At 42.5% G+C, this 72,089-nt stretch overlaps 8 non-coding genes across 8 annotated transcripts; all 8 read left to right on the top strand.

The window, feature by feature from the left end:
* Positions 1–19,081: 19,081 nt before the first annotated feature.
* trnap-ugg (transfer RNA proline (anticodon UGG)) lies at positions 19,082–19,169 on the top strand. Its single transcript is given in 2 exon segments — positions 19,082–19,117; positions 19,134–19,169. It is a non-coding gene; the product is annotated as a tRNA-Pro (tRNA).
* A 3,036-nt stretch (positions 19,170–22,205) lies between these two features.
* trnap-ugg (transfer RNA proline (anticodon UGG)) lies at positions 22,206–22,293 on the top strand. The gene is given in 2 exon segments: positions 22,206–22,241; positions 22,258–22,293. It is a non-coding gene; the product is annotated as a tRNA-Pro (tRNA).
* A 6,159-nt stretch (positions 22,294–28,452) lies between these two features.
* On the top strand, positions 28,453–28,540 carry trnap-ugg (transfer RNA proline (anticodon UGG)). Its single transcript is given in 2 exon segments — positions 28,453–28,488; positions 28,505–28,540. It is a non-coding gene; the product is annotated as a tRNA-Pro (tRNA).
* Positions 28,541–40,950: 12,410 nt separating this feature from the next.
* Positions 40,951–41,038, top strand: trnap-ugg (transfer RNA proline (anticodon UGG)). Its single transcript is given in 2 exon segments — positions 40,951–40,986; positions 41,003–41,038. It is a non-coding gene; the product is annotated as a tRNA-Pro (tRNA).
* Positions 41,039–44,074: 3,036 nt separating this feature from the next.
* On the top strand, positions 44,075–44,162 carry trnap-ugg (transfer RNA proline (anticodon UGG)). Its single transcript is given in 2 exon segments — positions 44,075–44,110; positions 44,127–44,162. It is a non-coding gene; the product is annotated as a tRNA-Pro (tRNA).
* A 3,037-nt stretch (positions 44,163–47,199) lies between these two features.
* trnap-ugg (transfer RNA proline (anticodon UGG)) lies at positions 47,200–47,287 on the top strand. Its single transcript is given in 2 exon segments — positions 47,200–47,235; positions 47,252–47,287. It is a non-coding gene; the product is annotated as a tRNA-Pro (tRNA).
* Positions 47,288–50,323: 3,036 nt separating this feature from the next.
* Positions 50,324–50,411, top strand: trnap-ugg (transfer RNA proline (anticodon UGG)). Its single transcript is given in 2 exon segments — positions 50,324–50,359; positions 50,376–50,411. It is a non-coding gene; the product is annotated as a tRNA-Pro (tRNA).
* Positions 50,412–53,447: 3,036 nt separating this feature from the next.
* On the top strand, positions 53,448–53,535 carry trnap-ugg (transfer RNA proline (anticodon UGG)). Its single transcript is given in 2 exon segments — positions 53,448–53,483; positions 53,500–53,535. It is a non-coding gene; the product is annotated as a tRNA-Pro (tRNA).
* Positions 53,536–72,089: the final 18,554 nt, after the last annotated feature.

Genomic DNA, 72,089 nt, shown 5'->3' with positions numbered 1-72,089 from the left:
AGACCAACCGACCTGTTATACAGGAACAGGTTGAGACTAAACAACCCCTCGAACCTGTTACATAGGACTCGGAGGATGACATTACATCCCTCAACCTGTTGCACAGGAACAGGAGGAGTCATTCAGCCCCTCTAGCACATTACACAGGCAGAGGCCAATCATAATAGAATAATGGTTATGGCAATGGGCAATAATCCAGTGCGAGAAAATCATAGCCCACCGCGAGAATAGAGCAATTTAAATTAAATTAAATACATCAGGAATTTTAAAAGTATTAGTAATGTTGACCATTGATGCAACACACCCATCTCGTTCGATGGTCTCCTTTAGTGAAGGAAATCTGCAGTCCTTACTGGTCTGGGCCTAAATGGGGCTCCAGATCCCGAGCAACATGGTTGACTCTTAACAGCCCTCTGAAATGGCCTAGCAAGAAACTCTGTTGCATAAGATGGCTAACCATTACCTTCACAAGGGCAATTAGGGAAAGGCAAAAACGATTGCCCTTGCTAGCATTATCCACATGCTAGAATGAATAAAAGAAATACTAGGATTGCTAGATTGTTAAACAGGAAAAAGAAGAACCGCAAGTCAGATCAGAGAATGTGGAATCAGGAGACAACTAGATAAATGCATAGCTAGCTGGCTTCAAGACAGAAAGCAGAGTGTAGGGGTAAAAGTTAGCTTTCATAGTGGCAGATGGTGGCTAGTGCTGGTCCAGAAGGATCTATGCTGGGAGCACTGTTGTTTACAATTTATATTTATGATTTAGACCTAGGAATCAAAATCATAATTTCTCAATTTGCGGATGACGCCAAATTAGTTGGCTATTCAATACTGAGGATGACTGCAACAAATTCGGTCGCGCGAACCTGTTGCATAGATGATGAGAAGGCAATGCCAAACCAACGAACCTGTTGCTCAGAAATATTAGAAGGCAATTGAGCCTGTCCAGTCTGTTACACAAGAACAGGAGAAGGCCATTAACTCCTTGCTACCGATGTCCACATGCTTGAATGAATAAAATGAAACCATAGATTGTTACATGGGAACAAGAAGAGCTGGAAAGTGGGTTTAGGTGGGATAGCTATTTGTCGGACATTGCGGACACAGTGGGGCGAAGTGGCCTCCTGCCAAGCTGAAAAGTTCCATCAGTCAATGACAGAACATCACTTTCAAACAGTAACATGATGATTCGGGTCTGAAAGAGCAGCCGTTTTGGACGGCAGAGATTGATCCAGTTGCGATGAAAGTCCATCGACCCAACACGTTCACTCTGTTTCTCTCTCCGCAGGTTTTTGCCTCGTCTGCTGAGTATATGCAGATTTATCTGTTTTTAGCTCAGATTATGCATCTATTTTAATTTGGGCTTGATGCAACATTTGGCGGCTCGGTGGTGCACTGGATAGCACGTTGGCACTTCTAATCCATGGCATATTAAACATTTGTGGGTTCCACTCACACCAAAGTCAGTATTTGGGCTTGGGCTGCACAGTGAATTGTGCAGCAAAACAATACTTCAAAGAAGGCTAGCTGTGGTACCTGCGCTTTCTGTTGCACAAGTGGCTGCAGTCCTTCCCAATTATCATCTGAGTATTTTGCACACTAGCAGATGCAAGCAATCGAGCCTGTTACACACGGACAGGTTGAGGCCATTGTGTCCATTAACTCCTCAAATCAATTGCAAAGGGCAGGAGGAAGCCATTCAGCTTCTTGTGCCTGTTTTACAAGAAATGTCGAACTCCATTCGGTCGCTCGAACCTTTTGCATAGATGACGAGAAGGCAATGCCGAACCAACGAAGCTGTTGGGCAGAAATAGGAGGATGCCATTGAGCCTCTCCAGTCTGTTGCTCCAGGATAGGGGAAGGCCATTAACCCCTCGAGCCTGAGGCATAGGATTCGCGGAAGCCATTCAGCTCCTTGTGACTTATCTATAAGAAGACTAGAAGCCCATTTAACCATTCGAAACTGCAGCATAGGCTGAGGATAAGACATTTGAGACACACGGACGTGTTATACAGGAACAGGAGGAAGCTAATCAACCTCTCGATCCTGTTATATAGGAACAAGAGCATGCCATTCCTTCCCTCAACCTGTTGCACAGGATTAGGAGGAGTCATTAAGCCCCTTGAGCATATTACACAGACAGAGGTCAATCATAGTGGCATGATGGTTATATAACTGGACTAATAATCCAGAGAGAGGAAATCACATCCCAACACTAGAGTGGGGAAATATAAATTCAATTAATTAAACCTGGAATTTTAAAAGTATCAGTAATGGTGACCATTATAACAAACTCCTCATCTGGTTCACTTGTCGCTTTTAGGGAGGGAAATCTGCCGTCCTTACCGGTCTGGGCCTACATGTGACTCCAAACCCACAGCAATGTCGTTGGCTCTTAACTGACCTCTGAAATTGCCTGGCTAGTTGCGAAATGGTGACTCACCGCCAACTTCACAAGGGCAGATCGGGATGGGCAACAAATGCTGCCCTTGCTAGCGATGTCGATATGCTGAATGAATACAATTGCAAAAAGTAGTTTGTTGCATATGAACTAGAAAAGCCTCAAGCCAGGTCAGAGAATGCAGAGTCAGAAAAAACTAGCAGAATGGAGAGATAGCTGACTTCGAGACAGAAATCAGAGAGTAGCTTTTCTTCGTCGCAGAAGGCGGGTATTGGTGTTCCACAAGGATCGGTGCTGGGACCGCTGCTGTTCACAATTTATATTAAAGATTTAGATCTATGAAGCAAAAACAAAATTTCTAAATATGCGGGTGACACCAAATTAGGAGGGATAGTTAATACTGAGGAACGCTGAAACAACTTACCGGAGGACATTAATAAACTTGCAGAATGGGCATATAATTGAGAAATGAATTTCAAACCATATAAATGTGAGGTGTTAAACATTTAGATCGTAAACTTAGGGAGGTCACTTATTGCTGCAAGTTGCCAGTCTGGATGGTGTTCAGGAACAAAGAGATCTCGGAGTACAAATACAAAAGTCGAAAAAATAACGACATGCAAGGCCATAAAAAAGCAAAGCAAACACGCTGATTTATTTCAAGACATACAGAATTGAAAAGTAGTCACATTATGCTAAACCTGTATTTAACCTTCATTAGATCACGCTTAGAGTACAATGCACAGTTCTGGTCGCCATATTATAAAAAGGACATAGAGGCATTTCAGAGCATGCAGAGAAGATTTACAAGGATGATACCAGAACATCCAGCGTATACAAATCAGGAAAGGATGAGCAGGCAGTGTCCCTTTTCCCTTGAAAAAAGAAAGCTGAGCCGTGACCTGATAGAGGCATTTCAAATTATGAAAGATTTTGATGGTGTGGATGCAGTGAGAACGTTTCCACTGGTGGGGAAGAGAATAACCAGACGCTATCAATATAAGATAGTCACCATGAAATCAACATCGGGAATTCAGAAGAAACTTATCGGTACCACAGGGAGTGGTTGAAGAGAATAGTATGGAAGTATTTAAGGTGGGTCAAGACAGGCATATGAGAGAGAAGGAAATAGAGCGTTAGGCTGTTGAGGAAAGTTGAGCGGAGGCTCCCGTGGAGCATAAAAAACCGGCTGGGGCGAATGGACTGTTTCTGTGCAGTATACACTATGTAATCCAAAATTTGACACGAGTGTAGTTAACTCCATTCCGCAGAATGCTATCCGACACTTCCCCAATGAGATCCCAAAATTCACCAGATAGAAAACACCTCAAGAAATCTAAAGATATAACAAGGCTACGGGGGACGGACGGAATCCCTGCTGAGGCACTGAAGTATGGTGGAGAGGAACTTCTGGCGCGAATACATTACCTCCTCTCTCTCATCTGGCGGGTGGAGAACATGCGGGGAGATCTTAGAGATGCAGTGATCGTGAACATCTTTTACAAAGGGGACAAGTCCGACTGCGGTATCTATAGGGGAATCTCCCGGCTATCAACCACTGGGAAAGTCGTCGCTCGCCTCCTCCTCAACCGACTTCACCCTGTGGTCGAGGAGCTCCTCACGGAGTTGCAGAGCAGATTTCGTCCCCTCCGGGGCACAACGGACATAATTTTTTGCAGCGCTACAGCTGCAGGAAAAATGCAGGGAACATGGCTTTCTTCAACCTTTCAAATGTCATTCCCAATCTCAACCACGAGAGCCTAAGGAGTGTCCTCCTCCGTTTCGGACGCCACCAAAAGTACGTCACCATCCTCCACCTGCGACACGACATCCTGCAGGCCGTGATCCTTACCAACGGATCCATCACAGACAGAATTCAGGTCCGAACCGGAGTCAAGCAGAGCTGCTTCAATGCTCCAACCCTCTTCTCAATTCCTCGCTGCCATGGTCCAGCTCACAGTTGACTAACTCCCCGCTGGAGTGGAATTAAACTACAGAACCAGTGGGAACCTGTTCAACGTTCGCCATCACCAGGCCAGGTCCAAGACCATCCCAACCTCTGTCGTCGAGCTATCGTACGTGGATGACGCCTGCGTCTGTGCACACACAGAATCTGAACTCCAGGACACAGTCGAGGTATTTACTGATGTGCACGAAAGCATGGGCCTTGCGCTAAACATCAGTAAGACAAATTTCCTCCAGCAACCTGTCCTCGCTGCACAGCACTGCCCCCCAGTCATCAAGATACACAGTACGGCCCTGGACAACCTGGAGCACTTCCCTTATCTCGGAAGCCTACTTTCAACAAGAGCTGGCATTGAAGACAAGATCCAAGAACGCCTCCAGTGCGCCAGTGCAGCCTTTGGCCACCTGTGGAATAGAGTGTTTGAAGACAAGTTCCTCAATACTTTCACCAAGATCATGGTCTACAGGGCCGTATTAAAAACGGTGCTCCTGTTTTGCTCAAACATGTGGAACATGTAAAGTAGTCATCTCAAGTCGCTGGGGAACTATCCCCACCGATTTCTCGACACGATCCTGCAAATTCCCTGGGAGGACAGAAACAACAAAGTTAGCGTCCTCGTCCAGGCCAACATCCCGAGCATTGAGCACTGACCACACTTGATCAGCTCCGCTGGGCAGGCCACATGGATTGCATACCAGACACGAGACTCCCAAAGCAAGCGCTCAACTTGGAACTCGTCCACGGCAAACGAGCCAAAGGTGGAGAGTGGAAACGTTACAAGGACAGCCTCAAAGGCTCCCTGATAAAGTGTGACATTCCCACTGACACCTGGGAGTCCCGGGCCATAGACCGCCCTAAGTAGAGGAAGTGCATCCAGGAGGGCACTGAGCTGCTCGAGGCTCATCCCCGGGAGCAAGCAGAAATCAAGCGCAGGCAGCGGAAGGAGCGTGCAGCATACCAGACTCCCAACCTACCCTTTACTTCAACCACTGTCTGTCCCACTTGTGACAGAGACTGTGGTTCTCGTACAGCCACCGAATAACTCATGCTAAAAGTGGAAGCAAGTCTTCCTCGATTCAGAGGGATTGCCGATGATGATGATGATGGTAACGTGAGCCAATTGCACAGGAATAATCCTTTCAGTCCGTTGAACCTTTTACTCAAGAGCAGGCTATTCATCCCCTCAATCATGTTCAATAGTAACAGGTGGCGGTCAGTCAGCTTTTCAAGCGTCTTACATAAGAACAGGAGGCGGGATATTCATCACTTTCCAGACAGTTTCATAGGAATTGGAAAAGGCAATTCTGCCCCTCGAATCTGTTGTATTGGAACAGGAGGATGCCACTAAGCCCATAGATACTCTTACTGTGTTCTGTTTTGGTCTCCTAATCTGAGGAAGGACGTTCATGCTACTGAGGGAGTGCAGCGAAGGTTCACCAGACTGATTCCCGGGATGGCAGGACTGACATATGATGAGAGATTGGAACAACTGGGCCTGTATTCACTGGAGTTTAGAAGGATGAGAGGGGATCTCATCGAGACTTACAAGATTCCGACGGGACTGGACAGGTTAAATGCGGGAACAATGTTCCCAATGATGGGGAAGTCCAGAACCAGTAGATAAAGTCTTAGGATAAGGGGTAGGCCATGTAGGACGGAGCTGAGGAGAAAGTTCTTCATTCAGAGCGTTGTTAACCTTGTGAATTCTCTACCGCAGTGAATTGTTGATGCCAGTTCTCTGAATAGGGAGTTAGATATGGCCCAAAGGTATCAAAGAGTATGGGGAGAAAGCTGGAACGGGGTACTGAGGGAATGTTCAGCCATCATCTTATTGAATGGTGGTGCTAGCTCGAAGAGCCGAATGGCCGACTGCTGCACCAATGTTCTATGTTTTTATGTTTCTATGTTACACTGGAACAGGAGGAGGACATTCAATCTCCCGAGCCTATTACATAGGAACAGGAGAAGAATATTCAACCTATAGAGGCTGGTTATACAGGAACAGAATGAGTTTAATCTTCCCTCAACCTTGTTACACAAGAACAGGAGGAGGACATTCAGCCACTCAAGCTTGTTACATAGGAATGGGAGGAGGCCATTCAACCACTTGAGCCTGTTACACTGGAACGGGTAGAGGCGACTCAGATATTCGAGCCTGCAGCAGTGGAACAAGAGGACGTCATTCAGCCCCGATAAATTGTTACACAGAAGTACACTATTCAGCCCTTCAAAACACCTACATAGGAATAGAACGGGCTGATTAAATGCCGTGCAGCCTATTAGACAGCAACAGGAAACATAGAAACATAGAAACATAGAATATAGGCGCAGGAGTAGGCCATTTGGCCCTTCGAGCCTGCACCACCAATCATATGCTGATGGCTGATCATGCAAAATCAGTACCCCATTCCTGCTTTCTCTCCATACCACTTGATCCCTTTAGGGGCACATCTAACTCCCTTTTGAATATATCCAACGAACTGGCCACAACAATTTTCTGTGGTAGAGAATTTCACAGGTTCACAATTCACTGAGTGAAGAGGTTTCTATTCATCACGGTCCTAAATGGCTTATCCTTTATCCTTAGGCTGTGACCCCTTGTTATGGACTTCCCCAACATCGGGGACTTCCTGCATCTAACCTGTCCAATCCCGTTAGAATTTTATATGTTTCTGTGACATTCCCTCTCATTCTTCTAAATTCCAGTTAATATAAGCCGAGTTGATTCAGGAGGAAGTGATTCAAGCCCTTGACCCTTGTATTTAGGGAACGGAGCAGGCCATTCAGCCACTCAAGCCTGTTACATCAGAGCTGAAGGAGGCTATTCACCTCCTTGACTCAGTTGCACAGGTAAAGGATGAAGGTTAGAGTACGGTAGTACAGTGGTTATGCTACTTGTTCAGTAACTCAGAGGCATGTATACACATCCAACCATGGCAGGTGGGGAATTTAAATTGAGTTCATTAAATACATCTGGAATTAAAATGCTGTCTTTCCTCGTCAACTCTATCCGCATAATGCTCTATTCCTTTCTCCCTCATATGCTTAACTAACCACCCCTTAAAAGCATCTACACTATTTTACTCAACTATTCCTTGTTGCAGTGACTTCCACATTCTCACCACTATCTGGGTAAATGAGTTTATATTTAAATTGTTGTTGTTTATCTTATATTGATGGCCTTTTAGTTTTGCTCTTTCACACAAGTGGACATTACTCTACCAAAGTCTTTCATAATTTTAAAGAATTCTATTAGGTCAACCTCAAGCCTTTTCTTTTCAGGAGAAAAGAAACCCAACATGTTCATCATTTCCTTGCATTTCTGGTATCATCATCTTTTTTCCGCCCTCTCCAGTGCCTCTCTACCTATTTAATAACAACGTGACCAGAATTATACGCAGATTTCCAACTGCGCTATAAAACGTTATTATAACTTTTCAATTATATCCCGTCAGAAGTAAACCCTAGTGCTTTGTTGGCTTTTTATTGCCTTGTTACCCTACGTCGCTACATTCAGTGATTTGTATATTTGTACTCAGAGATCCATTTTCTCTTCTATCCCACTGAGCCTCGTATTTACCGAGTAACATGTGACCGCCCTATTTTTGTCAACAAAATATAATACCTCATATTTATTTGTGTTGACGTCCATTTCCCAATTACATGTGCATTCATCAAATGTATTTATATTACATTAATTATTTGAAACATCACCACGAAATTTGCTTTCTTATTAATGTTTCACATAATGCCTTCACTCATTTGTAAATTGTTGTTTGAAATGGATAAGTAAAAATGAAAAGCTGCATCGGCCGAGAATCGCACATGGGTCGGTTGTGTAGCAGGTGAGAATTCTTTTCTGAAAGCATCAATGTTGCCATTCATAGGCTGCCATTTGCCAGCAGGTCACATTTAAATTACTTTGACATTTTATCAATATAATGAGGCCACTGCTATAAAATAACAAGCAAAGTGCAACAGATGCTGGATATGGAATTGTTCATTTAATGCTAGAAACACTTGGCAGCTCAGGATCGGCACTCGCGACATTAAAGCATCGCCTTTGTTGACCACATCTTCCTTCGTGGCTTATCTTCCACCATGGGCTTACTGTATTTGGGTATTTACTGACTGCACGCCCTGATTTCCAGTGGGTTTCGCGCAGTCAAACAGCCTTCGTTCAATCAAAAATATATAAATTGTGAAACAATTAACTATTTATTGAAATCAAATCAAATTCAATTTTTTGCAATAAAATTATAAATTTATTTATTTTCTTATTATGATAAATATATATATAATATTTTAAATTGTCTTTTTGTCTGGATTGGTTTTACATCCCCCCCCGCCTCCTTCCTGCCTGTCGATCATCTGTGGTTCAAAAACCATCCCAGCCCCGCGTGGTCCTGAGACCCGCGCTCACTCACGCACAGCACAATTGCATTCAGGTATGACAGAAATCCCACTTTATTCTTTTAAAAGGGAACTGCTGTCCGTCAAGGGCCATTCTACATCTGTGTAAGAAGGATGTGCTTCCGGTCCAGGATCATTCGGTGTCTGTTTAAACTGGCTGGTTGTCAGTTCCGGTTCATCATTTTCCCCTTTAAGACATATTTTCTCATAATATGGAGCATCCTGTACATTTTAAAATGAGTGTGATTTCACTGCGATGACCGAATTGTAAAACTGTTCTGTTTCAAGCTACATTGACGTTGACTGTGTCCGTGCGCATCCAGACCGCAGCGCATCTGTTCATTACTCGAAATATGCTCATGTTTTCCAAAATCCACTCCTTCATGAAACACTTGTCCCAAATTTGCTCTGAATATAAAAAACAATAAATTTTGTGCCGACGGCAACAGCCGCGTGGCAAAATGGATTAGGCGTCTGACTTCGATTGGAACTGTGATGTTATCAGAAGATTGCAGGTTCGAGTCCTGCAGCGGTCAGCTAACACGCCATGTGAAATATTATATTCTTTGTTTTGATTCTGCCTCAAAACCAACCATCTCGGACAGTCACTCACCTGAAGTAAAGGAAGGCTGTTTGCTTTAAGAAGGTAAAGGTACATTTTCATCACTGTCGATCTGGTTGAACGAGCAGAACAAGCGGTGAAGTAGACTTTCGTGCACGTTATTTCTGTTTGAATGCAAAAAGTAGGGGATGGATGTCTGACTTTTCAGTTAATAGGACACAAGGTGACTGAGAGTTTCAGGCAATGGACTGCTGATCCAGTATGCCATTAGCTTCGTCGTTATTGTGTTATACATTTTCCCCTCGTTTTTTTCGTCAATCACATTTAACCCCATTGCCAAATTCACCTTTTACTGACAAAGATGCAGCTCATTGGTGAAGTAATGTCTCAAAAAATAATCTTTCATCCAAGGGAAAACATTCGCTGTACTCTGGATTTGGGGACTCATGAGATGGTTTCTGAGAGTCAGCACAGGCACGATGGGCCGAATAGCAAACTAACGTCAGAATCTGAGAGCTCCGGCCCTTATTGTCGGCGGCTCATTGGTCTCGGGGTATGATTCTCGCTTAAGGATTTTAATAATTGAAATGCGAGAGGGCACGGGTTCAAATCCTGGACGAGCCCTCCCAACTAATAGCAAAAAAAAAACACTTCTCAGCCGGTCGACATGTGAGAAATCTGACATGTTTCAAATTAAAACATGTGATTGCGCTCCGTTGTTCCACAGTGTCCAAAATCCTGGAGATTCCCAGGAGCAAAGTGAAACTCATCGAACTGACGAAAGTTCATGTATCTCAGATGTACGCGGCTTTGTGTCTCATTGGATCAACCTAAACCCGGGTTTGATTCCCGCAAATACTTGATCAGTATATCTTCCTTTCTGCACGCATGAGCTCACCTCCATTGGGATAAGCATACATTCAGCGTTAATCTCCACTTCAACGTGAAACAGACTCTGCCCTGAATATGATTGCGTCCTGTTTCTCTCGCGCTGAAAAGATGTGAGAAGCTGGTTTTGGATTTAGTCCCTTGGCTGCGGAATTTAAACCGTGCAGGAAATCAATCCGGGGTGGCCAAGCTGCCTGGTCTGAATAAAAGGCGTTCAAACCCTACATTCCAGGCATGTTATAGTGTTCTGGCCTCAACATTAGGTTCAACGTATCGGATCAAAAGCTAATGGTTCTGCTTTTCCCACCAACAACTCCTCTGATCCAATCTTTGTTACTTTATTGCCCGCTTACCACCCACTTTACCTTTTCGCATTGTGCCATTTATTATTCAATCACTCCTACGCTCCACTGTATCACAGGCATTCCCTTTTGTCTTTCCTCGCTGCCTATTTTTTTCCGGGCGCTATTTTCGTGGAAAAAATCTGTAAACTTTACATTTTTCTTAAAATATCGGAATGATCATCTGAGTGAACGTGAGCACGGGAAATTCATCCACAGAATGTGCACGGCCTGCTGAGTTTTACAGAATTCTTTGTTTTTGTCCATTGTATTTCTGTATCCCTTTTAAGGTGATGTGCTGGTCTGCCCGGGGTAATTCCCCGTCTCTCCAAAATGGTGTGCTATCAGTATTGGATCATTATCTATCTGTTTAAAAGGAATGTGCTGTCTGTCCAGTATTTCAAATTTCAAATTTCAAAAACTGCCTTTGGAGGTTGCAGGAATTTTAGTTTGTTGGAGTGTTTGTGTAAGTGAGAGAGTGCGTGCAAACGTTCTGCGCGATCTTACTGTGCATTTCATTTCATGGGAGGAAAAATGCATTACATGCAACTTGAAGCCACACTGATTTGATTCCACACGCACTCGAGGACTGCCTGTAGGAGAAGAATCTGCTGTGGGATTTTGCTATTCCACATCTGAAAGAAGGCAAATTATATAAGTTAGAAGCATAGCGATTTTAGCGAGAGCTTGCGGATGGGCTGTGTGACATGATGATCTCCTTCCCCCTTATTTTCAAATACAAATCAAATCAAGACAAGACAAGACATGTCTGACTGACTGACTTTGTTGATATAAATATATGTATAAATATTTATATATGCGTACATTTACATACATTCCCTACTTTTTAACTTTCACAATCAATGTGCTTTTTCTGTTCTATTACATTTGACATCTTTCACAGCACACGCAGCTTCTGTCTGATCCTGCAGAAAGGCACTCGCGACTTTAAAGATCGTCTTTGTTGCCCACATCTTCCCTCGTGGCTTGTCTTACACCATGGGCTTACTCTGTTTGTGTATTTACTGACTGCACGCCCTGATTTCCAGTGGATTTCATGCAGTCGCTAAGCCTTCGTTCTATCAAAAATATATAGATTATGGAACAATTATTTATTTATTTAAATCAAATCAAATTCAATTTGTTGCAATAAAATTGTAAATGTATTTATTTTCTTATTATGAGAAATATATATATGTTTTAAATTGTCTGTTTGCCTGGGTTGGTTTTATTTCCCTCCCTCTTTCCTGCCTGTCGATCACCTGTGGCTTCAACAACCGTCCCAGTCCCGCGAGCTCATGAGAACCGCGCTCAATCACACACAGCACAATTGCCTTCAGGAATGACAGAAATCCCACCTTATTTTTCTGAAAGGGAACTGCTGTCCGTGAAGGGCCAATCTACAGCTCTGTAAGACGGATGTGCTTCCTGTCCAGGATCATTCGGTGTCTGTTCAAACGGGATGGTTGTCAGTTCCATTTCATCAATTGCCACTTTAAGAAGTATTTTCTCATAATCCGGATCATCCTGTATATTTAAAACGGATTGTGATTTCAGCTGTGATAACCGAATTGTTAAACTGTTGTGTTTCAAGCTACATTGACGTTGCCTGTGTCCGTGCACATCCATATCGCAGCGCATCTGTTCATTACTCAAAATATGCTCATGTTTTCCGATATCCACTTCTTGATATAGCCCTTGTCCCAAATTTGCTCTCAATATAAAAAACAACAAATATCGTGCCGATGGTAGCGGCCGCGTGGGCTAATGGATAAGGTGTCTGACTTCGATTGGAGCTGTCATCTTATCAGAATGTTGCAGGTTCGAGGCCTGCCGCGGTCAATAAACGCGCCGCGTGAAATTTTATATTCTTTGTTTTGATTCTGCCTCAAAACCAACCATCTCGTACAGTCACTCGCCTGATGTAAAGGAAGGCTGTTAAACATTTTCCGCTCGTTTTTTTTCGACAATAACATTGGAACCGGTTCTGTGGGAGGTGGGACCAGTACAATCCGGACGGTCTGCACCTGGGCAGAATCGGAACCAATGTCCTCGGGGGAGTGTTTGCTAGTGCTGTTGGGGAGGAGTTAAACTAATATGGCAGGGGATGGGAACCAATGCAGGGAGATAGAGGGAAACAAAAAGGAGGCAAAAACAAAAGACAGAAAGGAGATGAGGAAAAGTGGAGGGCAGAGAAACCCAAGGCAAAGAACAAAAAGGGCCATTGTACAGCAAAATTCTAAAAGGACAGAGGGTGTTAAAAAAACAAGCCTAAAGGCTTTGTGTCTTAATGCAAGGAGTATCCGCAATAAGGTGGATGAATTAACTGTGCAAATAGATGTTAACAAATATGATGTGATTGGGATTACGGAGACGTGGCTCCAGGATGAGCAGGACTGGGAACTCAACATCCAGGGGTATTCAACATTCAGGAAGGATAGAATAAAAGGAAAAGGAGGTGGGGTAGCATTGCTGGTTAAGGAGGAGATTAAGGCAATAGTTAGGAAGGACATTAGCTTGGATGATGTGGAATCTATATGGGTAGAGCTGCAGAACACCAAAGGGCAAAAAACGTTAGTGGGAGTTGTGTACAGACCTCCAAACAGTAGTAGTGATGTTGGGGAGGGCATCAAACAGGAAATTAGGGGTGCGTGCAATAAAGGTGCAGCAGTTATAATGGGTGACTTTAATATGCACATAGATTGGGCTAACCAAACTGGAAGCAATACGGTGGAGGAGGATTTTCTGGAGTGCATAAGGGATGGTTTTTTCGACCAATATGTTGAGGAACCAACTAGGGGGGAGGCCATCTTAGACTGGGTGTTATGTAATGAGAAAGGATTAATTAGCAATCTCGTTGTGCGAGGCCCCTTGGGGAAGAGTGACCATAATATGGTGGAATTCTGCATTAGGATGGAGAATGAAACAGTTAATTCAGAGACCATGGTCCAGAACTTAAAGAAGGCTAACTTTGAAGGTATGAGGCGTGAATTGGCTGAGATGGATTGGCGAATGATACTTAAGGGGTTGACTGTGGATGGGCAATGGCAGACATTTAGAGACCGCATGGATGAACTACAACAATTGTACATTCCTGTCTGGCATAGAAATAAAAAAGGGAAGGTGGCTCAACCGTGGCTATCAAGGGAAATCAGGGATAGTATTAAAGCCAAGGAAGTGGCATACAAATTGGCCAGAAATAGCAGCGAACCTGGGGACTGGGAGAAATTTAGAACTCAGCAGAGGAGGACAAAGGGTTTGATTAGGGCAGGGAAAATGGAGTATGAGAAGAAGCTTGCAGGGAACATTAAGACGGATTGCAAAAGTTTCTATAGATATGTAAAGAGAAAAAGGTTAGTAAAGACAAATGTAGGTCCCCTGCAGTCAGAATCAGGGGAAGTCATAACGGGGAACAAAGAAATGGCGGACCAATTGAACAAGTACTTTGGTTCGGTATTCACGAAGGAGGACACGAACAACCTTCCGGTTATAAAAGGGGTCGGGGGGTCTCGTAAGGAGGAGGAACTGAGGGAAATCCTTATTAGCCGGGAAATTGTGTTGGGGAAATTGATGGGATTGAAGGCCGATAAATCCCCAGGGCCTGATGGACTGCATCCCAGAGTACTTAAGGAGGTGGCCTTGGAAATAGTGGATGCGTTGACAGTCATTTTCCAACATTCCATTGACTCTGGATCAGTTCCTATGGAGTGGAGGGTAGCCAATGTAACCCCACTTTTTAAAAAAGGAGGGAGAGAGAAAACAGGGAATTATAGACCGGTCAGCCTGACATCGGTAGTGGGTAAAATGATGGAATCAATTATTAAGGATGTCATAGCAGTGCATTTGGAAAGAGGTGACATGATAGGTCCAAGTCAGCATGGATTTGTGAAAGGGAAATCATGCTTGACAAATCTTCTGGAATTTTTTGAGGATGTTTCCAGTAGAGTGGATAAGGGAGAACCAGTTGATGTGGTATATTTGGACTTTCAGAAGGCGTTCGACAAGGTCCCACACAAGAGATTGATGTGCAAAGTTAGAGCACATGGGATTGGGGGTAGTGTACTGACATGGATTGAGAACTGGTTGTCAGACAGGAAGCAAAGAGTAGGAGTAAATGGGTACTTTTCAGAATGGCAGGCAGTGACTAGTGGGGTACCGCAAGGTTCTGTGCTGGGGCCCCAGCTGTTTACACTGTACATTAATGATTTAGATGAGGGGATTAAATGTAGTATCTCCAAATTTGCGGATGACACTAAGTTGGGTGGCAGTGTGAGCTGCGAGGAGGATGCTGTGAGGCTGCAGAGCGACTTGGATAGGTTGGGTGAGTGGGCAAATGCATGGCAGATGAAGTATAATGTGGATAAATGTGAGGTTATCCACTTTGGTGGTAAAAACAGAGAGACAGACTATTATCTGAATGGTGACAGATTAGGAAAAGGGGAGGTGCAAAGAGACCTGGGTGTCATGGTACATCAGTCATTGAAGGTTGGCATGCAGGTGCAGCAGGCGGTTAAGAAAGCAAATGGCATGTTGGCCTTCATAGCAAGGGGATTTGAGTACAGGGGCAGGGAGGTGTTGCTACAGTTGTACAGGGCATTGGTGAGGCCACACCTGGAGTATTGTGTACAGTTTTGTTCTCCTAACCTGAGGAAGGACATTCTTGCTATTGAGGGAGTGCAGCGAAGGTTCACCAGACTGATTCCCGGGATGGCGGGACTGACCAATCAAGAAAGACTGGATCAACTGGGCTTGTATTCACTGGAGTTCAGAAGAATGAGAGGGGACCTCATAGAAACATATAAAATTCTGACAGGGTTAGACAGGTTAGATGCAGGAAGAATGTTCCCAATGTTGGGGAAGTCCAGAACCAGGGGTCACAGTCTAAGGATAAGGGGTAAGCCATTTAGGACCGAGATGCGGAGGAACTTCTTCACCCAGAGAGTGGTGAACCTGTGGAATTCTCTACCACAGAAAGTTGTTGAGGCCAATTCACTAAATATATTCAAAAAGGAGTTAGATGAGGTCCTTACTGCTAGGGGGATCAAGGGGTATGGCGAGAAAGCAGGAATGGGGTACTGAAGTTGAATGTTCAGCCATGAACTCATTGAATGGCGGTGCAGGCTAGAAGGGCCGAATGGCCTACTCCTGCACCTATTTTCTATGTTTCTATAACCGCATTGCCAAATTCAACTTTTACTGACAAGGATGCAGCTCGTTGGTGAAGTAATGTCTCAAATAATAATCACTTCATCAAACGGAAAACATTAGCAGGACTGTGGAGAGGGGGACTCATGAGATCGGTCTCTGAGAGTCAGCACAGGCACGATGGGCCGAATAGCAAACTAACGTCAGAATCTGAGAGCTACGTCCTTCACTGTCGGCGGCTCGTTGGTCTAGGGGTATGATTCTCGCTTTGGGATTATAATAATTGAAATGCGAGAGGTCCCGGGTTCAAATCGCGGACGAGCCCTGCCAACTTTTAGTCAAAAAACCACTTCTCAGCCGGTCGACATGTGAGAAAACTGACATGTTTCAAATTAAAACGTGTGATTGCACTCCGTTGTTCACACAGCGTCCAAAAATCCTGGAGATTCCCAGGAGCAAAGTGAAACTCACCGAACTGAGTAAAGTTCATGTATTTCAGATGTACTCGGCTCTGTGTCTCATTGGACAACCTAAACCCGGGTTTGATTCCCGCAAATACTTGATCAGCATATCGTCCTTCCTGCACGCATGAGCTCACCTCCATTGGGATAAGCACATATTCAGCATCAATCTCAAATTCAACGTGAAACAGACTCTGCCCTGAATATGATTGCGTCCTGTTTCTCTCGCGCTGAAAAGATGTGAGAAGCTGGCTTTGGATTTAGTCCCTTGTCTGCCGAATTTAAACCGTGCAGGAAATCAATCCGGGGTGGCCAAGCTGCCTGGTCTGAATAAAAGGCGTTCAAACCCTACATTCCAGGCATGTTATAGTGTTCTGGCCTCAACATTCGGTTCAACGTATCGGATCATAAGCACCGCTCCCATTGTCTGCTAATGGGTCTGCTGTTCACACTAACACCTCCTCTGGTCCATCCTTCGTTACTTTATTGCCCGCTTACCACCCACTTTGCCTTTTCGCATTGTGCCATTTATTATTCAATCAATCCTACGCTCCACTGTATCACAGGCATTCCCTTTTGTCCTTCCTCGCTGCCTATTTTTTTCCAGGCGCTATTTTCGTGGAAAAATCTGTAAACTTTACATTTTTCTTAAAATATCGGAATGATCATCTGACTGAACGTGAGCCCGGGAAATTCATCCACAGAATGTTCACGGCCTGCTGAGTTTTACAGAATGATTTGTTTTTGTTCAGTGTCTTTCTGTATCCCTTTTAAGGTGATGTGCTGGTCTGCCCGGGGTCATTCTCTGTCTCTCCAAAATGGTGTGCTATCAGTATCGGATCATTATCTATCTGTTTAAAAGGAATGTGCTGTCTGTCCCGGATGTCAAATTTCAAATTTCAAAAACTGCCTTTGGAGGGTGCAGAATTCTTAGTTTGTTGGTGTGTTTGTGTAAGTGAGAGAGTGCGTGGAAACATTCTGCGCGATCTTACTGTGCATTTCATATCATGGGAGGAAAAATGCATTACATGCAACTTGAAGCCACACTGATTTGATTCAACACGCATTCGGGGACTGCCTGACAGGAGAAGAATCTGCTGTGGGATTTTGCTATTCCACATGTGAAAGAAGGAAAATTATATAAGTTAGAAACATAGCGATTTTAGCGAGAGCTTGCGGATGGGCTGTGTGACATGATGAGCTCTTCCCCCTTATTTTCAAATACAAATCAAATCAAGACAAGACAAGACATGACTGACTGACTGACTTTGTTTATATAAATATATGTATCAATATTTATATATGCATATATTTACATACATTCCCTACTTTTTAACTTTCACAATAAATGTGCTTTTCTGTTCTGCCTGCATTGGCTCTATTACATTTGACCTCTTTTACAGCACACGCAGCTTCTGTCTGATCCTGCAAAAAAGCACTCGCGACTTTAAAAGATGGCCTTTGTTGCCCACATCTTCCCTTGTGGCTTGTCTTACACCATGGGCTTACTCTGTTTGGGTATTTACTGACTGCACACCCTGAGTTCCAGTGGATTTCATGCAGTCGCACAGACTTCGTTCAATCAAAAATATATAGATTAAACAACAATTATTTATTTATTTCAATCAAATCAAATTCAATTTTTTGCAATAAAATTGTAAATTTATTTATTTTCTTGTGATGATAAATATATATATGTTTTAAATTGTCTTTTTGTCTGGGTTGGTTTTACTTCCCTCCCTCTTTCCTGCTTGTCTATCACCTGTGGCTTCAACAACCGTCCCAGTCCCGCGTGCTCATGAGAACCGCGCTCATTCACGCACAACACAATTGCATTCAGGAATGAAAGAAATTCCACTTTATTCTTCTGAAAGGGAACTGCTGTCCGTGAAGGGCAATTCTACAGCTGTGCAAGAGGGATGTGCTTCCTGTCCAGGATCATTCGATGTCTGTTTCAACGGGATGGTTGTCAGTTCCGGTTCATCAATTGCCCCTTTAAAACGTATTTTCTCATTATCCAGATCATCCTGTAAATGTAAAAAGGAGTGTGATTATCAGCTGTGATAACCGAATTGTTAAACTGTTGTGTTTCAAGCTACATTGACGTTGCCTGTGTCCGTGCACATCCATATCGCAGCGCCTCTGTTCATTACTCAAAATAAGCTCATGTTTTCCGACATCCACTCCTTGATGTAACCCTTGTCCCAAATTTGCTCTCAATATAAAAAACAACAAATTATATACCGACGGTAGAGGCCGCGTGGCCTAAAGGATAACGTGTCTGACTTCGATTGTAACTGTGATCTTATCAGAAGATTGCAGGTTCGAGTCCGTCAGCTATCGCGCTTCGTGAAATTTTATATTCTTTGTTTTGATGCTGCCTCAAAACCAACCATCTCGGACAGTCACTCACCTGAAGTCAAGGAAGCCTGTGTGCTTTAAGAAGCTCATGGCACATTTCCATCACTGTCGATCTGGTTGCTCGGGCAAAACAAACGGTGAAGTGGACTTTCGTGCACTTTATTTCTGTTCGAATGCAAAAAGTAGGGGATGGATGTCTGACTTTGCAGTAAATAGGAGACAAGGTGACTGATAGGTTGATGCAATGGACTGCTGATCCAGTATGCCCCCAGCTTCGTCGTTATTGTGTTGAACATTTTCCCCTAGTTTTTTTATTCAATCACATTTATCCTCATTGCCAAATTCACCTTTTACTGAAAAGGATGCAGCTCGTTGGTGAAGTAATGTCACAAAAAATAATCACTTCATAAAAGGTAAAACATGAGCAGGACGATGGAGAGGGGGACTCATGAGATCTGTCTCTGAGAGTCAGCACAGGCACGATGGGCCGAATAGCAAACTAACGTCAGAAACTGAGAGCTACGTTCCTCACTGTCGGCGGCTCGTTGGTCTAGGGGTATGATTCTCGCTTTGGGATTATAATAATTGAAATGCGAGAGGTCCCGGGTTCAAATCCCGGACGAGCCCTGCCAACTTTTAGTCAAAAAACGACTTCTCAGCCGGTCGACATGTGAGAAAACTGACATGTTTCAAATTAAAACGTGTGATTGCACTCCGTTGTGCACACAGCGTCCAAAAATCCTGGAGATTCCCAGGAGCAAAGTGAAACTCACCGAACTGAGTAAAGTTCATGTCTCTCAGATGCACTCGGCTCTGCGTCTCATTGGACAACATAAACCGCGGTTTGATTCCGGCAAATACTTGATCAGTGTATTTTCCTTTCTGCACGCATGAGCTCACCTCCACAGGGATAAGCATACATTCAACGTCAATCTCAAATTCAACGTGAAACAGACTCTGCCCTGAATATGATTGCGTCCTGTTTCTCTCGCGCTGAAAAGATGTGAGAAGCTGGCTTTGGATTTAGTCCCTTGTCTGCCGAATTTAAACCGTGCAGGAAATCAATCCGGGGTGGCCAAGCTGCCTGGTCTGAATAAAAGGCGTTCAAACCCTACATTCCAGGCATGTTATAGTGTTCTGGCCTCAACATTCGGTTCAACGTATCGGATCATAAGCACCGCTCCCATTGTCTGCTAATGGGTCTGCTGTTCACACTAACACCTCCTCTGGTCCATCCTTTCTTACTTTATTGCCCGCTTACCACCCACTTTGCCTTTTCGTATTGTGCCATTTATTATTCAATCAATCCTACGCTCCACTCTATCACAGGCATTCCCTTTTGTCCTTCCTCGCTGCCTATTTTTTTCCAGGCGCTATTTTCGTGGAAAAATCTGTAAATTTTACATTTTTCTTAAAATATCGGAATGATCATCTGACTGAACGTGAGCCCGGGAAATTCATCCACAGAATGTTCACGGCCTGCTGAGTTTTACAGAATGATTTGTTTTTGTTCAGTGTCTTTCTGTATCCCTTTTAAGGTGATGTGCTGGTCTGCCCGGGGACATTCTCTGTCTCTCCAAAATGGTGTGCTATCAGTATCGGATCATTATCTATCTGTTTAAAAGGAATGTGCTGTCTGTCCCGGATGTCAAATTTCAAATTTCAAAAATTGCCTTTGGAGGGTGCAGAATTCTTAGTTTGTTGGTGTGTTTGTGTAAGTGAGAGAGTGCGTGGAAACATTCTGCGCCATCTTACTGTGCATTTCATATCATGGGCGGAAAAATGCATTACATGCAACTTGAAGCCACACTGATTTGATTCAACACGCATTCGGGGACTGCCTGACAGGAGAAGAATCTGCTGTGGGATTTTGCTATTCCACATGTGAAAGAAGGCAAATTATATAATTTAGAAACATAGCGATTTTAGCGAGAGCTTGCGGATGGGCTGTGTGACATGATGAGCTCTTCCCCCTTATTTTCAAATACAAATCAAATCAAGACAAGACAAGACATGACTGACTGACTGACTTTGTTTATATAAATATATGTATCAATATTTATATATGCATATATTTACATACATTCCCTACTTTTTAACTTTCACAATAAATGTGCTTTTCTGTTCTGCCTGCATTGGCTCTATTACATTTGACCTCTTTCACAGCACACGCAGCTTCTGTCTGATCCTGCAAAAAAGCACTCGCGACTTTAAAAGATGGCCTTTGTTGCCCACATCTTCCCTTGTGGCTTGTCTTACACCATGGGCTTACTCTGTTTGGGTATTTACTGACTGCACACCCTGAGTTCCAGTGGATTTCATGCAGTCGCACAGACTTCGTTCAATCAAAAATATATAGATTAAACAACAATTATTTATTTATTTCAATCAAATCAAATTCAATTTTTTGCAATAAAATTGTAAATTTATTTATTTTCTTATAATGATAAATATATATATGTTTTAAATTGTCTTTTTGTCTGGGTTGGTTTTACTTCCCTCCCTCTTTCCTGCTTGTCCATCACCTGTGGCTTCAACAACCGTCCCAGTCCCGCGTGCTCATGAGAACCGCGCTCATTCACGCACAACACAATTGCATTCAGGAATGAAAGAAATTCCACTTTATTCTTCTGAAAGGGAACTGCTGTCCGTGAAGGGCAATTCTACAGCTGTGTAAGAGGGATGTGCTTCCTGTCCAGGATCATTCGATGTCTGTTTCAACGGGATGGTTGTCAGTTCCGGTTCATCAATTGCCCCTTTAAAACGTATTTTCTCATTATCCAGATTATCCTGTACATGTAAAAAGGAGTGTGATTAGCAGCTGTGAAAACCGAATTGTTAAACTGTTGTGTTTCAAGCTACGTTGACGTTGCCTGTGTCCGTGCACATCCATATCGCAGCGCCTCTGTTCATTACTCAAAATAAGCTCATGTTTTCCGACATCCACTCCTTGATATAACCCTTGTCCCAAATTTGCTCTAAATATAAAAAACAACAAATTATATACCGACGGTAGAGGCCGCGTGGCCTAAAGGATAAGGTGTCTGACTTCGATTGTAACTGTGATCTTATCAAAAGGTTGCAGGTTCGAGTCCGTCAGCTATCGCGCTTCGTGAAATTTTATATTCTTTGTTTTGATGCTGCCTCAAAACCAACCATCTCGGACAGTCACTCACCTGAAGTCAAGGAAGCCTGTGTGCTTTAAGAAGCTAATGGCACATTTCCATCACTGTCGATCTGGTTGCTCGGGCAAAACAAACGGTGAAGTAGACTTTCGTGCACTTTATTTCTGTTCGAATGCAAAAAGTAGGGGATGGATGTCTGACTTTGCAGTAAATAGGAGTCAAGGTGACTGATAGGTTGATGCAATGGACTGCTGATCCAGTATGCCCCCAGCTTCGTCGTTATTGTGTTAAACATTTTCCCCTAGTTTTTTTATTCAATCACATTTATCCTCATTGCCAAATTCACCTTTTACTGAAAAGGATGCAGCTCGTTGGTGAAGTAATGTCACAAAAAATAATCACTTCATAAAAGGGAAAACATTAGCAGGACGATGGAGAGGGGGACTCATGAGATCTGTCTCTGAGAGTCAGCACAGGCACGATGGGCCGAATAGCAAACTAACGTCAGAAACTGAGAGCTACGTTCCTCACTGTCGGCGGCTCGTTGGTCTAGGGGTATGATTCTCACTTTGGGATTATAATAATTGAAATGCGAGAGGTCCCGGGTTCAAATCCCGGACGAGCCCTGCCAACTTTTAGTCAAAAAACGACTTCTCAGCCGGTCGACATGTGAGAAAACTGACATGTTTCAAATTAAAACGTGTGATTGCACTCCGTTGTTCACACAGCGTCCAAAAATCCTGGAGATTCCCAGGAGCAAAGTGAAACTCACCGAACTGAGTAAAGTTCATGTCTCTCAGATGCACTCGGCTCTGCGTCTCATTGGACAACATAAACCGCGGTTTGATTCCGGCAAATACTTGATCAGGGTATTTTCCTTTCTGCACGCATGAGCTCACCTCCACAGGGATAAGCATACATTCAACGTCAATCTCAAATTCAACGTGAAACAGACTCTGCCCTGAATATGATTGCGTCCTGTTTCTCTCGCGCTGAAAAGATGTGAGAAGCTGGCTTTGGATTTAGTCCCTTGTCTGCCGAATTTAAACCGTGCAGGAAATCAATCCGGGGTGGCCAAGCTGCCTGGTCTGAATAAAAGGCGTTCAAACCCTACATTCCAGGCATGTTATAGTGTTCTGGCCTCAACATTCGGTTCAACGTATCGGATCATAAGCACCGCTCCCATTGTCTGCTAATGGGTCTGCTGTTCACACTAACACCTCCTCTGGTCCATCCTTCGTTACTTTATTGCCCGCTTACCACCCACTTTGCCTTTTCGCATTGTGCCATTTATTATTCAATCAATCCTACGCTCCACTGTATGACAGGCATTCCCTTTTGTCCTTCCTCGCTGCCTATTTTTTTCCAGGCGCTATTTTCGTGGAAAAATCTGTAAACTTTACATTTTTCTTAAAATATCGGAATGATCATCTGACGGAACGTGAGCCCGGGAAATTCATCCACAGAATGTTCACGGCCTGCTGAGTTTTACAGAATGATTTGTTTTTGTTCAGTGTCTTTCTGTATCCCTTTTAATGTGATGTGCTGGTCTGCCCGGGGTAATTCTCTGTCTCTCCAAAATGGTGTGCTATCAGTATCGGATCATTATCTATCTGTTTAAAAGGAATGTGCTGTCTGTCCCGGATGTCAAATTTCAAATTTCAAAAACTGCCTTTGGAGGGTGCAGAATTCTTAGTTTGTTGGTGTGTTTGTGTAAGTGAGAGAGTGCGTGGAAACATTCTGCACGATCTTACTGTGCATTTCATATCATGGGAGGAAAAATGCATTACATGCAACTTGAAGCCACACTGATTTGATTCAACACGCATTCGGGGACTGCCTGACAGGAGAAGAATCTGCTGTGGGATTTTGCTATTCCACATGTGAAAGAAGGCAAATTATATAAGTTAGAAACATAGCGATTTTAGCGAGAGCTTGCGGATGGGCTGTGTGACATGATGAGCTCTTCCCCCTTATTTTCAAATACAAATCAAATCAAGACAAGACAAGACATGACTGACTGACTGACTTTGTTTATATAAATATATGTATCAATATTTATATATGCATATATTTACATACATTCCCTACTTTTTAACTTTCACAATAAATGTGCTTTTCTGTTCTGCCTGCATTGGCTCTATTACATTTGACCTCTTTTACAGCACACGCAGCTTCTGTCTGATCCTGCAAAAAAGCACTCGCGACTTTAAAAGATGGCCTTTGTTGCCCACATCTTCCCTTGTGGCTTGTCTTACACCATGGGCTTACTCTGTTTGGGTATTTACTGACTGCACACCCTGAGTTCCAGTGGATTTCATGCAGTCGCACAGACTTCGTTCAATCAAAAATATATAGATTAAACAACAATTATTTATTTATTTCAATCAAATCAAATTCAATTTTTTGCAATAAAATTGTAAATTTATTTATTTTCTTATGATGATAAATATATATATGTTTTAAATTGTCTTTTTGTCTGGGTTGGTTTTACTTCCCTCCCCCTTTCCTGCTTGTCTATCACCTGTGGCTTCAACAACCGTCCCAGTCCCGCGTGCTCATGAGAACCGCGCTCATTCACGCACAATACAATTACATTCAGGAATGAAAGAAATTCCACTTTATTCTTCTGAAAGGGAACTGCTGTCCGTGAAGGGCAATTCTACAGCTGTGTAAGAGGGATGTGCTTCCTGTCCAGGATCATTCGATGTCTGTTTCAACGGGATGGTTGTCAGTTCCGGTTCATCAATTGCCCCTTTAAAACGTATTTTCTCATTATCCAGATCATCCTGTACATGTAAAAAGGAGTGTGATTATCAGCTATGATAACCGAATTGTTAAACTGTTGTGTTTCAAGTTACATTGACGTTGCCTGTGTCCGTGCACATCCATATCGCAGCGCCTCTGTTCATTACTCAAAATAAGCTCATGTTTTCCGACATCCACTCCTTGATGTAACCCTTGTCCCAAATTTGCTCTCAATATAAAAAACAACAAATTATACACCGACGGTAGAGGCCGCGTGGCCTAAAGGATAAGGTGTCTGACTTCGATTGTAACTGTGATCTTATCAGAAGATTGCAGGTTCGAGTCTGTCAGCTATCGTGCTTCGTGAAATTTTATATTCTTTGTTTTGATGCTGCCTCAAAACCAACCATCTCGGACAGTCACTCACGTGAAGTCAAGGAAGCCTGTGTGCTTTAAGAAGCTAATGGCACATTTCCATCACTGTCGATCTGGTTGCTCGGGCAAAACAAACGGTGAAGTAGACTTTCGTGCACTTTATTTCTGTTCGAATGCAAAAAGTAGGGGGTGGATGTCTGACTTTGCAGTAAATAGGAGACAAGGTGACTGATAGGTTGATGCAATGGACTGCTGATCCAGTATGCCCCCAGCTTCGTCGTTATTGTGTTAAACATTTTCCCCTAGTTTTTTTATTCAATCACATTTATCCTCATTGCCAAATTCACCTTTTACTGAAAAGGATGCAGCTCGTTGGTGAAGTAATGTCACAAAAAATAATCACTTCATAAAAGGTAAAACATCAGCAGGACCATGGAGAGGGGGACTCATGAGATCGGTCTCTGTGAGTCAGCACAGGTACGATGGGCCGAATAGCAAACTAACGTCAGAAACTGAGAGCTACGTTCTTCACTGTCGGCGGCTCGTTGGTCTAGGGGTATGATTCTCGCTTTGGGATTATAATAATTGAAATGCGAGAGGTCCCAGGTTCAAATCCGGACGAGCCCTGCCAACTTTTAGTCAAAAAACGACTTCTCAGCCGGTCGACATGTGAGAAAACTGACATGTTTCAAATTAAAACGTGTGATTGCACTCCGTTGTGCACACAGCGTCCAAAAATCCTGGAGATTCCCAGGAGCAAAGTGAAACTCACCGAACTGAGTAAATTTCATGTCTCTCAGATGCACTCGGCTCTGCGTCTCATTGGACAACATAAACCGCGGTTTGATTCCGGCAAATACTTGATCAGGGTATTTTCCTTTCTGCACGCATGAGCTCACCTCCACAGGGATAAGCATACATTCAACGTCAATCTCAAATTCAACGTGAAACAGACTCTGCCCTGAATATGATTGCGTCCTGTTTCTCTCGCGCTGAAAAGATGTGAGAAGCTGGCTTTGGATTTAGTCCCTTGTCTGCCGAATTTAAACCGTGCAGGAAATCAATCCGGGGTGGCCAAGCTGCCTGGTCTGAATAAAAGGCGTTCAAACCCTACATTCCAGGCATGTTATAGTGTTCTGGCCTCAACATTCGGTTCAACGTATCGGATCATAAGCACCGCTCCCATTGTCTGCTAATGGGTCTGCTGTTCACACTAACACCTCCTCTGGTCCATCCTTCGTTACTTTATTGCCCGCTTACCACCCACTTTGCCTTTTCGCATTGTGCCATTTATTATTCAATCAATCCTACGCTCCACTGTATGACAGGCATTCCCTTTTGTCCTTCCTCGCTGCCTATTTTTTTCCAGGCGCTATTTTCGTGGAAAAATCTGTAAACTTTACATTTTTCTTAAAATATCGGAATGATCATCTGACGGAACGTGAGCCCGGGAAATTCATCCACAGAATGTTCACGGCCTGCTGAGTTTTACAGAATGATTTGTTTTTGTTCAGTGTCTTTCTGTATCCCTTTTAATGTGATGTGCTGGTCTGCCCGGGGTAATTCTCTGTCTCTCCAAAATGGTGTGCTATCAGTATCGGATCATTATCTATCTGTTTAAAAGGAATGTGCTGTCTGTCCCGGATGTCAAATTTCAAATTTCAAAAACTGCCTTTGGAGGGTGCAGAATTCTTAGTTTGTTGGTGTGTTTGTGTAAGTGAGAGAGTGCGTGGAAACATTCTGCACGATCTTACTGTGCATTTCATATCATGGGAGGAAAAATGCATTACATGCAACTTGAAGCCACACTGATTTGATTCAACACGCATTCGGGGACTGCCTGACAGGAGAAGAATCTGCTGTGGGATTTTGCTATTCCACATGTGAAAGAAGGCAAATTATATAAGTTAGAAACATAGCGATTTTAGCGAGAGCTTGCGGATGGGCTGTGTGACATGATGAGCTCTTCCCCCTTATTTTCAAATACAAATCAAATCAAGACAAGACAAGACATGACTGACTGACTGACTTTGTTTATATAAATATATGTATCAATATTTATATATGCATATATTTACATACATTCCCTACTTTTTAACTTTCACAATAAATGTGCTTTTCTGTTCTGCCTGCATTGGCTCTATTACATTTGACCTCTTTTACAGCACACGCAGCTTCTGTCTGATCCTGCAAAAAAGCACTCGCGACTTTAAAAGATGGCCTTTGTTGCCCACATCTTCCCTTGTGGCTTGTCTTACACCATGGGCTTACTCTGTTTGGGTATTTACTGACTGCACACCCTGAGTTCCAGTGGATTTCATGCAGTCGCACAGACTTCGTTCAATCAAAAATATATAGATTAAACAACAATTATTTATTTATTTCAATCAAATCAAATTCAATTTTTTGCAATAAAATTGTAAATTTATTTATTTTCTTATGATGATAAATATATATATGTTTTAAATTGTCTTTTTGTCTGGGTTGGTTTTACTTCCCTCCCCCTTTCCTGCTTGTCTATCACCTGTGGCTTCAACAACCGTCCCAGTCCCGCGTGCTCATGAGAACCGCGCTCATTCACGCACAATACAATTACATTCAGGAATGAAAGAAATTCCACTTTATTCTTCTGAAAGGGAACTGCTGTCCGTGAAGGGCAATTCTACAGCTGTGTAAGAGGGATGTGCTTCCTGTCCAGGATCATTCGATGTCTGTTTCAACGGGATGGTTGTCAGTTCCGGTTCATCAATTGCCCCTTTAAAACGTATTTTCTCATTATCCAGATCATCCTGTACATGTAAAAAGGAGTGTGATTATCAGCTATGATAACCGAATTGTTAAACTGTTGTGTTTCAAGTTACATTGACGTTGCCTGTGTCCGTGCACATCCATATCGCAGCGCCTCTGTTCATTACTCAAAATAAGCTCATGTTTTCCGACATCCACTCCTTGATGTAACCCTTGTCCCAAATTTGCTCTCAATATAAAAAACAACAAATTATACACCGACGGTAGAGGCCGCGTGGCCTAAAGGATAAGGTGTCTGACTTCGATTGTAACTGTGATCTTATCAGAAGATTGCAGGTTCGAGTCTGTCAGCTATCGTGCTTCGTGAAATTTTATATTCTTTGTTTTGATGCTGCCTCAAAACCAACCATCTCGGACAGTCACTCACGTGAAGTCAAGGAAGCCTGTGTGCTTTAAGAAGCTAATGGCACATTTCCATCACTGTCGATCTGGTTGCTCGGGCAAAACAAACGGTGAAGTAGACTTTCGTGCACTTTATTTCTGTTCGAATGCAAAAAGTAGGGGGTGGATGTCTGACTTTGCAGTAAATAGGAGACAAGGTGACTGATAGGTTGATGCAATGGACTGCTGATCCAGTATGCCCCCAGCTTCGTCGTTATTGTGTTAAACATTTTCCCCTAGTTTTTTTATTCAATCACATTTATCCTCATTGCCAAATTCACCTTTTACTGAAAAGGATGCAGCTCGTTGGTGAAGTAATGTCACAAAAAATAATCACTTCATAAAAGGTAAAACATCAGCAGGACCATGGAGAGGGGGACTCATGAGATCGGTCTCTGTGAGTCAGCACAGGTACGATGGGCCGAATAGCAAACTAACGTCAGAAACTGAGAGCTACGTTCTTCACTGTCGGCGGCTCGTTGGTCTAGGGGTATGATTCTCGCTTTGGGATTATAATAATTGAAATGCGAGAGGTCCCGGGTTCAAATCCCGGACGAGCCCTGCCAACTTTTAGTCAAAAAACGACTTCTCAGCCGGTCGACATGTGAGAAAACTGACATGTTTCAAATTAAAACGTGTGATTGCACTCCGTTGTTCACAAAGCGTCCAAAAATCCTGGAGATTCCCAGGAGCAAAGTGAAACTCACCGAACTGAGTAAAGTTCATGTCTCTCAGATGCACTCGGCTCTGCGTCTCATTGGACAACATAAACCGCGGTTTGATTCCGGCAAATACTTGATCAGTGTATTTTCCTTTCTGCACGCATGAGCTCACCTCCACAGGGATAAGCATACATTCAACGTCAATCTCAAATTCAACGTGAAACAGACTCTGCCCTGAATATGATTGCGTCCTGTTTCTCTCGCGCTGAAAAGATGTGAGAAGCTGGCTTTGGATTAGTCCCTTGTCTGCCGAATTTAAACCGTGCAGGAAATCAATCCGGGGTGGCCAAGCTGCCTGGTCTGAATAAAAGGCGTTCAAACCCTACATTCCAGGCATGTTATAGTGTTCTGGCCTCAACATTCGGTTCAACGTATCGGATCATAAGCACCGCTCCCATTGTCTGCTAATGGGTCTGCTGTTCACACTAACACCTCCTCTGGTCCATCCTTCGTTACTTTATTGCCCGCTTACCACCCACTTTGCCTTTTCGCATTGTGCCATTTATTATTCAATCAATCCTACGCTCCACTGTATCACAGGCATTCCCTTTTGTCCTTCCTCGCTGCCTATTTTTTTCCAGGCGCTATTTTCGTGGAAAAATCTGTAAACTTTACATTTTTCTTAAAATATCGGAATGATCATCTGACTGAACGTGAGCCCGGCAAATTCATCCACAGAATGTTCACGGCCTGCTGAGTTTTACAGAATGATTTGTTTTTGTTCAGTGTCTTTCTGTATCCCTTTTAAGGTGATGTGCTGGTCTGCCCGGGGTCATTCTCTGTCTCTCCAAAATGGTGTGCTATCAGTATCGGATCATTATCTATCTGTTTAAAAGGAATGTGCTGTCTGTCCCGGATGTCAAATTTCAAATTTCAAAAACTGCCTTTGGAGGGTGCAGAATTCTTAGTTTGTTGGTGTGTTTGTGTAAGTGAGAGAGTGCGTGGAAGCATTCTGCGCGATCTTACTGTGCATTTCATATCATGGGAGGAAAAATGCATTACATGCAACTTGAAGCCACACTGATTTGATTCAACACGCATTCGGGGACTGCCTGACAGGAGAAGAATCTGCTGTGGGATTTTGCTATTCCACATGTGAAAGAAGGAAAATTATATAAGTTAGAAACATAGCGATTTTAGCGAGAGCTTGCGGATGGGCTGTGTGACATGATGAGCTCTTCCCCCTTATTTTCAAATACAAATCAAATCAAGACAAGACAAGACAAGACATGACTGACTGACTGACTTTGTTTATATAAATATATTTATCAATATTTATATATGCATATATTTACATACATTTCCTACTTTTTAACTTTCACAAGAAATGTGCTTTTCTGTTCTGCCTGCATTGGCTCTATTACATTTGACCTCTTTCACAGCACACGCAGCTTCTGTCTGATCCTGCAAAAAAGCACTCGCGACTTTAAAAGATGGCCTTTGTTGCCCACATCTTCCCTTGTGGCTTGTCTTACACCATGGGCTTACTCTGTTTGGGTATTTACTGACTGCACACCCTGAGTTCCAGTGGATTTCATGCAGTCGCACAGACTTCGTTCAATCAAAAATATATAGATTAAACAACAATTATTTATTTATTTCAATCAAATCAAATTCAATTTTTTGCAATAAAATTGTAAATTTATTTATTTTCTTATGATGATAAATATATATATGTTTTAAATTGTCTTTTTGTCTGGGTTGGTTTTACTTCCCTCCCTCTTTCCTGCTTGTCTGTCACCTGTGGCTTCAACAACCGTCCCAGTCCCGCGTGCTCATGAGAACCGCGCTCATTCACGCACAACACAATTGCATTCAGGAATGAAAGAAATTCCACTTTATTCTTCTGAAAGGGAACTGCTGTCCGTGAAGGGCAATTGTACAACTGTGTAAGAGGGATGTGCTTCCTGTCCAGGATCATTCGATGTCTGTTTCAACGGGATGGTTGTCAGTTCCGGTTCATCAATTGCCCCTTTAAAACGTATTTTCTCATTATCCAGATTATCCTGTACATGTAAAAAGGAGTGTGATTAGCAGCTGTGATAACCGACTTGTTAAACTGTTGTGTTTCAAGCTACATTGACGTTGCCTGTGTCCGTGCACATCCATATCGCAGCGCATCTGTTCATTACTCAAAATAAGCTCATGTTTTCCGACATCCACTCCTTGATATAACCCTTGTCCCAAATTTGCTCTCAATATAAAAAACAACAAATTATATACCGACGGTAGAGGCCGCGTGGCCTAAAGGATAAGGTGTCTGATTTCGATTGTAACTGTGATCTTATCAGAAGATTGCAGGTTCGAGTCCGTCAGCTATTGTGCTTCGTGAAATTTTATATTCTTTGTTTTGATGCTGCCTCAAAACCAACCATCTCGGACAGTCACTCACCTGAAGTCAAGGAAGCCTGTGTGCTTTAAGAAGCTAATGGCACATTTCCATCACTGTCGATCTGGTTGCTCGGGCAAAACAAACGGTGAAGTAAACTTTCGTGCACTTTATTTCTGTTCGAATGCAAAAAGTAGGGGATGGATGTCTGACTTTTCAGTAAATAGGAGACAAGGTGACTGATAGGTTGATGCAATGGACTGCTGATCCAGTATGCCCCCAGCTTCGTCGTTATTGTGTTAAACATTTTCCCCTAGTTTTTTTATTCAATCACATTTATCCTCATTGCCAAATTCACCTTTTACTGAAAAGGATGCAGCTCGTTGGTGAATTAATGTCACAAAAAATAATCACTTCATCAAAGGGAAAACATTAGCAGGACGATGGAGAGGGGGACTCATGAGATCGGTCTCTGAGAGTCAGCACAGGCACGATGGGCCGAATAGCAAACTAACGTCAGAAACTGAGAGCTACGTTCCTTGCTGTCGGCGGCTCGTTGGTCTCGGGGTGTGATTCTCGCTTTGGAATTATAATAATTGAAATGCGAGAGGTCACGGGTTCAAATCCCGGACGAGCCCTGCCAACTTTTAGTCAAAAAACGACTTCTCAGCCGGTCGACATGTGAGAAAACTGACATGTTTCAAATTAAAACGTGTGATTGCACTCCGTTGTTCACACAGCGTCCAAAAATCCTGGAGATTCCCAGGAGCAAAGTGAAACTCACCGAACTGAGTAAAGTTCATGTCTCTCAGATGCACTCGGCTCTGCGTCTCATTGGAGAACATAAACCGCGGTTTGATTCCGGCAAATACTTGATCAGTGTATTTTCCTTTCTGCACGCATGAGCTCACCTCCACAGGGATAAGCATACATTCAACGTCAATCTCAAATTCAACGTGAAACAGACTCTGCCCTGAATATGATTGCGTCCTGTTTCTCTCGCGCTGAAAAGATGTGAGAAGCTGGCTTTGGATTTAGTCCCTTGTCTGCCGAATTTAAACCGTGCAGGAAATCAATCCGGGCTGGCCAAGCTGCCTGGTCTGAATAAAAGGCGTTCAAACCCTACATTCCAGGCATGTTATAGTGTTCTGGCCTCAACATTCGGTTCAACGTATCGGATCATAAGCACCGCTCCCATTGTCTGCTAATGGGTTGCTGTTCACACTAACACCTCCTCTGGTCCATCCTTTCTTACTTTATTGCCCGCTTACCACCCACTTTGCCTTTTCGCATTGTGCCAATTATTATTCAATCAATCCTACGCTCCACTGTATCACAGGCATTCCCTTTTGTGCTTCCTCGCTGCCTATTTTTTTCCAGGCGCTATTTTCGTGGAAAAATCTGTAAACTTTACATTTTTCTTAAAATATCGGAATGATCATCTGACGGAACGTGAGCCCGGGAAATTCATCCACAGAATGTTCACGGCCTGCTGAGTTTTACAGAATGATTTGTTTTTGTTCAGTGTCTTTCTGTATCCCTTTTAAGGTGATGTGCTGGTCTGCCCGGGGTCATTCTCTGTCTCTCCAAAATGGTGTGCTATCAGTATCGGATCATTATCTATCTGTTTAAAAGGAATGTGCTATCTGTCCCGGATGTCAAATTTCAAATTTCAAAAACTGCCTTTGGAGGGTGCAGAATTCTTAGTTTGTTGGTGTGTTTGTGTATGTGAGAGAGTGCGTGGAAACATTCTGCGCGATCTTACTGTGCATTTCATATCATGGGAGGAAAAATGCATTACATGCAACTTGAAGCCACACTGATTTGATTCAACACGCATTCGGGGACTGCCTGACAGGAGAAGAATCTGCTGTGGGATTTTGCTATTCCACATGTGAAAGAAGGCAAATTATATAAGTTAGAAACATAGCGATTTTAGCGAGAGCTTGCGGATGGGCTGTGTGACATGATGAGCTCTTCCCCCTTATTTTCAAATACAAATCAAATCAAGACAAGACAAGACATGACTGACTGACTGACTTTGTTTATATAAATATATGTATCAATATTTATATATGCATATATTTACATACATTCCCTACTTTTTAACTTTCACAATAAATGTGCTTTTCTGTTCTGCCTGCATTGGCTCTATTACATTTGACCTCTTTCACAGCACACGCAGCTTCTGTCTGATCCTGCAAAAAAGCACTCGCGACTTTAAAAGATGACCTTTGTTGCCCACATCTTCCCTTGTGGCTTGTCTTACACCATGGGCTTACTCTGTTTGGGTATTTACTGACTGCACACCCTGAGTTCCAGTGGATTTCATGCAGTCGCACAGACTTCGTTCAATCAAAAATATATAGATTAAACAACAATTATTTATTTATTTCAATCAAATCAAATTCAATTTTTTGCAATAAAATTGTAAATTTATTTATTTTCTTATTATGATAAATATATATATGTTTTAAATTGTCTTTTTGTCTGGGTTGGTTTTACTTCCCTCCCTCTTTCCTGCTTGTCTATCACCTGTGGCTTCAACAACCGTCCCAGTCCCGCGTGCTCATGAGAACCGCGCTCATTCACGCACAACACAATTGCATTCAGGAATGAAAGAAATTCCACTTTATTCTTCTGAAAGGGAACTGCTGTCCGTGAAGGGCAATTCTACAGCTGTGTAAGAGGGATGTGCTTCCTGTCCAGGATCATTCGATGTCTGTTTCAACGGGATGGTTGTCAGTTCCGGTTCATCAATTGCTCCTTTAAAACGTATTTTCTCATTATCCAGATCATCCTGTACATGTAAAAAGGAGTGTGATTATCAGCTGTGATAACCGAATTGTTAAACTGTTGTGTTTCAAGCTACATTGACGTTGCCTGTGTCCGTGCACATCCATATCGCAGCGCATCTGTTCATTACTCAAAATAAGCTCATGTTTTCCGATATCCACTCCTTGATATAACCCTTGTCCCAAATTTGCTCTCAATATAAATAACAACAAATTATATACCGTCGGTAGAGGCCGCGTGGCCTAAAGGATAAGGTGTCTGACTTCGATTGTAACTGTGATCTTATCAGAAGATTGCAGGTTCGAGTCCGTCAGCTATTGCGCTTCGTGAAATTTTATATTCTTTGTTTTGATGCTGCCTCAAAACCAACCATCTCGGACAGTCACTCACCTGAAGTCAAGGAAGGCTGTGTGCTTTAAGAAGCTAATGGCACATTTCCATCAATGTCGATCTGGTTGCACGGGCAAAACAAGCGGTGAAGTAGACTTTCGTGCACTTTATTTCTGTTCGAATGCAAAAAGTAGGGGATGGATGTCTGACTTTGCAGTAAATAGGAGACAAGGTGACTGATAGGTTGATGCAATGGACTGCTGATCAGGTATGCCCCCAGCTTCGTCGTTATTGTGTTAAACATTTTCCCCTAGTTTTTTTATTCAATCACATTTATCCTCATTGCCAAATTCACCTTTTACTGAAAAGGATGCAGCTCGTTGGTGAAGTAATGTCACAAAAAATAATCACTTCATCAAAGGGAAAACATTATCAGGACGATGGAGAGGGGGACTCATGAGATCGGTCTCTGAGAGTCAGCACAGGCACGATGGGCCGAATAGCAAACTAACGTCAGAAACTGAGAGCTACGTTCCTCAGTGTCGGCGGCTCGTTGGTCTAGGGGTATGATTCTCGCTTTGTGATTATAATAATTGAAATGCGAGAGGTCGCGGGTTCAAATCCCAGACGAGCCCTGCCAACTTTTAGTCAAAAAACGACTTCTCAGCCGGTCGACATGTGAGAAAACTGACATGTTTCAAATTAAAACGTGTGATTGCACTCCGTTGTTCACACAGAGTCCAAAAATCCTGGAGATTCCCAGGAGCAAAGTGAAACTCACCGAACTGAGTGAAGTTCATGTCTCTCAGATGCACTCGGCTCTGCGTCTCATTGGACAACATAAACCGCGGTTTGATTCCGGCAAATACTTGATCAGTGTATTTTCCTTTCTGCACGCATGAGCTCACCTCCACAGGGATAAGCATACATTCAACGTCAATCTCAATTCAACGTGAAACAGACTCTGCCCTGAATATGATTGCGTCCTGTTTCTCTCGCGCTGAAAAGATGTGAGAAGCTGGCTTTGGATTTAGTCCCTTGTCTGCCGAATTTAAACCGTGCAGGAAATCAATCCGGGGTGGCCAAGCTGCCTGGTCTGAATAAAAGGCGTTCAAACCCTACATTCCAGGCATGTTATAGTGTTCTGGCCTCAACATTCGGTTCAACGTATCGGATCATAAGCACCGCTCCCATTGTCTGCTAATGGGTCTGCTGTTCACACTAACACCTCCTCTGGTCCATCCTTCGTTACTTTATTGCCCGCTTACCACCCACTTTGCCTTTTCGCATTGTGCCATTTATTATTCAATCAATCCTACGCTCCACTGTATCACAGGCATTCCCTTTTGTCCTTCCTCGCTGCCTATTTTTTTCCAGGCGCTATTTTCGTGGAAAAATCTGTAAACTTTACATTTTTCTTAAAATATCGGAATGATCATCTGACGGAACGTGAGCCCGGGAAATTCATCCACAGAATGTTCACTGCCTGCTGAGTTTTACAGAATGATTTGTTTTTGTTCAGTGTCTTTCTGTATCCCTTTTAAGGTGATGTGCTGGTCTGCCCGGGGTCATTCTCTGTCTCTCCAAAATGGTGTGCTATCAGTATCGGATCATTATCTATCTGTTTAAAAGGAATGTGCTGTCTGTCCCGGATGTCAAATTTCAAATTTCAAAAACTGCCTTTGGAGGGTGCAGAATTCTTAGTTTGTTGGTGTGTTTGTGTAAGTGAGAGAGTGCGTGGAAACATTCTGCGCGATCTTACTGTGCATTTCATATCATGGGAGGAAAAATGCATTACATGCAACTTGAAGCCACACTGATTTGATTCAACACGCATTCGGGGATTGCCTGACAGGAGAAGAATCTGCTGTGGGATTTTGCTATTCCACATGTGAAAGAAGGCAAATTATATAAGTTAGAAACATAGCGATTTTAGCGAGAGCTTGCGGATGGGCTGTGTGACATGATGAGCTCTTCCCCCTTATTTTCAAATACAAATCAAATCAAGACAAGACAAGACATGACTGACTGACTGACTTTGTTTATATAAATATATGTATCAATATTTATATATGCATATATTTACATACATTCCCTACTTTTTAACTTTCACAATAAATGTGCTTTTCTGTTCTGCCTGCATTGGCTCTATTACATTTGACCTCTTTCACAGCACACGCAGCTTCTGTCTGATCCTGCAAAAAAGCACTCGCGACTTTAAAAGATGGCCTTTGTTGCCCACATCTTCCCTTGTGGCTTGTCTTACACCATGGGCTTACTCTGTTTGGGTATTTACTGACTGCACACCCGGAGTTCCAGTGGATTTCATGCAGTCGCACAGACTTCGTTCAATCAAAAATATATAGATTAAACAACAATTATTTATTTATTTCAATCAAATCCAATTCAATTTTTTGCAATAAAATTGTAAATTTATTTATTTTCTTATGATGATAAATATATATATGTTTTAAATTGTCTTTTTGTATGGGTTGGTTTTACTTCCCTCCCTCTTTCCTGCTTGTCTATCACCTGTGGCTTCAACAACCGTCCCAGTCCCGCGTGCTCATGAGAACCGCGCTCATTCACGCACAACACAATTGCATTCAGGAATGAAAGAAATTCCACTTTATTCTTCTGAAAGGGAACTGCTGTCCGTGAAGGGCAATTCTACAGCTGTGTAAGAGGGATGTGCTTCCTGTCCAGGATCATTCGATGTCTGTTTCAACGGGATGGTTGTCAGTTCCGGTTCATCAATTGCCCCTTTAAAACGTATTTTCTCATTATCCAGATCATCCTGTACATGTAAAAAGGAGTGTGATTATCTGCTGTGATAACCGAATTGTTAAACTGTTGTGTTTCAAGCTACATTGACGTTGCCTGTGTCCGTGCACATCCATATCGCAGCGCATCTGTTCATTACTCAAAATAAGCTCATGTTTTCCGATATCCACTCCTTGATGTAACCCTTGTCCCAAATTTGCTCTCAATATAAAAAACAACAAATTATATACCGACGGTAGAGGCCGCGTGGCCTAAAGGATAAGGTGTCTGACTTCGATTGTAACTGTGATCTTATCAGAAGATTGCAGTTTCGAGTCCGTCAGCTATCGCGCTTCGTGAAATTTTATATTCTTTGTTTTGATGCTGCCTCAAAACCAACCATCTCGGACAGTCACTCACCTGAAGTCAAGGAAGCCTGTTTGCTTCAAGAAGCTAATGGCACATTTCCATCAATGTCGATCTGGTTGCACGGGCAAAACAAGCGGTGAAGTAGACTTTCGTGCACTTTATTTCTGTTCGAATGCAAAAAGTAGGGGATGGATGTCTGACTTTGCAGTAAATAGGAGTCAAGGTGACTGATAGGTTGATGCAATGGACTGCTGATCCAGTATGCCCCCAGCTTCGTCGTTATTGTGTTAAACATCTTCCCCTTGTTTTTTTATTCAATCACATTTATCCTCATTGCCAAATTCACCTTTTACTGAAAAGGATGCAGCTCGTTGGTGAAGTAATGTCACAAAAAATAATCACTTCATCAAAGGGAAAACATTAGCAGGACGATGGAGAGGGGGACTCATGAGATCGGTCTCTGAGAGTCAGCACAGGCACGATGGGCCGAATAGCAAACTAACGTCAGAAACTGAGAGCTACGTTCTTCGCTGTCGGCGGCTCGTTGTCTAGGGGTATGATTCTCGCTTTGGGATTATAATAGTTGAAAAGCGAGAGGTCCCGAGTTCAAATCCCGGACGAGCCCTGCCAACTTTTTGTCAAAAAACGACGTCTCAGCCGGTCGACATGTGAGAAAACTGACATGTTTCAAATTAAAACGTGTGATTGCACTCCTTTGTTCAAACAGCGTCCAAAAATCCTGGAGATTCCCAGGAGCAAAGTGCAACTCACCGAACTGAGTAAAGTTCATGTCTCTCAGATGTACTCGGCTCTGCGTCTCATTGGACAACCTGAACCGCGGTTTGATTCCGCCAAATACTTGATCAGGGTATTTTCCTTTCTGCACGCATGAGCTCACCTCCACAGGGATAAGCATACATTCAACGTCAATCTCAAATTCAACGTGAAACAGACTCTGCCCTGAATATGATTGCGTCCTGTTTCTCATGCGCTGAAAAGATGTGAGAAGCTGGCTTTGGATTTAGTCCCTTGTCTGCCGAATTTAAACCGTGCAGGAAATCAATCCGGGGTGGCCAAGCTGCCTGGTCTGAATAAAAGGCGTTCAAACCCTACATTCCAGGCATGTTATAGTGTTCTGGCATCAACATTCGGTTCAACGTATCGGATCATAAGCACTGCTCCCATTGTCTGCTAATGGGTCTGCTGTTCACACTAACACCTCCTCTGGTCCATCCTTTCTTACTTTATTGCCCGCTTACCACCCACTTTGCCTTTTCGCATTGTGCCAATTATTATTCAATCAATCCTACGCTCCACTGTATCACAGGCATTCCCTTTTGTCCTTCCTCGCTGCCTATTTTTTTCCAGGCGCTATTTTCGTGGAAAAATCTGTAAACTTTACATTTTTCTTAAAATATCGGAATGATCATCTGACTGAACGTGAGCCCGGGAAATTCATCCACAGAATGTTCACGGCCTGCTGAGTTTTACAGAATGATTTGTTTTTGTTCAGTGTCTTTCTGTATCCCTTTTAAGGTGATGTGCTGGTCTGCCCGGCGTCATTCTCTGTCTCTCCAAAATGGTGTGCTATCTGTATCGGATCATTATCTATCTGTTTAAAAGGAATGTGCTGTCTGTCCCGGATGTCAAATTTCAAATTTCAAAAACTGCCTTTGGAGTGTGCAGAATTCTTAGTTTGTTGGTGTGTTTGTGTAAGTGAGAGAGTGCGTGGAAACATTCTGCGCGATCTTACTGTGCATTTCATATCATGGGAGGAAAAATGCATTACATGCAACTTGAAGCCACACTGATTTGATTCAACACGCATTCGGGGACTGCCTGACAGGAGAAGAATCTGCTGTGGGATTTTGCTATTCCACATGTGAAAGAAGGCAAATTATATAAGTTAGAAACATAGCGATTTTAGCGAGAGCTTGCGGATGGGCTGTGTGACATGATGAGCTCTTCCTCCTTATTTTCAAATACAAATCAAATCAAGACAAGACAAGACATGACTGACTGACTGACTTTGTTTATATAAATATATGTATCAATATTTATATATGCATATATTTACATACATTCCCTACTTTTTAACTTTCACAATAAATGTGCTTTTCTGTTCTGCCTGCATTGGCTCTATTACATTTGACCTCTTTCACAGCACACGCAGCTTCTGTCTGATCCTGCAAAAAAGCACTCGCGACTTTAAAAGATGGCCTTTGTTGCCCACATCTTCCCTTGTGGCTTGTCTTACACCATGGGCTTACTCTGTTTGGGTATTTACTGACTGCACACCCTGAGTTCCAGTGGATTTCATGCAGTCGCACAGACTTCGTTCAATCAAAAATATATAGATTAAACAACAATTACTTATTTATTTCAATCAAATCAAATTCAATTTTTTGCAATAAAATTGTAAATTTATTTATTTTCTTATTATGATAAATATGTATATGTTTTAAATTGTCTTTTTGTCTGGGTTGGTTTTACTTCCCTCCCTCTTTCCTGCTTGTCTATCACCTGTGGCTTCAACAACCGTCCCAGTCCCGCGTGCTCATGAGAACCGCGCTCATTCACGCACAACACAATTGCATTCAGGAATGAAAGAAATTCCACTTTATTCTTCTGAAAGGGAACTGCTGTCCGTGAAGGGCAATTCTACAGCTGTGTAAGAGGGATGTGCTTCCTGTCCAGGATCATTCGATTTCTGTTTCAACGGGATGGTTGTCAGTTCCGGTTCATCAATTGCCCCTTTAAAACGTATTTTCTCATTATCCAGATCATCCTGTACATGTAAAAAGGAGTGTGATTATCAGCTGTGATAACCGAATTGTTAAACTGTTGTGTTTCAAGCTACATTGACGTTGCCTGTGTCCGTGCACATCCATATCGCAGCGCATCTGTTCATTACTCAAAATAAGCTCATGTTTTCCGACATCCACTCCTTGATATAACCCTTGTCCCAAATTTGCTCTCAATATAAAAAACAACAAATTATAGACCGACGGTAGAGGCCGCGTGGCCTAAAGGATAAGGTGTCTGACTTCGATTGCAACTGTGATCTTATCAGAAGATTGCAGGTTCGAGTCCGTCAGCTATCGCGCTTCGTGAAATTTTATATTCTTTGTTTTGATGCTGCCTCAAAACCAACCATCTCGGACAGTCACTCACCTGAAGTCAAGGAAGCCTGTGTGCTTTAAGAAGCTAATGGCACATTTCCATCACTGTCGATCTGGTTGCTAGGGCAAAACAAACGGTGAAGTAGACTTTCGTGCACTTTATTTCTGTTCGAATGCAAAAAGTAGGGGATGGATGTCTGACTTTGCAGTAAATAGGAGTCAAGGTGACTGATAGGTTGATGCAATGGACTGCTGATCCAGTATGCCCCCAGCTTCGTCGTTATTGTGTTAAACATTTTCCCCTAGTTTTTTTTATTCAATCACATTTATCCTCATTGCCAAATTCACCTTTTACTGAAAAGGATGCAGCTCGTTGGTGAAGTAATGTCACAAAAAATAATCACTTCATAAAAGGTAAAACATTAGCAGGACGATGGAGAGGAGGACTCATGAGATCGGTCTCTGAGAGTTAGCACAGGCACGATGGGCCGAATAGCAAACTAACGTCAGAAACTGAGAGCTACGTTCCTCACTGTCGGCGGCTCGTTGGTCTAGGGGTATGATTCTCGCTTTGGGATTATAATAATTGAAATGCGAGAGGTCCCGGGTTCAAATCCCGGACGAGCCCTGCCAACTTTTAGTCAAAAAACGACTTCTCAGCTGGTCGACATGTGAGAAAACTGACATGTTTCAAATTAAAACGTGTGATTGCACTCCGTTGTTCACACAGCGTCCAAAAATCCTGGAGATTCCCAGGAGCAAAGTGAAACTCACCGAACTGAGTTAAGTTCATGTCTCTCAGATGCACTCGGCTCTGCGTCTCATTGGACAACATAAACCGCGGTTTGATTCCGGCAAATACTTGATCAGGGTATTTTCCTTTCTGCACGCATGAGCTCACCTCCACAGGGATAAGCATACATTCAACGTCAATCTCAAATTCAACGTGAAACAGACTCTGCCCTGAATATGATTGCGTCCTGTTTCTCATGCGCTGAAAAGATGTGAGAAGCTGGCTTTGGATTTAGTCCCTTGTCTGCCGAATTTAAACCGTGCAGGAAATCAATCCGGGGTGGCCAAGCTGCCTGGTCTGAATAAAAGGCGTTCAAACCCTACATTCCAGGCATGTTATAGTGTTCTGGCATCAACATTCGGTTCAACGTATCGGATCATAAGCACTGCTCCCATTGTCTGCTAATGGGTCTGCTGTTCACACTAACACCTCCTCTGGTCCATCCTTTCTTACTTTATTGCCTGCTTACCACCCACTTTGCCTTTTCGCATTGTGCCAATTATTATTCAATCAATCCTACGCTCCACTGTATCACAGGCATTCCCTTTTGTCCTTCCTCGCTGCCTATTTTTTTCCAGGCGCTATTTTCGTGGAAAAATCTGTAAACTTTACATTTTTCTTAAAATATCGGAATGATCATCTGACTGAACGTGAGCCCGGGAAATTCATCCACAGAATGTTCACGGCCTGCTGAGTTTTACAGAATGATTTGTTTTTGTTCAGTGTCTTTCTGTATCCCTTTTAAGGTGATGTGCTGGTCTGCCCGGCGTCATTCTCTGTCTCTCCAAAATGGTGTGCTATCAGTATCGGATCATTATCTATCTGTTTAAAAGGAATGTGCTGTCTGTCCCGGATGTCAAATTTCAAATTTCAAAAACTGCCTTTGGAGTGTGCAGAATTCTTAGTTTGTTGGTGTGTTTGTGTAAGTGAGAGAGTGCGTGGAAACATTCTGCGCGATCTTACTGTGCATTTCATATCATGGGAGGAAAAATGCATTACATGCAACTTGAAGCCACACTGATTTGATTCAACACGCATTCGGGGACTGCCTGACAGGAGAAGAATCTGCTGTGGGATTTTGCTATTCCACATGTGAAAGAAGGCAAATTATATAAGTTAGAAACATAGCGATTTTAGCGAGAGCTTGCGGATGGGCTGTGTGACATGATGAGCTCTTCCTCCTTATTTTCAAATACAAATCAAATCAAGACAAGACAAGACATGACTGACTGACTGACTTTGTTTATATAAATATATGTATCAATATTTATATATGCATATATTTACATACATTCCCTACTTTTTAACTTTCACAATAAATGTGCTTTTCTGTTCTGCCTGCATTGGCTCTATTACATTTGACCTCTTTCACAGCACACGCAGCTTCTGTCTGATCCTGCAAAAAAGCACTCGCGACTTTAAAAGATGGCCTTTGTTGCCCACATCTTCCCTTGTGGCTTGTCTTACACCATGGGCTTACTCTGTTTGGGTATTTACTGACTGCACACCCTGAGTTCCAGTGGATTTCATGCAGTCGCACAGACTTCGTTCAATCAAAAATATATAGATTAAACAACAATTACTTATTTATTTCAATCAAATCAAATTCAATTTTTTGCAATAAAATTGTAAATTTATTTATTTTCTTATTATGATAAATATGTATATGTTTTAAATTGTCTTTTTGTCTGGGTTGGTTTTACTTCCCTCCCTCTTTCCTGCTTGTCTATCACCTGTGGCTTCAACAACCGTCCCAGTCCCGCGTGCTCATGAGAACCGCGCTCATTCACGCACAACACAATTGCATTCAGGAATGAAAGAAATTCCACTTTATTCTTCTGAAAGGGAACTGCTGTCCGTGAAGGGCAATTCTACAGCTGTGTAAGAGGGATGTGCTTCCTGTCCAGGATCATTCGATTTCTGTTTCAACGGGATGGTTGTCAGTTCCGGTTCATCAATTGCCCCTTTAAAACGTATTTTCTCATTATCCAGATCATCCTGTACATGTAAAAAGGAGTGTGATTATCAGCTGTGATAACCGAATTGTTAAACTGTTGTGTTTCAAGCTACATTGACGTTGCCTGTGTCCGTGCACATCCATATCGCAGCGCATCTGTTCATTACTCAAAATAAGCTCATGTTTTCCGACATCCACTCCTTGATATAACCCTTGTCCCAAATTTGCTCTCAATATAAAAAACAACAAATTATATACCGTCGGTAGAGGCCGCGTGGCCTAAAGGATAAGGTGTCTGACTTCGATTGCAACTGTGATCTTATCAGAAGATTGCAGGTTCGAGTCCGTCAGCTATCGCGCTTCGTGAAATTTTATATTCTTTGTTTTGATGCTGCCTCAAAACCAACCATCTCGGACAGTCACTCACCTGAAGTCAAGGAAGCCTGTGTGCTTTAAGAAGCTAATGGCACATTTCCATCACTGTCGATCTGGTTGCTAGGGCAAAACAAACGGTGAAGTAGACTTTCGTGCACTTTATTTCTGTTCGAATGCAAAAAGTAGGGGATGGATGTCTGACTTTGCAGTAAATAGGAGTCAAGGTGACTGATAGGTTGATGCAATGGACTGCTGATCCAGTATGCCCCCAGCTTCGTCGTTATTGTGTTAAACATTTTCCCCTAGTTTTTTTATTCAATCACATTTATCCTCATTGCCAAATTCACCTTTTACTGAAAAGGATGCAGCTCGTTGGTGAAGTAATGTCACAAAAAATAATCACTTCATAAAAGGTAAAACATTAGCAGGACGATGGAGAGGGGGACTCATGAGATCGGTCTCTGAGAGTTAGCACAGGCACGATGGGCCGAATAGCAAACTAACGTCAGAAACTGAGAGCTACGTTCCTCACTGTCGGCGGCTCGTTGGTCTAGGGGTATGATTCTCGCTTTGGGATTATAATAATTGGAATGCGAGAGGTCCCGGGTTCAAATCCCGGACGAGCCCTGCCAACTTTTAGTCAAAAAACGACTTCTCAGCTGGTCGACATGTGAGAAAACTGACATGTTTCAAATTAAAACGTGTGATTGCACTCCGTTGTTCACACAGCGTCCAAAAATCCTGGAGATTCCCAGGAGCAAAGTGAAACTCACCGAACTGAGTAAAGTTCATGTCTCTCAGATGCACTCGGCTCTGCGTCTCATTGGACAACATAAACCGCGGTTTGATTCCGGCAAATACTTGATCAGGGTATTTTCCTTTCTGCACGCATGAGCTCACCTCCACAGGGATAAGCATACATTCAACGTCAATCTCAAATTCAACGTGAAACAGACTCTGCCCTGAATATGATTGCGTCCTGTTTCTCTCGCGCTGAAAAGATGTGAGAAGCTGGCTTTGGATTTAGTCCCTTGTCTGCCGAATTTAAACCGTGCAGGAAATCAATCCGGGGTGGCCAAGCTGCCTGGTCTGAATAAAAGGCGTTCAAACCCTACATTCTAGGCATGTTATAGTGTTCTGGCCTCAACATTCGGTTCAACGTATCGGATCATAAGCACCGCTCCCATTGTCTGCTAATGGGTCTGCTGTTCACACTAACACCTCCTCTGGTCCATCCTTTCTTACTTTATTGCCCGCTTACCACCCACTTTGCCTTTTCGCATTGTGCCAATTATTATTCAATCAATCCTACGCTCCACTGTATCACAGGCATTCCCTTTTGTCCTTCCTCGCTGCCTATTTTTTTCCAGGCGCTATTTTCGTGGAAAAATCTGTAAACTTTACATTTTCCTTAAAATATCGGAATGATCATCTGACTGAACGTGAGCCCTGGAAATTCATCCACAGAATGTTCACGGCCTGCTGAGTTTTACAGAATGATTTGTTTTTGTTCAGTGTCTTTCTGTATCCCTTTTAAGGTGATGTGCTGGTCTGCACGGCGTCATTCTCTGTCTCTCCAAAATGGTGTGCTATCAGTATCGGATCATTATCTATCTGTTTAAAAGGAATGTGCTGTCTGTCCCGGATGTCAAATTTCAAATTTCAAAAACTGCCTTTGGAGGGTGCAGAATTCTTAGTTTGTTGGTGTGTTTGTGTAAGTGAGAGAGTGCGTGGAAACATTCTGCGCGATCTTACTGTGCATTTCATATCATGGGAGGAAAAATGCATTACATGCAACTTGAAGCCACACTGATTTGATTCAACACGCATTCGGGGACTGCCTGACAGGAGAAGAATCTGCTGTGGGATTTTGCTATTCCACATGTGAAAGAAGGCAAATTATATAAGTTAGAAACATAGCGATTTTAGCGAGAGCTTGCGGATGGGCTGTGTGACATGATGAGCTCTTCCCCCTTATTTTCAAATACAAATCAAATCAAGACAAGACAAGACATGACTGACTGACTGACTTTGTTTATATAAATATATGTATCAATATTTATATATGCATATATTTACATACATTCCCTACTTTTTAACTTTCACAATAAATGTGCTTTTCTGTTCTGCCTGCATTGGCTCTATTACATTTGACCTCTTTCACAGCACACGCAGCTTCTGTCTGATCCTGCAAAAAAGCACTCGCGACTTTAAAAGATGGCCTTTGTTGCCCACATCTTCCCTTGTGGCTTGTCTTACACCATGGGCTTACTCTGTTTGGGTATTTACTGACTGCACACCCTGAGTTCCAGTGGATTTCATGCAGTCGCACAGACTTCGTTCAATCAAAAATATATAGATTAAACAACAATTATTTATTTATTTCAATCAAATCAAATTCAATTTTTTGCAATAAAATTGTAAATTTATTTATTTTCTTATTATGATAAATATGTATATGTTTTAAATTGTCTTTTTGTCTGGGTTGGTTTTACTTCCCTCCCTCTTTCCTGCTTGTCTATCACCTGTGGCTTCAACAACCGTCCCAGCCCCGCGTGCTCATGAGAACCGCGCTAATTCACGCACAACACAATTGCATTCAGGAATGAAAGAAATTCCACTTTATTCTTCTGAAAGGGAACTGCTGTCCATGAAGGGCAATTCTACAGCTGTGTAAGAGGGATGTGCTTCCTGTCCAGGATCATTCGATGTCTGTTTCAACGGGATGGTTGTCAGTTCCGGTTCATCAATTGCCCCTTTAAAACGTATTTTCTCATTATCCAGATCATCCTGTACATGTAAAAAGGAGTGTGATTATCAGCTGTGAAAACCGAATTGTTAAACTGTTGTGTTTCAAGCTACATTGACGTTGCCTGTGTCCGTGCACATCCATATCGCAGCGCCTCTGTTCATTACTCAAAATAAGCTCATGTTTTCCGACATCCACTCCTTGATGTAACCCTTGTCCCAAATTTGCTCTCAATATAAAAAACAACAAATTATATACCGACGGTAGAGGCCGCGTGGCCTAAAGGATAACGTGTCTGACTTCGATTGTAACTGTGATCTTATCAGAAGATTGCAGGTTCGAGTCCGTCAGCTATCGCGCTTCGTGAAATTTTATATTCTTTGTTTTGATGCTGCCTCAAAACCAACCATCTCGGACAGTCACTCACCTGAAGTCAAGGAAGCCTGTGTGCTTTAAGAAGCTAATGGCACATTTCCATCACTGTCGATCTGGTTGCTAGGGCAAAACAAACGGTGAAGTAGACTTTCGTGCACTTTATTTCTGTTCGAATGCAAAAAGTAGGGGATGGATGTCTGACTTTGCAGTAAATAGGAGTCAAGGTGACTGATAGGTTGATGCAATGGACTGCTGATCCAGTATGCCCCCAGCTTCGTCGTTATTGTGTTAAACATTTTCCCCTAGTTTTTTTTATTCAATCACATTTATCCTCATTGCCAAATTCACCTTTTACTGAAAAGGATGCAGCTCGTTGGTGAAGTAATGTCACAAAAAATAATCACTTCATAAAAGGTAAAACATTAGCAGGACGATGGAGAGGGGGACTCATGAGATCGGTCTCTGAGAGTCAGCACAGGCACGATGGGCCGAATAGCAAACTAACGTCAGAAACTGAGAGCTACGTTCTTCACTGTCGGCGGCTCGTTGGTCTAGGGGTATGATTCTCGCTTTGGGATTATAATAATTGAAATGCGAGAGGTCCCGGGTTCAAATCCCGGACGAGCCCTGCCAACTTTTAGTCAAAAAACGACTTCTCAGCCGGTCGACATGTGAGAAAACTGACATGTTTCAAATTAAAACGTGTGATTGCACTCCGTTGTTCACAAAGCGTCCAAAAATCCTGGAGATTCCCAGGAGCAAAGTGAAACTCACCGAACTGAGTAAAGTTCATGTCTCTCAGATGCACTCGGCTCTGCGTCTCATTGGACAACATAAACCGCGGTTTGATTCCGGCAAATACTTGATCAGTGTATTTTCCTTTCTGCACGCATGAGCTCACCTCCACAGGGATAAGCATACATTCAACGTCAATCTCAAATTCAACGTGAAACAGACTCTGCCCTGAATAAGATTGCGTCCTGTTTCTCTCGCGCTGAAAAGATGTGAGAAGCTGGCTTTGGATTTAGTCCCTTGTCTGCCAAATTTAAACCGTGCAGGAAATCAATCCGTGGTGGCCAAGCTGCCTGGTCTGAATAAAAGGCGTTCAAACCCTACATTCCAGGCATGTTATAGTGTTCTGGCCTCAACATTCGGTTCAACGTATCGGATCATAAGCACCGCTCCCATTGTCTGCTAATGGGTCTGCTGTTCACACTAACAACTCCTCTGGTCCATCCTTCGTTACTTTATTGCCCGCTTACCACCCACTTTGCCTTTTCGCATTGTGCCATTTATTATTCAATCAATCCTACGCTCCACTGTATCACAGGCATTCCCTTTTGTCCTTCCTCGCTGCCTATTTTTTACCAGGCGCTATTTTCGTGGAAAAATCTGTAAACTTTACATTTTTCTTAAAATATCGGAATGATCATCTGACTGAACGTGAGCCCGGGAAATTCATCCACAGAATGTTCACGGCCTGCTGAGTTTTACAGAATGATTTGTTTTTGTTCAGTGTCTTTCTGTATCCCTTTTAAGGTGATGTGCTGGTCTGCCCGGGGACATTCTCTGTCTCTCCAAAATGGTGTGCTATCAGTATCGGATCATTATCTATCTGTTTAAAAGGAATGTGCTGTCTGTCCCGGATGTCAAATTTCAAATTTCAAAAATTGCCTTTGGAGGGTGCAGAATTCTTAGTTTGTTGGTGTGTTTGTGTAAGTGAGAGAGTGCGTGGAAACATTCTGCGCCATCTTACTGTGCATTTCATATCATGGGAGGAAAAATGCATTACATGCAACTAGAAGCCACACTGATTTGATTCAACACGCATTCGGGGACTGCCTGACAGGAGAAGAATCTGCTGTGGGATTTTGCTATTCCACATGTGAAAGAAGGCAAATTATATAAGTTAGAAACATAGCGATTTTAGCGAGAGCTTGCGGATGGGCTGTGTGACATGATGAGCTCTTCCCCCTTATTTTAAAATACAAATCAAATCAAGACAAGACAAGACATGACTGACTGACTGACTTTGTTTATGTAAATATATGTATCAATATTTATATATGCATATATTTACATACATTCCCTACTTTTTAACTTTCACAATAAATGTGCTTTTCTGTTCTGCCTGCATTGGCTCTATTACATTTGACCTCTTTCACAGCACACGCAGCTTCTGTCTGATCCTGCAAAAAAGCACTCGCGACTTTAAAAGATGGCCTTTGTTGCCCACATCTTCCCTTGTGGCTTGTCTTACACCATGGGCTTACTCTGTTTGGGTATTTACTGACTGCACACCCTGAGTTCCAGTGGATTTCATGCAGTCGCACAGACTTCGTTCAATCAAAAATATATAGATTAAACAACAATTATTTATTTATTTCAATCAAATCAAATTCAATTTTTTGCAATAAAATTGTAAATTTATTTATTTTCTTATTATGATAAATATATATATGTTTTAAATTGTCTTTTTGTCTGGGTTGGTTTTACTTCCCTCCCTCTTTCCTGCTTGTCTATCACCTGTGGCTTCAACAACCGTCCCAGTCCCGCGTGCTCATGAGAACCGCGCTCATTCACGCACAACACAATTACATTCAGGAATGAAAGAAATTCCACTTTATTCTTCTGAAAGGGAACTGCTGTCCGTGAAGGGCAATTCTACAGCTGTGTAAGAGGGATGTGCTTCCTGTCCAGGATCATTCGATGTCTGTTTCAACGGGATGGTTGTCAGTTCCGGTTCATCAATTGCCACTTTAAAACGTATTTTCTCATTATCCAGATCATCCTGTACATGTAAAAAGGAGTGTGATTATCAGCTATGATAACCGAATTGTTAAACTGTTGTGTTTCAAGTTACATTGACGTTGCCTGTGTCCGTGCACATCCATATCGCAGCGCCTCTGTTCATTACTCAAAATAAGCTCATGTTTTCCGACATCCACTCCTTGATATAACCCTTGTCCCAAATTTGCTCTCAATATAAAAAACAACAAATTATATACCGATGGTAGAGGCCGCGTGGCCTAAAGGATAACGTGTCTGACTTCGATTGTAACTGTGATCTTATCAGAAGATTGCAGGTTCGAGTCCGTCAGCTATCGCGCTTCGTGAAATTTTATATTCTTTGTTTTGATGCTGCCTCAAAACCAACCATCTCGGACAGTCACTCACCTGAAGTCAAGGAAGCCTGTGTGCTTTAAGAAGCTAATGGCACATTTCCATCACTGTCGATCTGGTTGCTCGGGCAAAACAAACGGTGAAGTAGACTTTCGTGCACTTTATTTCTGTTTGAATGCAAAAAGTAGGGGGTGGATGTCTGACTTTGCAGTAAATAGGAGACAAGGTGACTGATAGGTTGATGCAATGGACTGCTGATCCAGTATGCCCCCAGCTTCGTCGTTATTGTGTTAAACATTTTCCCCTAGTTTTTTTATTCAATCACATTTATCCTCATTGCCAAATTCACCTTTTACTGAAAAGGATGCAGCTCGTTGGTGAAGTAATGTCACAAAAAATAATCACTTCATAAAAGGTAAAACATGAGCAGGACGATGGAGAGGGGGACTCATGAGATCTGTCTCTGAGAGTCAGCACAGGCACGATGGGCCGAATAGCAAACTAACGTCAGAAACTGAGAGCTACGTTCCTCACTGTCGGCGGCTCGTTGGTCTAGGGGTATGATTCTCGCTTTGGGATTATAATAATTGAAATGCGAAAGGTCCCGGGTTCAAATCCCGGACGAGCCCCGCCAACTTTTAGTCAAAAAACGACTTCTCAGCCGGTCGACATGTGAGAAAACTGACATGTTTCAAATTAAAACGTGTGATTGCACTCCGTTGTGCACACAGCGTCCAAAAATCCTGGAGATTCCCAGGAGCAAAGTGAAACTCACCGAACTGAGTAAAGTTCATGTCTCTCAGATGCACTCGGCTCTGCGTCTCATTGGACAACATAAACCGCGGTTTGATTCCGGCAAATACTTGATCAGTGTATTTTCCTTTCTGCACGCATGAGCTCACCTCCACAGGGATAAGCATACATTCAACGTCAATCTCAAATTCAACGTGAAACAGACTCTGCCCTGAATATGATTGCGTCCTGTTTCTCTCGCGCTGAAAAGATGTGAGAAGCTGGCTTTGGATTTAGTCCCTTGTCTGCCGAATTTAAACCGTGCAGGAAATCAATCCGGGGTGGCCAAGCTGCCTGGTCTGAATAAAAGGCGTTCAAACCCTACATTCCAGGCATGTTATAGTGTTCTGGCCTCAACATTCGGTTCAACGTATCGGATCATAAGCACCGCTCCCATTGTCTGCTAATGGGTCTGCTGTTCACACTAACACCTCCTCTGGTCCATCCTTTCTTACTTTATTGCCCGCTTACCACCCACTTTGCCTTTTCGTATTGTGCCATTTATTATTCAATCAATCCTACGCTCCACTCTATCACAGGCATTCCCTTTTGTCCTTCCTCGCTGCCTATTTTTTTCCAGGCGCTATTTTCGTGGAAAAATCTGTAAACTTTACATTTTTCTTAAAATATCGGAATGATCATCTGACTGAACGTGAGCCCGGGAAATTCATCCACAGAATGTTCACGGCCTGCTGAGTTTTACAGAATGATTTGTTTTTGTTCAGTGTCTTTCTGTATCCCTTTTAAGGTGATGTGCTGGTCTGCCCGGGGACATTCTCTGTCTCTCCAAAATGGTGTGCTATCAGTATCGGATCATTATCTATCTGTTTAAAAGGAATGTGCTGTCTGTCCCGGATGTCAAATTTCAAATTTCAAAAATTGCCTTTGGAGTGTGCAGAATTCTTAGTTTGTTGGTGTGTTTGTGTAAGTGAGAGAGTGCGTGGAAACATTCTGCACGATCTTACTGTGCATTTCATATCATGGGAGGAAAAATGCATTACATGCAACTTGAAGCCACACTGATTTGATTCAACACGCATTCGGGGACTGCCTGACAGGAGAAGAATCTGCTGTGGGATTTTGCTATTCCACATGTGAAAGAAGGCAAATTATATAAGTTAGAAACATAGCGATTTTAGCGAGAGCTTGCGGATGGGCTGTGTGACATGATGAGCTCTTCCCCCTTATTTTCAAATACAAATCAAATCAAGACAAGACAAGACATGACTGACTGACTGACTTTGTTTATGTAAATATATGTATCAATATTTATATATGCATATATTTACATACATTCCCTACTTTTTAACTTTCACAATAAATGTGCTTTTCTGTTCTGCCTGCATTGGCTCTATTACATTTGACCTCTTTTACAGCACACGCAGCTTCTGTCTGATCCTGCAAAAAAGCACTCGCGACTTTAAAAGATGGCCTTTGTTGCCCACATCTTCCCTTGTGGCTTGTCTTACACCATGGGCTTACTCTGTTTGGGTATTTACTGACTGCACACCCTGAGTTCCAGTGGATTTCATGCAGTCGCACAGACATCGTTCAATCAAAAATATATAGATTAAACAACAATTATTTATTTATTTCAATCAAATCAAATTCAATTTTTTGCAATAAAATTGTAAATTTATTTATTTTCTTATTATGATAAATATATATATGTTTTAAATTGTCTTTTTGTCTGGGTTGGTTTTACTTCCCTCCCTCTTTCCTGCTTGTCTATCACCCGTGGCTTCAACAACCGTCCCAGTCCCGCGTGCTCATGAGAACCGCGCTCATTCACGCACAACACAATTACATTCAGGAATGAAAGAAATTCCACTTTATTCTTCTGAAAGGGAACTGCTGTCCGTGAAGGGCAATTCTACAGCTGTGTAAGAGGGATGTGCTTCCTGTCCAGGATCATTCGATGTCTGTTTCAACGGGATGGTTGTCAGTTCCGGTTCATCAATTGCCACTTTAAAACGTATTTTCTCATTATCCAGATCATCCTGTACATGTAAAAAGGAGTGTGATTATCAGCTATGATAACCGAATTGTTAAACTGTTGTTTTTCAAGTTACATTGACGTTGCCTGTGTCCGTGCACATCCATATCGCAGCGCCTCTGTTCATTACTCAAAATAAGCTCATGTTTTCCGACATCCACTCCTTGATATAACCCTTGTCCCAAATTTGCTCTCAATATAAAAAACAACAAATTATATACCGACGGTAGAGGCCGCGTGGCCTAAAGGATAACGTGTCTGACTTCGATTGTAACTGTGATCTTATCAGAAGATTGCAGGTTCGAGTCCGTCAGCTATCGCGCTTCGTGAAATTTTATATTCTTTGTTTTGATGCTGCCTCAAAACCAACCATCTCGGACAGTCACTCACCTGAAGCCAAGGAAGCCTGTGTGCTTTAAGAAGCGAATGGCACATTTCCATCACTGTCGATCTGGTTGCTCGGGCAAAACAAACGGTGAAGTAGACTTTCGTGCACTTTATTTCTGTTCGAATGCAAAAAGTAGGGGGTGGATGTCTGACTTTGCAGTAAATAGGAGACAAGGTGACTGATAGGTTGATGCAATGCACTGCTGATCCAGTATGCCCCCAGCTTCGTCGTTATTGTGTTAAACATTTTCCCCTAGTTTTTTTATTCAATCACATTTATCCTCATTGCCAAATTCACCTTTTACTGAAAAGGATGCAGCTCGTTGTTGAAGTAATTTCACAAAAAATAATCACTTCATAAAAGGTAAAACATGAGCAGGACGATGGAGAGGGGGACTCATGAGATCTGTCTCTGAGAGTTAGCACAGGCACGATGGGCCGAATAGCAAACTAACGTCAGAAACTGAGAGCTACGTTCCTCACTGTCGGCGGCTCGTTGGTCTAGGGGTATGATTCTCGCTTTGGGATTATAATAATTGAAATGCGAGAGGTCCCGGGTTCAAATCCCGGACGAGCCCTGCCAACTTTTAGTCAAAAAACGACTTCTCAGCCGGTCGACATGTGAGAAAACTGACATGTTTCAAATTAAAACGTGTGATTGCACTCCGTTGTGCACACAGCGTCCAAAAATCCTGGAGATTCCCAGGAGCAAAGTGAAACTCACCGAACTGAGTAAAGTTCATGTCTCTCAGATGCACTCGGCTCTGCGTCTCATTGGACAACATAAACCGCGGGTTGATTCCGGCAAATACTTGATCAGTGTATTTTCCTTTCTGCACGCATGAGCTCACCTCCACAGGGATAAGCATACATTCAACGTCAATCTCAAATTCAACGTGAAACAGACTCTGCCCTGAATATGATTGCGTCCTGTTTCTCTCGCGCTGAAAAGATGTGAGAAGCTGGCTTTGGATTTAGTCCCTTGTCTGCCGAATTTAAACCGTGCAGGAAATCAATCCGGGGTGGCCAAGCTGCCTGGTCTGAATAAAAGGCGTTCAAACCCTACATTCCAGGCATGTTGTAGTGTTCTGGCCTCAACATTCGGTTCAACGTATCGGATCATAAGCACCGCTCCCATTGTCTGCTAATGGGTCTGCTGTTCACACTAACACCTCCTCTGGTCCATCCTTTCTTACTTTATTGCCCGCTTACCACCCACTTTGCCTTTTCGTATTGTGCCATTTATTATTCAATCAATCCTACGCTCCACTCTATCACAGGCATTTACTTTTGTCCTTCCTCGCTGCCTATTTTTTTCCAGGCGCTATTTTCGTGGAAAAATCTGTAAATTTTACATTTTTCTTAAAATATCGGAATGATCATCTGACTGAACGTGAGCCCGGGAAATTCATCCACAGAATGTTCACGGCCTGCTGAGTTTTACAGAATGATTTGTTTTTGTTCAGTGTCTTTCTGTATCCCTTTTAAGGTGATGTGCTGGTCTGCCCGGGGACATTCTCTGTCTCTCCAAAATGGTGTGCTATCAGTATCGGATCATTATCTATCTGTTTAAAAGGAATGTGCTGTCTGTCCCGGATGTCAAATTTCAAATTTCAAAAATTGCCTTTGGAGGGTGCAGAATTCTTAGTTTGTTGGTGTGTTTGTGTAAGTGAGAGAGTGCGTGGAAACATTCTGCGCCATCTTACTGTGCATTTCATATCATGGGAGGAAAAATGCATTACATGCAACTTGAAGCCACACTGATTTGATTCAACACGCATTCGGGGACTGCCTGACAGGAGAAGAATCTGCTGTGGGATTTTGCTATTCCACATGTGAAAGAAGGCAAATTATATAATTTAGAAACATAGCGATTTTAGCGAGAGCTTGCGGATGGGCTGTGTGACATGATGAGCTCTTCCCCCTTATTTTCAAATACAAATCAAATCAAGACAAGACAAGACATGACTGACTGACTGACTTTGTTTATATAAATATATGTATCAATATTTATATATGCATATATTTACATACATTCCCTACTTTTTAACTTTCACAATAAATGTGCTTTTCTGTTCTGCCTGCATTGGCTCTATTACATTTGACCTCTTTCACAGCACACGCAGCTTCTGTCTGATCCTGCAAAAAAGCACTCGCGACTTTAAAAGATGGCCTTTGTTGCCCACATCTTCCCTTGTGGCTTGTCTTACACCATGGGCTTACTCTGTTTGGGTATTTACTGACTGCACACCCTGAGTTCCAGTGGATTTCATGCAGTCGCACAGACTTCGTTCAATCAAAAATATATAGATTAAACAACAATTATTTATTTATTTCAATCAAATCAAATTCAATTTTTTGCAATAAAATTGTAAATTTATTTATTTTCTTATAATGATAAATATATATATGTTTTAAATTGTCTTTTTGTCTGGGTTGGTTTTACTTCCCTCCCTCTTTCCTGCTTGTCCATCACCTGTGGCTTCAACAACCGTCCCAGTCCCGCGTGCTCATGAGAACCGCGCTCATTCACGCACAACACAATTGCATTCAGGAATGAAAGAAATTCCACTTTATTCTTCTGAAAGGGAACTGCTGTCCGTGAAGGGCAATTCTACAGCTGTGTAAGAGGGATGTGCTTCCTGTCCAGGATCATTCGATGTCTGTTTCAACGGGATGGTTGTCAGTTCCGGTTCATCAATTGCCCCTTTAAAACGTATTTTCTCATTATCCAGATCATCCTGTACATGTAAAAAGGAGTGTGATTAGCAGCTGTGAAAACCGAATTGTTAAACTGTTGTGTTTCAAGCTACATTGACGTTGCCTGTGTCCGTGCACATCCATATCGCAGCGCCTCTGTTCATTACTCAAAATAAGCTCATGTTTTCCGACATCCACTCCTTGATATAACCCTTGTCCTAAATTTGCTCTCAATATAAAAAACAACAAATTATATACCGATGGTAGAGGCCGCGTGGCCTAAAGGATAACGTGTCTGACTTCGATTGTAACTGTGATCTTATCAGAAGATTGCAGGTTCGAGTCCGTCAGCTATCGCGCTTCGTGAAATTTTATATTCTTTGTTTTGATGCTGCCTCAAAACCAACCATCTCGGACAGTCACTCACCTGAAGTCAAGGAAGCCTGTGTGCTTTAAGAAGCTAATGGCACATTTCCATCACTGTCGATCTGGTTGCTCGGGCAAAACAAACGGTGAAGTAGACTTTCGTGCACTTTATTTCTGTTCGAATGCAAAAAGTAGGGGGTGGATGTCTGACTTTGCAGTAAATAGGAGACAAGGTGACTGATAGGTTGATGCAATGGACTGCTGATCCAGTATGCCCCCAGCTTCGTCGTTATTGTGTTAAACATTTTCCCCTAGTTTTTTTATTCAATCACATTTATCCTCATTGCCAAATTCACCTTTTACTGAAAAGGATGCAGCTCGTTGGTGAAGTAATGTCACAAAAAATAATCACTTCATAAAAGGTAAAACATGAGCAGGACGATGGAGAGGGGGACTCATGAGATCTGTCTCTGAGAGTCAGCACAGGCACGATGGGCCGAATAGCAAACTAACGTCAGAAACTGAGAGCTACGTTCCTCACTGTCGGCGGCTCGTTGGTCTAGGGGTATGATTCTCGCTTTGGGATTATAATAATTGAAATGCGAGAGGTCCCGGGTTCAAATCGCGGACGAGCCCTGCCAACTTTTAGTCAAAAAACGACTTCTCAGCCGGTCGACATGTGAGAAAACTGACATGTTTCAAATTAAAACGTGTGATTGCACTCCGTTGTGCACACAGCGTCCAAAAATCCTGGAGATTCCCAGGAGCAAAGTGAAACTCACCGAACTGAGTAAAGTTCATGTCTCTCAGATGCACTCGGCTCTGCGTCTCATTGGACAACATAAACCGCGGTTTGATTCCGGCAAATACTTGATCAGTGTATTTTCCTTTCTGCACGCATGAGCTCACCTCCACAGGGATAAGCATACATTCAACGTCAATCTCAAATTCAACGTGAAACAGACTCTGCCCTGAATATGATTGCGTCCTGTTTCTCTCGCGCTGAAAAGATGTGAGAAGCTGGCTTTGGATTTAGTCCCTTGTCTGCCGAATTTAAACCGTGCAGGAAATCAATCCGGGGTGGCCAAGCTGCCTGGTCTGAATAAAAGGCGTTCAAACCCTACATTCCAGGCATGTTATAGTGTTCTGGCCTCAACATTCGGTTCAACGTATCGGATCATAAGCACCGCTCCCATTGTCTGCTAATGGGTCTGCTGTTCACACTAACACCTCCTCTGGTCCATCCTTTCTTACTTTATTGCCCGCTTACCACCCACTTTGCCTTTTCGTATTGTGCCATTTATTATTCAATCAATCCTACGATCCACTCTATCACAGGCATTCCCTTTTGTCCTTCCTCGCTGCCTATTTTTTTCCAGGCGCTATTTTCGTGGAAAAATCTGTAAATTTTACATTTTTCTTAAAATATCGGAATGATCATCTGACTGAACGTGAGCCCGGGAAATTCATCCACAGAATGTTCACGGCCTGCTGAGTTTTACAGAATGATTTGTTTTTGTTCAGTGTCTTTCTGTATCACTTTTAAGGTGATGTGCTGGTCTGCCCGGGGACATTCTCTGTCTCTCCAAAATGGTGTGCTATCAGTATCGGATCATTATCTATCTGTTTAAAAGGAATGTGCTGTCTGTCCCGGATGTCAAATTTCAAATTTCAAAAATTGCCTTTGGAGGGTGCAGAATTCTTAGTTTGTTGGTGTGTTTGTGTAAGTGAGAGAGTGCGTGGAAACATTCTGCGCCATCTTACTGTGCATTTCATATCATGGGAGGAAAAATGCATTACATGCAACTTGAAGCCACACTGATTTGATTCAACACGCATTCGGGGACTGCCTGACAGGAGAAGAATCTGCTGTGGGATTTTGCTATTCCACATGTGAAAGAAGGCAAATTATATAAGTTAGAAACATAGCGATTTTAGCGAGAGCTTGCGGATGGGCTGTGTGACATGATGAGCTCTTCCCCCTTATTTTCAAATACAAATCAAATCAAGACAAGACAAGACCTGACTGACTTTGTTTATATAAATATATGTATCAATATTTATAGATGCATATATTTACATACATTCCCTACTTTTTAACTTTCACAATAAATGTGCTTTTCTGTTCTGCCTGCATTGGCTCTATTACATTTGACCTCTTTCACAGCACACGCAGCTTCTGTCTGATCCTGCAAAAAAGCACTCGCGACTTTAAAAGATGGCCTTTGTTGCCCACATCTTCCCTTGTGGCTTGTCTTACACCATGGGCTTACTCTGTTTGGGTATTTACTGACTGCACACCCTGAGTTCCAGTGGATTTCATGCAGTCGCACAGACTTCGTTCAATCAAAAATATATAGATTAAACAACAATTATTTATTTATTTCAATCAAATCAAATTCAATTTTTTGCAATAAAATTGTAAATTTATTTATTTTCTTATAATGATAAATATATATATGTTATAAATTGTCTTTTTGTCTGGGTTGGTTTTACTTCCCTCCCTCTTTTATGCTTGTCTATCAACTGTGGCTTCAACAACCGTCCCAGTCCCGCGTGCTCATGAGAACCGCGCTCATTCACGCACAACACAATTGCATTCAGGAATGAAAGAAATTCCACTTTATTCTTCTGAAAGGGAACTGCTGTCCGTGAAGGGCAATTCTACAGCTGTGTAAGAGGGATGTGCTTCCTGTCCAGGATCATTCGATGTCTGTTTCAACGGGATGGTTGTCAGTTCCGGTTCATCAATTGCCCCTTTAAAACGTATTTTCTCATTATCCAGATTATCCTGTACATGTAAAAAGGAGTGTGATTAGCAGCTGTGAAAACCGAATTGTTAAACTGTTGTGTTTCAAGCTACATTGACGTTGCCTGTGTCCGTGCACATCCATATCGCAGCGCCTCTGTTCATTACTCAAAATAAGCTCATGTTTTCCGACATCCACTCCTTGATATAACCCTTGTCCCAAATTTGCTCTCAATATAAAAAACAACAAATTATATACCGACGGTAGAGGCCGCGTGGCCTAAAGGATAAGGTGTCTGACTTCGATTGTAACTGTGATCTTATCAAAAGGTTGCAGGTTCGAGTCCGTCAGCTATCGCGCTTCGTGAAATTTTATATTCTTTGTTTTGATGCTGCCTCAAAACCAACCATCTCGGACAGTCACTCACCTGAAGTCAAGGAAGCCTGTGTGCTTTAAGAAGCTCATGGCACATTTCCATCACTGTCGATCTGGTTGCTCGGGCAAAACAAACGGTGAAGTAGACTTTCGTGCACTTTATTTCTGTTCGAATGCAAAAAGTAGGGGATGGATGTCTGACTTTGCAGTAAATAGGAGTCAAGATGACTGATAGGTTGATGCAATGGACTGCTGATCCAGTATGCCCCCAGCTTCGTCGTTATTGTGTTAAACATTTTCCCCTAGTTTTTTTATTCAATCACATTTATCCTCATTGCCAAATTCACCTTTTACTGAAAAGGATGCAGCTCGTTGGTGAAGTAATGTCACAAAAAATAATCACTTCATAAAAGGGAAAACATTAGCAGGACGATGGAGAGGGGGACTCATGAGATCTGTCTCTGAGAGTCAGCACAGGCACGATGGGCCGAATAGCAAACTAACGTCAGAAACTGAGAGCTACGTTCCTCACTGTCGGCGGCTCGTTGGTCTAGGGGTATGATTCTCGCTTTGGGATTATAATAATTGAAATGCGAGAGGTCCCGGTTTCAAATCCCGGACGAGCCCTGCCAACTTTTAGTCAAAAAACGACTTCTCAGCCGGTCGACATGTGAGAAAACTGACATGTTTCAAATTAAAACGTGTGATTGCACTCCGTTGTTCACACAGCGTCCAAAAATCCTGGAGATTCCCAGGAGCAAAGTGAAACTCACCGAACTGAGTAAAGTTCATGTCTCTCAGATGCACTCGGCTCTGCGTCTCATTGGACAACATAAACCGCGGTTTGATTCCGGCAAATACTTCATCAGGGTATTTTCCTTTCTGCACGCATGAGCTCACCTCCACAGGGATAAGCATACATTCAACGTCAATCTCAAATTCAACGTGAAACAGACTCTGCCCTGAATATGATTGCGTCCTGTTTCTCTCGCGCTGAAAAGATGTGAGAAGCTGGCTTTGGATTTAGTCCCTTGTCTGCCGAATTTAAACCGTGCAGGAAATCAATCCGGGGTGGCCAAGCTGCCTGGTCTGAATAAAAGGCGTTCAAACCCTACATTCCAGGCATGTTATAGTGTTCTGGCCTCAACATTCGGTTCAACGTATCGGATCATAAGCACCGCTCCCATTGTCTGCTAATGGGTCTGCTGTTCACACTAACACCTCCTCTGGTCCATCCTTTCTTACTTTATTGCCCGCTTACCACCCACTTTGCCTTTTCGTATTGTGCCATTTATTATTCAATCAATCCTACGCTCCACTCTATCACAGGCATTCCCTTTTGTCCTTCCTCGCTGCCTATTTTTTTCCAGGCGCTATTTTCGTGGAAAAATCTGTAAATTTTACATTTTTCTTAAAATATCGGAATGATCATCTGACTGAACGTGAGCCCGGGAAATTCATCCACAGAATGTTCACGGCCTGCTGAGTTTTACAGAATGATTTGTTTTTGTTCAGTGTCTTTCTGTATCCCTTTTAAGGTGATGTGCTGGTCTGCCCGGGGACATTCTCTGTCTCTCCAAAATGGTGTGCTATCAGTATCGGATCATTATCTATCTGTTTAAAAGGAATGTGCTGTCTGTCCCGGATGTCAAATTTCAAATTTCAAAAATTGCCTTTGGAGGGTGCAGAATTCTTAGTTTGTTGGTGTGTTTGTGTAAGTGAGAGAGTGCGTGGAAACATTCTGCGCCATCTTACTGTGCATTTCATATCATGGGAGGAAAAATGCATTACATGCAACTTGAAGCCACACTGATTTGATTCAACACGCATTCGGGGACTGCCTGACAGGAGAAGAATCTGCTGTGGGATTTTGCTATTCCACATGTGAAAGAAGGCAAATTATATAATTTAGAAACATAGCGATTTTAGCGAGAGCTTGCGGATGGGCTGTGTGACATGATGAGCTCTTCCCCCTTATTTTCAAATACAAATCAAATCAAGACAAGACAAGACATGACTGACTGACTGACTTTGTTTATATAAATATATGTATCAATATTTATATATGCATATATTTACATACATTCCCTACTTTTTAACTTTCACAATAAATGTGCTTTTCTGTTCTGCCTGCATTGGCTCTATTACATTTGACCTCTTTCACAGCACACGCAGCTTCTGTCTGATCCTGCAAAAAAGCACTCGCGACTTTAAAAGATGGCCTTTGTTGCCCACATCTTCCCTTGTGGCTTGTCTTACACCATGGGCTTACTCTGTTTGGGTATTTACTGACTGCACACCCTGAGTTCCAGTGGATTTCATGCAGTCGCACAGACTTCGTTCAATCAAAAATATATAGATTAAACAACAATTATTTATTTATTTCAATCAAATCAAATTCAATTTTTTGCAATAAAATTGTAAATTTATTTATTTTCTTATAATGATAAATATATATATGTTTTAAATTGTCTTTTTGTCTGGGTTGGTTTTACTTCCCTCCCTCTTTCCTGCTTGTCCATCACCTGTGGCTTCAACAACCGTCCCAGTCCCGCGTGCTCATGAGAACCGCGCTCATTCACGCACAACACAATTGCATTCAGGAATGAAAGAAATTCCACTTTATTCTTCTGAAAGGGAACTGCTGTCCGTGAAGGGCAATTCTACAGCTGTGTAAGAGGGATGTGCTTCCTGTCCAGGATCATTCGATGTCTGTTTCAACGGGATGGTTGTCAGTTCCGGTTCATCAATTGCCCCTTTAAAACGTATTTTCTCATTATCCAGATCATCCTGTACATGTAAAAAGGAGTGTGATTAGCAGCTGTGAAAACCGAATTGTTAAACTGTTGTGTTTCAAGCTACATTGACGTTGCCTGTGTCCGTGCACATCCATATCGCAGCGCCTCTGTTCATTACTCAAAATAAGCTCATGTTTTCCGACATCCACTCCTTGATATAACCCTTGTCCCAAATTTGCTCTCAATATAAAAAACAACAAATTATATACCGATGGTAGAGGCCGCGTGGCCTAAAGGATAACGTGTCTGACTTCGATTGTAACTGTGATCTTATCAGAAGATTGCAGGTTTGAGTCCGTCAGCTATCGCGCTTCGTGAAATTTTATATTCTTTGTTTTGATGCTGCCTCAAAACCAACCATCTCGGACAGTCACTCACCTGAAGTCAAGGAAGCCTGTGTGCTTTAAGAAGCTAATGGCACATTTCCATCACTGTCGATCTGGTTGATCGGGCAAAACAAACGGTGAAGTAGACTTTCGTGCACTTTATTTCTGTTCGAATGCAAAAAGTAGGGGGTGGATGTCTGACTTTGCAGTAAATAGGAGACAAGGTGACTGATAGGTTGATGCAATGGACTGCTGATCCAGTATGCCCCCAGCTTCGTCGTTATTGTGTTAAACATTTTCCCCTAGTTTTTTTATTCAATCACATTTATCCTCATTGCCAAATTCACCTTTTACTGAAAAGGATGCAGCTCGTTGGTGAAGTAATGTCACAAAAAATAATCACTTCATAAAAGGTAAAACATGAGCAGGACGATGGAGAGGGGGACTCATGAGATCTGTCTCTGAGAGTCAGCACAGGCACGATGGGCCGAATAGCAAACTAACGTCAGAAACTGAGAGCTACGTTCTTCACTGTCGGCGGCTCGTTGGTCTAGGGGTATGATTCTCGCTTTGGGATTATAATAATTGAAATGCGAGAGGTCCCGGGTTCAAATCGCGGACGAGCCCTGCCAACTTTTAGTCAAAAAACGACTTCTCAGCCGGTCGACATGTGAGAAAACTGACATGTTTCAAATTAAAACGTGTGATTGCACTCCGTTGTGCACACAGCGTCCAAAAATCCTGGAGATTCCCAGGAGCAAAGTGAAACTCACCGAACTGAGTAAAGTTCATGTCTCTCAGATGCACTCGGCTCTGCGTCTCATTGGACAACATAAACCGCGGTTTGATTCCGGCAAATACTTGATCAGTGTATTTTCCTTTCTGCACGCATGAGCTCACCTCCACAGGGATAAGCATACATTCAACGTCAATCTCAAATTCAACGTGAAACAGACTCTGCCCTGAATATGATTGCGTCCTGTTTCTCTCGCGCTGAAAAGATGTGAGAAGCTGGCTTTGGATTTAGTCCCTTGTCTGCCGAATTTAAACCGTGCAGGAAATCAATCCGGGGTGGCCAAGCTGCCTGGTCTGAATAAAAGGCGTTCAAACCCTACATTCCAGGCATGTTATAGTGTTCTGGCCTCAACATTCGGTTCAACGTATCGGATCATAAGCACCGCTCCCATTGTCTGCTAATGGGTCTGCTGTTCACACTAACACCTCCTCTGGTCCATCCTTTCTTACTTTATTGCCCGCTTACCACCCACTTTGCCTTTTCGTATTGTGCCATTTATTATTCAATCAATCCTACGCTCTACTCTATCACAGGCATTCCCTTTTGTCCTTCCTCGCTGCCTATTTTTTTCCAGGCGCTATTTTCGTGGAAAAATCTGTAAACTTTACATTTTTCTTAAAATATCGGAATGATCATCTGACTGAACGTGAGCCCGGGAAATTCATCCACAGAATGTTCACGGCCTGCTGAGTTTTACAGAATGATTTGTTTTTGTTCAGTGTCTTTCTGTATCCCTTTTAAGGTGATGTGCTGGTCTGCCCGGGGACATTCTCTGTCTCTCCAAAATGGTGTGCTATCAGTATCGGATCATTATCTATCTGTTTAAAAGGAATGTGCTGTCTGTCCCGGATGTCAAATTTCAAATTTCAAAAATTGCCTTTGGAGGGTGCAGAATTCTTAGTTTGTTGGTGTGTTTGTGTAAGTGAGAGAGTGCGTGGAAACATTCTGCGCCATCTTACTGTGCATTTCATATCATGGGAGGAAAAATGCATTACATGCAACTTGAAGCCACACTGATTTGATTCAACACGCATTCGGGGACTGCCTGACAGGAGAAGAATCTGCTGTGGGATTTTGCTATTCCACATGTGAAAGAAGGCAAATTATATAAGTTAGAAACATAGCGATTTTAGCGAGAGCTTGCGGATGGGCTGTGTGACATGATGAGCTCTTCCCCCTTATTTTCAAATACAAATCAAATCAAGACAAGACAAGACATGACTGACTGACTGACTTTGTTTATGTAAATATATGTATCAATATTTATATATGCATATATTTACATACATTCCCTACTTTTTAACTTTCACAATAAATGTGCTTTTCTGTTCTGCCTGCATTGGCTCTATTACATTTGACCTCTTTCACAGCACACGCAGCTTCTGTCTGATCCTGCAGAAAAGCACTCGCGACTTTTAAAGATGGCCTTTGTTGCCCACATCTTCCCTTGTGGCTTGTCTTACACCATGGGCTTACTCTGTTTGGGTATTTACTGACTGCACACCCTGAGTTCCAGTGGATTTCATGCAGTCGCACAGACATCGTTCAATCAAAAATATATAGATTAAACAACAATTATTTATTTATTTCAATCAAATCAAATTCAATTTTTTGCAATAAAATTGTAAATTTATTTATTTTCTTATTATGATAAATATATATATGTTTTAAATTGTCTTTTTGTCTGGGTTGGTTTTACTTCCCTCCCTCTTTCCTGCTTGTCTATCACCTGTGGCTTCAACAACCGTCCCAGTCCCGCGTGCTCATGAGAACCGCGCTCATTCACGCACAACACAATTGCATTCAGGAATGAAAGAAATTCCACTTTATTCTTCTGAAAGGGAACTGCTGTCCGTGAAGGGCAATTCTACAGCTGTGTAAGAGGGATGTGCTTCCTGTCCAGGATCATTCGATGTCTGTTTCAACGGGATGGTTGTCAGTTCCGGTTCATCAATTGCCCCTTTAAAACGTATTTTCTCATTATCCAGATTATCCTGTACATGTAAAAAGGAGTGTGATTAGCAGCTGTGAAAACCGAATTGTTAAACTGTTGTGTTTCAAGCTACATTGACGTTGCCTGTGTCCGTGCACATCCATATCGCAGCGCCTCTGTTCATTACTCAAAATAAGCTCATGTTTTCCGACATCCACTCCTTGATATAACCCTTGTCCCAAATTTGCTCTCAATATAAAAAACAACAAATTATATACCGACGGTAGAGGCCGCGTGGCCTAAAGGATAAGGTGTCTGACTTCGATTGTAACTGTGATCTTATCAAAAGGTTGCAGGTTCGAGTCCGTCAGCTATCGCGCTTCGTGAAATTTTATATTCTTTGTTTTGATGCTGCCTCAAAACCAACCATCTCGGACAGTCACTCACCTGAAGTCAAGGAAGCCTGTGTGCTTTAAGAAGCTAATGGCACATTTCCATCACTGTCGATCTGGTTGCTCGGGCAAAACAAACGGTGAAGTAGACTTTCGTGCACTTTATTTCTGTTCGAATGCAAAAAGTAGGGGATGGATGTCTGACTTTGCAGTAAATAGGAGTCAAGGTGACTGATAGGTTGATGCAATGGACTGCTGATCCAGTATGCCCCCAGCTTCGTCGTTATTGTGTTAAACATTTTCCCCTAGTTTTTTTATTCAATCACATTTATCCTCATTGCCAAATTCACCTTTTACTGAAAAGGATGCAGCTCGTTGGTGAAGTAATGTCACAAAAAATAATCACTTCATAAAAGGGAAAACATTAGCAGGACGATGGAGAGGGGGACTCATGAGATCTGTCTCTGAGAGTCAGCACAGGCACGATGGGCCGAATAGCAAACTAACGTCAGAAACTGAGAGCTACGTTCCTCACTGTCGGCGGCTCGTTGGTCTAGGGGTATGATTCTCGCTTTGGGATTATAATAATTGAAATGCGAGAGGTCCCGGGTTCAAATCCCCGACGAGCCCTGCCAACTTTTAGTCAAAAAACGACTTCTCAGCCGGTCGACATGTGAGAAAACTGACATGTTTCAAATTAAAACGTGTGATTGCACTCCGTTGTTCACACAGCGTCCAAAAATCCTGGAGATTCCCAGGAGCAAAGTGAAACTCACCGAACTGAGTAAAGTTCATGTCTCTCAGATGCACTCGGCTCTGCGTCTCATTGGACAACATAAACCGCGGTTTGATTCCGGCAAATACTTCATCAGGGTATTTTCCTTTCTGCACGCATGAGCTCACCTCCACAGGGATAAGCATACATTCAACGTCAATCTCAAATTCAACGTGAAACAGACTCTGCCCTGAATATGATTGCGTCCTGTTTCTCTCGCGCTGAAAAGATGTGAGAAGCTGGCTTTGGATTTAGTCCCTTGTCTGCCGAATTTAAACCGTGCAGGAAATCAATCCGGGGTGGCCAAGCTGCCTGGTCTGAATAAAAGGCGTTCAAACCCTACATTCCAGGCATGTTATAGTGTTCTGGCCTCAACATTCGGTTCAACGTATCGGATCATAAGCACCGCTCCCATTGTCTGCTAATGGGTCTGCTGTTCACACTAACACCTCCTCTGGTCCATCCTTCGTTACTTTATTGCCCGCTTACCACCCACTTTGCCTTTTCGCATTGTGCCATTTATTATTCAATCAATCCTACGCTCCACTGTATGACAGGCATTCCCTTTTGTCCTTCCTCGCTGCCTATTTTTTTCCAGGCGCTATTTTCGTGGAAAAATCTGTAAACTTTACATTTTTCTTAAAATATCGGAATGATCATCTGACGGAACGTGAGCCCGGGAAATTCATCCACAGAATGTTCACGGCCTGCTGAGTTTTACAGAATGATTTGTTTTTGTTCAGTGTCTTTCTGTATCCCTTTTAATGTGATGTGCTGGTCTGCCCGGGGTAATTCTCTGTCTCTCCAAAATGGTGTGCTATCAGTATCGGATCATTATCTATCTGTTTAAAAGGAATGTGCTGTCTGTCCCGGATGTCAAATTTCAAATTTCAAAAACTGCCTTTGGAGGGTGCAGAATTCTTAGTTTGTTGGTGTGTTTGTGTAAGTGAGAGAGTGCGTGGAAACATTCTGCACGATCTTACTGTGCATTTCATATCATGGGAGGAAAAATGCATTACATGCAACTTGAAGCCACACTGATTTGATTCAACACGCATTCGGGGACTGCCTGACAGGAGAAGAATCTGCTGTGGGATTTTGCTATTCCACATGTGAAAGAAGGCAAATTATATAAGTTAGAAACATAGCGATTTTAGCGAGAGCTTGCGGATGGGCTGTGTGACATGATGAGCTCTTCCCCCTTATTTTCAAATACAAATCAAATCAAGACAAGACAAGACATGACTGACTGACTGACTTTGTTTATATAAATATATGTATCAATATTTATATATGCATATATTTACATACATTCCCTACTTTTTAACTTTCACAATAAATGTGCTTTTCTGTTCTGCCTGCATTGGCTCTATTACATTTGACCTCTTTTACAGCACACGCAGCTTCTGTCTGATCCTGCAAAAAAGCACTCGCGACTTTAAAAGATGGCCTTTGTTGCCCACATCTTCCCTTGTGGCTTGTCTTACACCATGGGCTTACTCTGTTTGGGTATTTACTGACTGCACACCCTGAGTTCCAGTGGATTTCATGCAGTCGCACAGACTTCGTTCAATCAAAAATATATAGATTAAACAACAATTATTTATTTATTTCAATCAAATCAAATTCAATTTTTTGCAATAAAATTGTAAATTTATTTATTTTCTTATGATGATAAATATATATATGTTTTAAATTGTCTTTTTGTCTGGGTTGGTTTTACTTCCCTCCCCCTTTCCTGCTTGTCTATCACCTGTGGCTTCAACAACCGTCCCAGTCCCGCGTGCTCATGAGAACCGCACTCATTCACGCACAATACAATTACAATCAGGAATGAAAGAAATTCCACTTTATTCTTCTGAAAGGGAACTGCTGTCCGTGAAGGGCAATTCTACAGCTGTGTAAGAGGGATGTGCTTCCTGTCCAGGATCATTCGATGTCTGTTTCAACGGGATGGTTGTCAGTTCCGGTTCATCTTTAAAACGTATTTTCTCATTATCCAGATCATCCTGTACATGTAAAAAGGAGTGTGATTATCAGCTATGATAACCGAATTGTTAAACTGTTGTGTTTCAAGTTACATTGACGTTGCCTGTGTCCGTGCACATCCATATCGCAGCGCCTCTGTTCATTACTCAAAATAAGCTCATGTTTTCCGACATCCACTCCTTGATATAACCCTTGTCCCAAATTTGCTCTCAATATAAAAAACAACAAATTATATACCGACGGTAGAGGCCGCGTGGCCTAAAGGATAAGGTGTCTGACTTCGATTGTAACTGTGATCTTATCAGAAGATTGCAGGTTCGAGTCTGTCAGCTATTGCGCTTCGTGAAATTTTATATTCTTTGTTTTGATGCTGCCTCAAAACCAACCATCTCGGACAGTCACTCACGTGAAGTCAAGGAAGCCTGTGTGCTTTAAGAAGCTAATGGCACATTTCCATCACTGTCGATCTGGTTGCTCGGGCAAAACAAACGGTGAAGTAGACTTTCGTGCACTTTATTTCTGTTCGAATGCAAAAAGTAGGGGGTGGATGTCTGACTTTGCAGTAAATAGGAGACAAGGTGACTGATAGGTTGATGCAATGGACTGCTGATCCAGTATGCCCCCAGCTTCGTCGTTATTGTGTTAAACATTTTCCCCTAGTTTTTTTATTCAATCACATTTATCCTCATTGCCAAATTCACCTTTTACTGAAAAGGATGCAGCTCGTTGGTGAAGTAATGTCACAAAAAATAATCACTTCATAAAAGGTAAAACATCAGCAGGACCATGGAGAGGGGGACTCATGAGATCGGTCTCTGTGAGTCAGCACAGGTACGATGGGCCGAATAGCAAACTAACGTCAGAAACTGAGAGCTACGTTCTTCACTGTCGGCGGCTCGTTGGTCTAGGGGTATGATTCTCGCTTTGGGATTATAATAATTGAAATGCGAGAGGTCCCAGGTTCAAATCCGGACGAGCCCTGCCAACTTTTAGTCAAAAAACGACTTCTCAGCCGGTCGACATGTGAGAAAACTGACATGTTTCAAATTAAAACGTGTGATTGCACTCCGTTGTGCACACAGCGTCCAAAAATCCTGGAGATTCCCAGGAGCAAAGTGAAACTCACCGAACTGAGTAAAGTTCATGTCTCTCAGATGCACTCGGCTCTGCGTCTCATTGGACAACATAAACCGCGGTTTGATTCCGGCAAATACTTGATCAGTGTATTTTCCTTTCTGCACGCATGAGCTCACCTCCACAGGGATAAGCATACATTCAACGTCAATCTCAAATTCAACGTGAAACAGACTCTGCCCTGAATATGATTGCGTCCTGTTTCTCTCGCGCTGAAAAGATGTGAGAAGCTGGCTTTGGATTTAGTCCCTTGTCTGCCGAATTTAAACCGTGCAGGAAATCAATCCGGGGTGGCCAAGCTGCCTGGTCTGAATAAAAGGCGTTCAAACCCTACATTCCAGGCATGTTATAGTGTTCTGGCCTCAACATTCGGTTCAACGTATCGGATCATAAGCACCGCTCCCATTGTCTGCTAATGGGTCTGCTGTTCACACTAACACCTCCTCTGGTCCATCCTTCGTTACTTTATTGCCCGCTTACCACCCACTTTGCCTTTTCGCATTGTGCCATTTATTATTCAATCAATCCTACGCTCCACTGTATCACAGGCATTCCCTTTTGTCCTTCCTCGCTGCCTATTTTTTTCCAGGCGCTATTTTCGTGGAAAAATCTGTAAACTTTACATTTTTCTTAAAATATCGGAATGATCATCTGACTGAACGTGAGCCCGGCAAATTCATCCACAGAATGTTCACGGCCTGCTGAGTTTTACAGAATGATTTGTTTTTGTTCAGTGTCTTTCTGTATCCCTTTTAAGGTGATGTGCTGGTCTGCCCGGGGTCATTCTCTGTCTCTCCAAAATGGTGTGCTATCAGTATCGGATCATTATCTATCTGTTTAAAAGGAATGTGCTGTCTGTCCCGGATGTCAAATTTCAAATTTCAAAAACTGCCTTTGGAGGGTGCAGAATTCTTAGTTTGTTGGTGTGTTTGTGTAAGTGAGAGAGTGCGTGGAAACATTCTGCGCGATCTTACTGTGCATTTCATATCATGGGAGGAAAAATGCATTACATGCAACTTGAAGCCACACTGATTTGATTCAACACGCATTCGGGGACTGCCTGACAGGAGAAGAATCTGCTGTGGGATTTTGCTATTCCACATGTGAAAGAAGGAAAATTATATAAGTTAGAAACATAGCGATTTTAGCGAGAGCTTGCGGATGGGCTGTGTGACATGATGAGCTCTTCCCACTTATTTTCAAATACAAATCAAATCAAGACAAGACAAGACAAGACATGACTGACTGACTGACTTTGTTTATATAAATATATTTATCAATATTTATATATGCATATATTTACATACATTTCCTACTTTTTAACTTTCACAAGAAATGTGCTTTTCTGTTCTGCCTGCATTGGCTCTATTACATTTGACCTCTTTCACAGCACACGCAGCTTCTGTCTGATCCTGCAAAAAAGCACTCGCGACTTTAAAAGATGGCCTTTGTTGCCCACATCTTCCCTTGTGGCTTGTCTTACACCATGGGCTTACTCTGTTTGGGTATTTACTGACTGCACACCCTGAGTTCCAGTGGATTTCATGCAGTCGCACAGACTTCGTTCAATCAAAAATATATAGATTAAACAACAATTATTTATTTATTTCAATCAAATCAAATTCAATTTTTTGCAATAAAATTGTAAATTTATTTATTTTCTTATGATGATAAATATATATATGTTTTAAATTGTCTTTTTGTCTGGGTTGGTTTTACTTCCCTCCCTCTTTCCTGCTTGTCTATCACCTGTGGCTTCAACAACCGTCCCAGTCCCGCGTGCTCATGAGAACCGCGCTCATTCACGCACAACACAATTGCATTCAGGAATGAAAGAAATTCCACTTTATTCTTCTGAAAGGGAACTGCTGTCCGTGAAGGGCAATTGTACAACTGTGTAAGAGGGATGTGCTTCCTGTCCAGGATCATTCGATGTCTGTTTCAACGGGATGGTTGTCAGTTCCGGTTCATCAATTGCCCCTTTAAAACGTATTTTCTCATTATCCGTATTATCCTGTACATGTAAAAAGGAGTGTGATTAGCAGCTGTGATAACCGACTTGTTAAACTGTTGTGTTTCAAGCTACATTGACGTTGCCTGTGTCCGTGCACATCCATATCGCAGCGCATCTGTTCATTACTCAAAATAAGCTCATGTTTTCCGACATCCACTCCTTGATATAACCCTTGTCCCAAATTTGCTCTCAATATAAAAAACAACAAATTATATACCGATGGTAGAGGCCGCGTGGCCTAAAGGATAAGGTGTCTGACTTCGATTGTAACTGTGATCTTATCAGAAGATTGCAGGTTCGAGTCCGTCAGCTATCGCGCTTCGTGAAATTTTATATTCTTTGTTTTGATGCTGCCTCAAAACCAACCATCTCGGACAGTCACTCACCTGAAGTCAAGGAAGCCTGTGTGCTTTAAGAAGCTAATGGCACATTTCCATCACTGTCGATCTGGTTGCTCGGGCAAAACAAACGGTGAAGTAAACTTTCGTGCACTTTATTTCTGTTCGAATGCAAAAAGTAGGGGATGGATGTCTGACTTTTCAGTAAATAGGAGACAAGGTGACTGATAGGTTGATGCAATGGACTGCTGATCCAGTATGCCCCCAGCTTCGTCGTTATTGTGTTAAACATTTTCCCCTAGTTTTTTTATTCAATCACATTTATCCTCATTGCCAAATTCACCTTTTACTGAAAAGGATGCAGCTCGTTGGTGAATTAATGTCACAAAAAATAATCACTTCATCAAAGGGAAAACATTTGCAGGACGATGGAGAGGGGGACTCAT

The sequence above is a fragment of the Pristiophorus japonicus genome, unplaced genomic scaffold, assembly GCF_044704955.1.
Source record: "Pristiophorus japonicus isolate sPriJap1 unplaced genomic scaffold, sPriJap1.hap1 HAP1_SCAFFOLD_113, whole genome shotgun sequence".
In the NCBI taxonomy this organism is placed as follows: Eukaryota; Metazoa; Chordata; class Chondrichthyes; family Pristiophoridae; genus Pristiophorus; species Pristiophorus japonicus.
This window is presented reverse-complemented; position numbering and strand designations above follow the sequence as displayed.